This window comes from Drosophila subobscura, chromosome A, assembly GCF_008121235.1.
Source record: "Drosophila subobscura isolate 14011-0131.10 chromosome A, UCBerk_Dsub_1.0, whole genome shotgun sequence".
Taxonomy (NCBI): Eukaryota; Metazoa; Arthropoda; class Insecta; order Diptera; family Drosophilidae; genus Drosophila; species Drosophila subobscura.
This window is the reverse complement of record NC_048530.1, coordinates 19,841,805-19,898,623: the sequence shown is the minus strand read 5'-3', so window position 1 is coordinate 19,898,623 and position 56,819 is coordinate 19,841,805. Positions and strand designations below refer to the sequence as shown.

Sequence of the window (56,819 nt, the reverse complement as noted above, 5' to 3'; positions counted from 1 at the left end):
ACAGATTTCACCCGCAATATCCACTGCAGCAGCAGCAGCAGCAGCCGGATGCACTTGAAACGAGGCCCATCCCAATTGTGGCTGGCAATTAGTTAATGTCCATGAAGATTACCAGAGTTCCAGCCCAGACTTCTTCCCTTCTCCTTTCCCCTCGCCCTTTGCAGGCCTCTCAAGTGTCTCGGGTGAGCGCCAGTCGAGTGGTTGTAGCCATAGGATCTGCTTTTGCTTTTCCCACTTCTCGTCTACACTGGGGTTCAAGAGCCCTATCCCATTTCCAACCCAGACTTAAGGGCGCCAAAGTCTGATCATTTCGATTTGGTCTTCATGTGTACATACATGTGTGTGTGTGTGTGTGTGTGTGTGTGTGTGTGTGTGTGTGTGTGTGTGTGTGTGTGTGTGTGGGTAGTGTAGACAGACGACTACTTAGTATAATTCTAGTTACTTCTTCTTGCTATGTATGGGCTGTTGCTGTAGCTGTTGCTGTTCCTGTGGCTGTTGTTGCCCCTTAAGTGGGTATTTTAATATTCACAGCCAGAGCCAGAAGAGTGTTAAGTTTCAGAGGCCGCATGCCATGTCCGCCCGCCATCTGTCTCTCCGTCCATTTGTCCATCCGCTTGTCCGTGTGTGCCTTTGGTTCCACTGCCCATTGGCGTCCGCGTTTCCTGTATGATTCTTGCCCAGTCCCTCTCTGTCTGTGTCTCTTTCGGTCTCTGTGTGTGTGTGTGTTTCTCTTTTCCTTTGTGTGTGTGGCAGTGGGAACGTGTTCACTTCTATCTTTAGTACAGTTTGACTGCTGCAGCCGCACACTGACGAGAGGAATCCGATGCCCGATGCCATAGCCAACCCAAAGACTTGATTTATCCCCCAAAACTCAGGCTCCAACCCACAGTCTGGACATATCCGCTCCTGAAAATGATGGAATTTGACACATCTTGGTAGGCGAAGATGTGCGGACAGTGGACCCAAGAGAGAGAGAGAGAGCAGGGAAGGGCTTGGGAATTTGATTGATAATCCTTTTGGCTCTTGGGGGCAGGTACTGGGACAGAGACTGGGGCCGAAGCTTAGTTTTGGCAAAGATCAGGTTGCAGCCCCAACTCAAAATTCACTCAGCCACTCCAATAGGATTCCCTGAATTCCCTGATTCACAGACCTTGTTCTAGGGTGTTCTATTGGATTCCTCTTTAAGTTCAAATAAGCTCTAAACTTGCGAGTTAGATCCCAACCCTTAAAGCTTGAACCTTAAATATTAAAAAAAAATAAACGATATTTAGGGAAAAGCAAAAGGAAAAGAAATTTGAAAGGGATGGGGCATAGGATATTATTTTGTTTCAACAGCAATCTTGTGTAAAATACAAATTATATTAATAACTAGGAGTACTTATTATATTCCTAGAAATATGGGAATACACATTACCAACGGGCAATGCATAGCGACATTTTTTTCGGTTGGTGTCGGGGAGAGCACGGGCAGAGATGCATCCATAGCATTCTAGTGCCTCTTGTGCATGTCCCTGTCCCTGTGTGTGTGTGTGAGAGAGGGTATCGAAAGCAAACAGTAGAATAACAACAGCCGAAATCGTGGGCGATTAAATTCGTACTCGAATCGAAGTCATTGTCACTGGCGGGGTTACGTACCTAGTTGCTCCAGCAAAAGGGGGGCTTATATACATATTTCTTCAAACCTTCAAGGGGCTTATGTGTACATATGTATTAATATGTATGTGTATATGCACATGCATATGTACATGATCAGAATCAACAGGCGATTCGGGCCTAACGCCGCCCCCCCTGCAGCAATGCATTCGCTTGCCGCCTCTGCCACTGTCCCAACTGGCGATGACGTTATGTGTCGGCTGTGGCGCGCCGGACGGTCTGGCAATGCACACGCTCAAGTCTGTCGCCGTAGTCGTCGTCAGCGGTGGCGGCGATGCACTCACACATGCACACGTGGTACTTGGTACTTGTGTGCCTGTATTGTTACACCTCCCAACCGTCGCGTCGCACCAACGACGCCTTCGTCGTTCGTCAAAAGCGCCAACACCACCAAAACGAAAGAAGAAGCAGCGCAGCTAGCAGCAGCAGCAGCATATAATCTAAATGGAATTTTGCTTTTGCTTTGCGCTTCGAATTTTTTTGTTTTGTTTTTTTTTTGAACGATTTCTCAACCTAAGATACCAGGCACCTCGCCCCCGGGCCACTAGCCCATAACCCCTGGGGCCCACAGAGAGCGCAGCGCGACGCCGACAACGCCAGCGCTGACGCCAACGTAGATGTATTCTGCTGCTGCTGCTGCTGCTGCTGCCCACTCCACGGCACCACGCCACACTCCATGCCTCCCGCTGATGCCCTCGTTTCGACCGCTGTGCTCGCTCTCTTTCACTCGCTCGCTCGCTCGCTCACCGTGTGTGTGTGTGCCTGTGTTTGTGTGAGTTTGGATTTTTCTGGCGACAGACTGTCTGGCCTGACTCTGCCGCTGTCGCTGCCAAGTGGTCTGCCTCAGGCGCACAACACACGTTTGTTTGCCTTTATATGGTGACTGAATGTATGTACGTATTTATATACATATGTATGTATGTGTGTATGTATGTTCCGATGCATGTACGAATGTATGTATGTTTGTATGAACTTTAGCTGCTGCTGCTGTATTTTGTTATTGTTCCTCCTGCTGCATGCATGCATTCATACATATGTACACATTTTCGTATGTGCGTATGTCTATGGCAGTGCTGATATGGATTCTCAATGCTGTACATAGATTTGTGAGTGTCAGTGTGTGTGTGCGTGCATTGTAGGTATCCCAAAGCGACGCCACATGCACATACTTGAACCACAGTGATCACTAGCAGTGCACTAACGGTGTAAGATCACACAGAGCTCTGGCTTAAGCCTGGGGGAACACGTACATACATATGCACATCAAACATATGTACATATTTAGTTATGTATACATATTTACGTATGTAATTTCATACAAAAATGATTGCAGCACGAACAATAATGTTCGAATCAAAGATTAATTTCATTAATTTATAATGATTCCATTCCATTAATAGCCAAAAAGATATTCTCTGAAAGTGTCATCGATCGATCATCGCAATAATGCGATCGTTCTTGATTCTTGTATGTACATATCTGGCTGTGCAAATTCATTTACAGAAGCTCCACTGTACAAAAGCAACATACGACGCAGAGGCATAAACAAAACAGGGCAAACCGATAGGGACAGCAAAAGCACCAGAGACTTCGAAGACTTGGAAAGACTTGGCATACAAACACAATCGCAGTCGCATTCGTATTTGTATATAGTATGTACATACATACATACATATGTACATACTCGCATGCATTTACATAAATATTTACTTTCAATGAAATGCCCAAAGCCCAATGCAACTGCATTCAAAACGAAGCCAAAATATGCTCGCAGTACAGGAACACACACAGATTGTGGGACGTAGGACGTAGCACACCTCCGCCTCCCCCCAACACCCAACATAGATTTGAAGTACAACGACAACACTCGCACCAAGGAACATTTCCACCTCAAACCCCTGGACAAAGCAGAACGGAACCGAACAGACCGTAGCTCCAGTTCGGGAATATGACTATGCTACCCCATACCCCCATATGTAGATTGTAATTTTTTCGTTATCAGACTCCAAATATTGGATTTACATAGACCGAACTGCGAACCCCAACCCCAACCCCAAGCCAGCGCCCAGTGGGGGGTGTCCCATGTACAGGAGGCATTGGGAAAGTGTGATATTGGTAGGGGAAGAGTAAGCTCTCCATTTGGTGGCGTACAGATCTGAGAAAATCGTAAAGCGAATACAGGAGAACAAAGGGGAATGCTGAATTTGGAATTCTGAATTGACATTTGGCAATCTCTGGCCTAAGCGTGAGTCCCCAGGGAACCAACGGAGGGGTGCTGCCGCATGACGCGAGACTCTTTCAATCAAAACCGATAGAGAGGAAATCTTATCCTTTTAACTTATTTTTCATTAACATTATTAAATAATCTGCAAACTTCGGATGTACTCGACAGTCCTCTAGCTTTTACTCCCCAACCAATGACTGAGAAATATGTTTAACCAAATGAAATCAATCTTATCACCGATCTAATGCCATCGACAGATCAGGGGAGGCCTTTTGTGTCTAGAGACATGTCCTGTCTAATACGTAAACCCGCTGACATGGGACTGTGGGACACAAATCATTCCAAAGTGTCGTCTGGTTGAGTGTTTTGGTATGCAACCGATCGCGCCACATGTCAGATGCTTATCACTAATCTCACTCTCTGTCGCTCTCCCATCCGCAATGGGAGTTCTTTTGGCCATACCCGAACCAAAATGGTTTCGATGTAACGCCTTCAAAACGGAACCCAAAACCGAACACGAACTCGTACCCGGCTTCCATGTGGACTCGGTTTCGGTTTCGGAATTTGATTTACGGCCAAACGGCGTTTGGGTCGCATAGATTTCATAATTAGTATTTTGTGTACGTTGTTAGAGAGCCGTGTGACAGACACCTTCTACCACCACGACACCCAATGGGGGTATCGGGCCCACAATAGCTGAGCGATTTATGGACAGGTGTTGGCGATGTCTCCGGCTACTGTTCAGCCGCACAACCATCCGATGATTGCTCATGCCGCACGCGTACTCAAACCCCGCCAGATATAGAGAATGCTCATAGACAGATGGATGGATAGATTGTATCGGAGGGTGGTACGGGTACGAAGGGTGCGTATCTAATGAGGTCTACAACTCATTTAACTTTTTAAACGAAAGATATGCCATGCCGATGACTAAATTATGGCCACCTGCGGTGCCGATGGCTCCTCCAACTGAATCACCAAAATATCACTGAAGATTTATAAGCAATCCAACAGCTACCGGATACGGATCCATTCATTATTCATTCACCCGAAACCCCCGTATCATCATTGGGCAGCTATGATAAATGTCCCGATGATTATATCGACAGGATGCGACGTTCCTGGCGATCGAATCAAAGTTGGGATCGCATTAATTCCAAATTCAAAATGCCGATAAAAGGCCAAACAGGTAGATCATCGGGAGAGGAGGATGAAGAAGGATGAAGGTTTATGGTGCGGCCGTAAATGCAAGCCAAGTTCTTTACGGCCCTTAACACAAACCCTAAATGTGGATTACGCTAATATTGCCCCCTAATAAAGTGTCCGGCAACCATGGCCCTGGCTCTCAGGCGAGAGTATTGCGTCTGATTGGTTTTTCCCACGATTACAATTAGCCGGACAACGGGACAGACCTGACCTGGCCTGACCCTCACCTCAGCTCACCTCACCTCACACGATGCCACTCGGAACTGAAGGAAACACTGTGGACGGACGGAGCAGGCCAGCGCTGTGGATTGTGCACTAAGTTGCTTAATCCGACGGGAAATCCAAAACAAATGCCACGGCCTGCACCCGATGATGTGGCGTGTCAAGTTATTGAACTGACTCTCGCACACCGATCCTGAGGCGATCCTCTCTCCCTCTCTCAGGTCGAGGCACGGCGCAGACCTAAGCCAAAGTTAGAGGCACACCACATGTGTGTTTGCGTCTGGCGGGAAAGCCCCATTTTAAAGCTGGGCCAAAACGGCAACACATGGTGCGAGCTACCCTCAGCCCGGACAGGTTCACCTTCCTTCCATTGCCATTGCCATTTCCATTTCCATTCCCTGGAAGCCGAAAAGAACAAGAGGCCGTGTCCGAGTGCCGAGTGCCAGGCAGGAGCCACTTGTTGGGAAAACTCCAACACACAATAATATCAAGTGGTGGCATTGTCTCTGATCTCTGTGTTAAGGATTCTCAGAGATTCCTCAGCATCAGGACCTTGCCGATTGAACTCTAAGTTGGAGTTTCATATTATTCCCCCCCCATGCTATAATTGCATTCGATTTTCTCCATGGATTTCTCAAACTCTGATCGATTTATTAGCGAGTTTTTCAGGCTAAAAAGGGTTCCATGGAACCCACATACCTGTGCCAAGATAATTCTCAGAAGGTTTATGCATTCGAAAATTAATAATTATTATAATCGAGGTATTAAATATTTAATTATAGATCGCTATGAGATCTAGAGATATGAATCAGTCCGAAACTCATGGTAAAAATAGTAAAGTAGATTGATCCTCCCTTTATCATCCATGGATCACCCTGCTCATATTGCAGTCACCTCGGAGCCTTGGCTTTCCACAACAAATTGCACAATTTTGGTGCAAAATCTGTGAGGATTATCTATTTCGGATCTTAAAAGTAAGTTATTTCGGGCACTACCCCCATATTGAGATATGATCGTATTTTTAGCAAACTTTAAATATTCCGACTTACGCTCTACATAATGAATAATGGACCGAGTGAAAACAAGTTTCGCAATTATGTAAATGAAGCTCCATGAGGCCAGATCACGCGGTGCCTATGATGACTATAATTTGATGACAAAGAAGTTGTTTTAAATACCCTGCCATCCACGATCCGGTCTTGGCTCTGACCAACACCGACTACTTAATATAATTCCAACATAGTTCATGGTATTTGGAGTCGGAATTCTGATCTTGGAATTACTCAACTTTTTACGCAAACCAAAAATTATTGCAGGACTTTTTTTTCAGACCAAAAATGCACCTTAAAAATAAGCTAAATTTTATGGATAAATCTTTTTTGAGTTCTTGAGAGGCTATGATCCGAAAAAATGTCAGAGCTCGGTCTGAGACATGCGAAACCTCAGAGCCCATTCCAAATACCCATTTTCATAGGGTGTTCGACGAGATCCAAAAGGTTTGCACAAAAAAACAGACCCAAAAATTGAACAAAAGCTTAAGTCTTAAGTGGAATAGATCAGAGAACTCTTGCCCAACGTTGGCCATCCACCCACACGCGCGTCTCCATGAATTCCAGCAAAAGCGCTGATGCTGGCAGAAAATTATTGTTTATCGAAGTGGAATTTGAAAGCGGATGGGTGGTGTGGAAATTGGAGTGAATGGGGAAATGGAAAAGCAAATGAAAGTGAAAGAACTGTTGAGGGCGCACATGCTCGAGACAGCCAAACGTTCGAGCAGTTTGGGCTCTAAATTTATGTTGACTGGACAGAATGGCGTTGCAAATGTGGCCAAAACCATAAGCACACACACCAGCACACAGAATGCATACAATGTGTGAATTGTGTGTGTGTGTGTGTGTGCGGAGGGGGGCCCTCAAAATTGAACAGCAATATGGCCTTATATGGCCACGAGGCTTTACACACTCGAGAACTGAAGGGAAAGCCATCAAATTTCTGCGAAAAGTTTCTAGAAAGTTTCCAGCTAAAAAAATCAATCAACTTCCAATCGATATGGAATTCAGAGATATTTATGGGAACTCCTTCAAAAGCAAACAGGAATCCGAGCTTAGAGCTATTCTACGCTAATTAAATGATCTTTTCTTTCCATGCAAGATCTCCCCCCAAAAGAGATCAATCTCCAAGGAAGTTTGCCCAATTTGCGTCTAAAACAATCCGTTGCCGGTATTACGAACCGAACCCCTTCCTAGTATATGGCGCACGCGTTCTTGATTTAGAGACGAGGCTAATTCAGTTACTTAGTTAGTCAGCAACCTCTAAAATCTATCATCGTAGATGCAAAAATGAATGGGAAGCATGGAATGGTCACAGATTCAGCTGTACCGATGGGTTATCTTTCTGTCATACGTTATTGGATGAAGGAATGATTCTGGAAATCGAAATATTCTGAGTTAAGATTTGTAGATTGCTGCACTGATTACTCGAGAAATTACCATGGAACACCTCTTCCAAGGATAATGATATGAGAAACTACCCAGAAATCGTGCGTTTCCAAATATCTTTAAATAACACTCAACGGACCCATAGATCATGGATATAGCCACAGCTGTGGTGTAAATGTGGCCAAGCCCCTAACGCCTGAGCCGTAGATTTCTGGCTATATTCTTAGATCAATATATTGCATCCCAAATCCATAGGATACATTCCCGATTCCCACACACACACACACACACACACCGTCTTTCTACAGTCATACCCAAGGTGGAAAATTACCGAGTCGCATTCCACAAGAGGCGGGTGATAGCAGGGGGCAAGGGGCAGCGGGTAGAAGGGCACTGCTGGAGCAGGGGCAGGGGGAGACCAGAGCGTTAGTTAGTTTTGTGTTGCTGGCCGGTTACGTGGGGCAGTCGATCGATCAGTTGCCAAAGTCGAGGTCGCGCTCTCCACATGAGCAGGCACCCATACACGGACCTTCACACACACCCAAACTACACATGCCTATGTGGTTGTGTGTATGCATCGCATGGGGGGGACCGAGTAGGGAAGGAGCGGAGAAGCTTTGCAAAAACAAAAGCAACGAAAAAAAAATCACAGCAGAAAGGGGCAGGGGGAGCAACACTGCAATAAAAGGGTCTGCAGCGGAAGGGTGAGGAAGTGGAGAGGAAGAGCGATCGCAATGGGTAATGGTCGGGTCGGGTCGGCGTTGGCGTTGGCGGGGCGCAGCGTGTGAAAAGACGACAGCAACAGCAGCACCAACAACAACAACAACGACGGCAGCAGCAGCAGCAACGGCAGCGGCAGCAACAACAACGACGACAGTATGTCTGGCAGCGTAGCATGAACTGGCGACATTCTGTCTGGTAGCGATCACAGTGCAGCGTTGCCGAACTTCAGGGCCCGCTCTCACTATGTTGGTGGGGTACCTGTCTCTCTCTGTGGGACACGCACACAAACACAGTCGCTCTCGCAGAGACAGAAACGAACGAAAGAACGAACGAGCGAGCGAGCGGCAGACAGAACAGAGCGACGACTGAGAATGAACTTCAAGCTGGATGAACGCTACCCTCGACTCCCCCTCCAACGTGCCAGGCAGAACCGCGAACGAGTTCTAGCATTCATTCGCCGTCAGAAAAATGAATCTCGCTCTCTCTCAAACACACACAAGCATGCACGCTGCGGAAACTGCTTTTTGGCGCTTGCTGCCCCACGTCGGCCCCATAGCCATCTCACTCGCTCTTGGGCGAGCCATTCGTCACTTGTCGCTGTCGCTGTCGCTGTCACAGTTACAGCAACAACAATAATGTGTGAATACGAAAATAAATTAAATAACATTAGCTTCAGAGGTACACCTTGCCGATGTGCCGCCACTGTGCGGTACAGTGGGAACAGATGCCTAAAGAGCGCTGATGCCTTTGCCGCCAACGCAGACGTTGAGGCGCCGGACACAGCATCTGCATCGAGAAGCTTTCATGCGTCATTGTGAACGTGGCAAAAGCTCAAAAACATTAAAGAAAGCTTTATTTTCTCAATCAAACTATTGAGATCCTGGAAGCCATTGAAAGCTCCCTGCCAAAAAGCTATATGCACACAGCTTGAACATGGCTGCTGCGTTCCTACCTAAAACCAAGGGCCCCCTCCCGGCAACCGATCACTCAGTTATTTACAGTGGAATTTCACACCAAAAGGTGCGCGTTTTTTTCTTAACGAGAAATGCGCATAGCATCATTGCCCCGGATGGTCCTCCACCCGCCCGCGCCCACACCTTTGAGCATCGAAATTCCCTTCCCCACCCGAACCAAAGCCTATCGCAATTTCCTTCGCCCCTTTCCCCCTTTTCTCATCCAATAGATGAGCGATGATGCTTTTTTTGGCGGCGTGCCTTGATAAGGGGGGGGGCGGGTAGCGGCCGGCAGCTGTTTCCTGTGGCCCAACCTCAACCTGTTGGTCCGAATCGAGCCGAAGAACCGTAGCGAAGAGAGGAGCAGATGTAAAGCAAAGCATGGCAGAGCAAAAGCAGAGGTAAAGCAAAGCAAGAGCAGAGCATGGCAGAGGAGGTCCAAGCAGAGAGTCGCATTGCCAGGGCTGCACTCTAACCAATGTAGACACGATTGTGCTGGCGGCTGGCGCCAGGGCTGGGCCATGGAAAATTAGCTAAGCTCCGCTCTGTTCTCCGCTCCGATCCCCCGGCACCTCTCACCATTCAGCTCGTTCCGATCGGACGGACTGCCTGCCGCTCTGTCTGCTAACGTTCGACATCTTTCCAATTGAAAATCGACAACAGCGCAGCGCACTGCAAGCGGAGGCGTCGGTGTCGGTGTCAGGCCAAAGCCGGCATACAATGTGGCGCTGCTTGATAGATGGTGGGAAGGGTGAGGGCATGACAAGGAGGAGCGGTGCGGTTCGGTTCGGTCAGCTCGACAGACGAGTTATGTATGTATGTGCTGCGGTGTAAAAAAAACCTGTTTGTTTAAACAACAATCTTGTACTAAAAATACAAATGCCTCACACAGATACACACACATTAGCAGCAGGAGTAGCACCAGTGTCTGTGGAGGGGGGAACAGCAGTAGCAGTGTCAGCAGCAGCAGCGAGAGCAGAAGTGGAAGAGAGACACTGAGCAGTGGCTCCTCTCCTCTCTCACTCTATCTCTCTCCCCACACATTGACACTCACGCGCGCGCTCATTCACTCATACACACACATGTGCAGTGTACAGTGTGGCGCTCGCGTTATGCTGCTTTTGTGGGTTGCTGGATGAAGGGGCAGGCGGAAAGGGAATTGCCGCCTGCCAGTATGTCTGCCAGAGTGCGCCAGCGTCTTCGATTGCCCCGCTGCTACAGTCGCGTCGCGTCGCTCCCCTTTCCCTGCTCCACTCCTGCTGTGCACAGCTGCATCGTTTTTGTACCCGCTGCCAAAGCACGTAGGCGTCCGCTGGTCTGTCTCTGTATTTTATATGCGCTGCGTTTTCTGCGGTTCTGTCTCATGTGCATGTGCATATGTACATATGTAGTATATGCATTTGTGTGTGCGTGTGTGTTGGCGTTGGTGTTGGAGGGCTGCCCATATGAAGGAAGGCGCAGGCCCCAGTCAGCGCCTCTTCTTCTGCTTTGGCTCCCTCTGCTGCTACTGACGATTCTTCTAGTACCCATTGCAGGCAGTGGTCATGACGTTTTGGACAAAATGCGTGCAATGCAAGGAAGCGAAGAACCATTACCAATGCCCTTTGTTTTTTGAGGTTGGGATGCAGGAGCTTCGGACAAGCAACAGGTTAAATGGGATATATTGTTATTAACATGAAATGTATAAAGATTAAATAATTTAACGACCAAAGGGAATGGATGTATCGATCTGCTAGGGTATCATGCACTTCGTCAGCCGACGATGGAACTTCATTCCTGTTTCTTCTGGTTGTTCCTCTTCTTGTGCCGCGTCTTCTGCCTTTCTGATTCTTCTTCTTGCTCGCCTTCTTCTAAATGTTCTTCTTCTTGTTTTGTTTTACGTTATTTATGCGCTTCGTTCACGTTCGACTGCAAAACAGAAATTGACTCAAATTGACGACGGACCCTCCTCTCGACCCCACACTGCACCCCCCACACTCTCACACACACAGCTCCACCCTTTGACCAGCGAAAGAATGCCGCGAAACTGCAACCGCAACCACAGCAGAGACGTCGACAGCAATGGCAATGGCAAAGGCAACAGCAGCAGCAGCAACAACGAAAACTACTGCGACTGCGGCTAACTAGCACTGGTCCAAGGCAAAGGCAAAAGCAAAAGCAATGGCAAAGGCACAAAAGAAACAGGAGAGAACACCTGAAGCTCATGGCAGTGTGTGTGTTTGAAGCTTCACGTAGCAGAGGAAGGGCGGAGAGGCAGCGGCGCAGCAGCATTAAAAGTCAGGCCAAGCGAAGCGAAAACAGGCAACAGGCAGAGGAGGGCACACCACAAGGATCCAAGAAATGGAATTTCTTGGAAAAGTTAATAAAAGTTTTGCCTTCGCGCATCGCCTTTCGCATGTGTGTGAGTATGGCCGCAGCCCTGGACCCCTAGGCTCCAGCACCAGCCACAGCCGCAGAGCACCTCTACCTTCATCTCCTTCTGCTTCTACACTCTCACACTCATATGCATGTACATACGTATGTTCGTATGTACGTATGTATGTATGTGTTCATGCGCTCCTTTTGGTCAGCTCGCATTTTTATGCGCCTTTCGATACACTGCAAGAAAATGCAACCTGATCGTAACCTTCATTACCTAATGGATTCAATCAAATGATTAAATAATAAATATTCTATTCCTTTTATGAGAAATAATGCTGGCAAATTCGATCCGTATAAACAAAATCTATCCTTGTGTTTTTTGTTTATTTCAGTGCAGCAACCACGACGACGACGACGACAACGGCGGCCCAATGTCTGGCCCATAGGGGCAGGCAACAGGCTACTAAGACAAGGGGCTGATGCAGGGGCTGGCAACAGGCTGTCAAGAGGTGTGGGGGTGGGGGGAAGGTAGAGGAGCGTCGACCAAGGTGCCTGGAACGACAACGACAACGACAACGCTGCCCGTACCGTACCCATGACGTTGGCTTTTTGTGGCTGGCTTTGAGCTTTGGCAGGCCGCTTTCTTTTCCAAGAAGAACTATCCATTAGGCGCCTGAGTCCACTGCGGAATCGTAGTTACCTGGAATTGGACGGGGGACCAGGGAGCGTCGTCGTCGTCGTCGTGCAGCGACGACCGATCCTTAATGCTGGGCTGGCTGGCATTGTGAATCGTTATGATTGTGGGGAACGAAGCGAAGCACCAGAAGAGCGCAAAAACAGTGAGAATGAGAACTGAAAATGGATATGGCCAAGCGCATTCCCAGTAAGCCCCAACCGGAACCTTGAAAATACCCAACCAAACAAAAAATAAAATTAAGCGCTTTTTATCGGTGACAAGAATCGAACATCGAACGGGCAGCCGATAGCCGTTTTTGCATAATCGATTGCCCAACAAATTAAATACAGCCGGAAAAGGGGTCAGATATGTATGTGTAGATATCATTATCCAGTCAATGGATAGTCTAGCAGTAGCTCTACAGATTGGAGCTGGAAATATATGCCACCGATAAACGCTGGAGGCGGCACTACGTGTGCTCGGTTCCGTTCCCCCCAGAACAAAGGCCCTGACAGATAGTGCCAGATATGAGGCACAGATACTCGCACTCGTACTCCGCTGGTGCTTATTCATCTATCTTCCACGTTTGTTGCACTTTGTAATTCTTGAAAAATCAAAAAAAAAAACAGGAAAAAACAAAGAAGCGTACCTACAGGCATATGTATATACTTACAATATAAAAGGCGAGAGAGAAAACTGTTTACAAAATCGATTTTTATTGGGCCGCCAACAAATAGAATTTAGCACTTGAATTGCCTTTGTTTGATGTTATCGCCTGATAAGACCCCGGATCACATCGCACTATTCGAAGCGGGGACTACGTATTTCTATACCCTGACTAATGATAATCATGGTGCACAGATAGGAAAGTATTCTCAACTCTGTAAAGCGTATCGAAGTGACTATTGTATAGATGGGAACCCCACCAAGAACGGAACATTATATCTGTAGGGGTCAAAAAACTATCATAATATCATAACATAGAAAAATATCTTGGATTTTCCATATAAATATTACAGGAACGATCGATGAGCAGTAAACATTATTTATCAATTAAAATCAGCGATCAATCTGAAAGGGTATTTGAAGCTTCGGGTAACGGAACCTTTTACTTTCTTCTAGTTTTTGTTGTTGTTGCTTCTCAACAGTATGCAGTGTGCTGTCCGCTTAGTCATGGGCTGGGCGAGGGTTGGGGAGGGCGTGCATGATCATAGCTGAGGAATTTCCTGTTGACAATTTCATTACATTTTGAAAGCGCTGATGGACTCCCTGATGGAGTATCCCCAACGCTGGAGTTTCCTCAACACACAAAATCCAACCGCTGAAGTATACTTAATTTTGTGCTGGCAACATCCTTGCCTGTGCGCTCTCCTGTTATGGCTCTCGCTGTTCCCTTCCACAGACTCCTGATATCACACTCCCTGCTTCTCCCTAGCCCCATCACTCTCATCTGGCTCATCTGATCCCTCACTCTCTCCCTCTCTCTATCAGTCACTGGTCGCGTGTGTGTGTGTCTGTGTGTTTGTGTGGGCTTATTCAAACGCAGACAGCACGGCGGCAGCGTTGGTCAGGCCCCAACCTGAGGCCCTCCTTCGCTTCAGAGCTGCCCTGCCCCCCTCCGCAACACCGCTCTAACAGCTCTACCCCTTCGGAGCCCTACAGTCTCGCCCGATCAGAGATCATAAGTGCCCCAGCACGTCGTTTGGCTCTGTGCCTTCGTCTTCGTTGCTGACTGCCGCCGCGCCCTTTCCCCTTTTTCCCTTTCCACTTTTCCCTTACCCATTTACCTCTTTGGTTTTTGTATACCCTATTGTAAAAGAGGTACTATCACTTGGATTAGATATTTGTAGCGCAAGAGAAGTAAAAACTTTGTAAAAACTATGAATAATCGGATGGAAAAATGACTATACCAGCAACAGATAGGAATCAGATGACTTATATTCTAGGGAACGAGCGATCTTCAAGGGTATATAGAGCTTCGATCATCGTCATAAGCCTAACTTTTTTGTTATTTTTGTTTTCAACCTTTTAATCAATTCGTGGGCCTGTCGGTCCGTCCGTCCGTGCGTTTGTCCGTCTGTCTGTCTGCCAGTCTCCGAATCCATGTGTGTGCTCCGTGGGTGTCTGTGTGTGCATCTATTGTGTGTATGGGTTCTTCGATTTTTTATACATATTCAATTTTTATCTCGTTGCCTTCGTCTTTTCCGTTGATTTTTTTACCTCCACTCTTTTTATTCTGCTTCTTCTTCTTCTTCTTCTTCTTAGTTTTTTTGTTTTGTTTTTGATAAATCGATTTAGAAGCCGACGGGGTCTAAAAAAAGTGGAATTCTTTTGATTTTCATTTTCAACACACACACACACAAACGCATGTACACCTTCTTCTGCTGTTGAAGTTTTTGTTGGATCTTTAATTTTGTTTTCGGCACATTTCAGTTGATTTTTGGTTGTTTTGTTTTACTGGGAAATGCATTTCAAAAGTATTCTCTTTTATCTAGGCGCTCCACTGTCACAGGCTCCACTTCCACGCCATTCTATCCCACTCCACTGCCTTCCTGCGCACCAGAACCAAAACCACCATTCCATTTCATTCCAGACAATGCGTCGTCTTCGTGGCCCTGCCTACCACTGGTGAGGATGGGGTTAAGGCATAGTGGGCTGCAGGGGTTGATGCACAGTGGGATGGGTGGTGCCGCCGATTTGGGCGGCGAGTGCAGGAACAGTGGCATGGTAGAATGGAGAGTGGGAGTTCATGCACAGTGGGGTGTGGGCTGTGGTGCAGAAAAGACCTCATCATAGCGCGACGTGAGAATCTTTTCCATGTTGAACAGTGTAAAGCTCTGCTCTTCGTGAGTGATGGGGCATGAGCCAGAGATCTATCATCGGTCCGACCGCAGCCATCGGTCAGACGAGGGATGAGGTGAGTCAATGCTATCATTGGCATATCCATTCATCTCGCTCGCTCCCCCTTTGGGATATCGCACGCGCAGAATGATGTTGAAACACTTTTTTATATCATAATTTTAGCTGGATTTATGAATTTGCATACACACGCAACCAAAATCGGCCCACTGTCGGGCAGCTTCAGTGGCAGCCTCCGCACACCAAACTCACACACACACACACACACACGTGAGAAGGAGAGGAAGAGAGATCTCTGCATATGTGTTTCATTCATGAATTCCAGTTGACGACGACGACGACGACGCGCAGATTTCTGTGAAAGAAGGAGAAGAAGTAGCAGAGGCCGAGGAGACCTTTTTCGTTTGTCATTTGCAACAAGTGCGGGACTTCTCATCGTTTTGGTTGCTGGCTGCATTTATTGCATGGCTGCTGCGTGGCTATGCCCTTTTTTTGTCTTTGAGCTTAGACAGGGTGGCGGCGGCGGCAACGTCGACAGAAATAAGCTATCGCTGTATATGTAATGTATGTGTGTGTAAAAATGTATGTGCATTCGTATGTATGCACCCACGGCCGCCAACAAAAACTGCTGTACATATAAAAAATGCAACGCTGTTTGCTGCATTCAACAGTTGATTCTCAGTGAGAGCGAGAGAGCGCGCTAGGCTGTGAGAGAGCGGCGCGCAAACGAGAGACAGAGAGAGACATGCGCGCCCCCACCCCCCTTTGGACCGGTAATGCTCAACAAGTTCATTTGACGATCTGTTGCGTCGCTCTGTCGCCTCGTCAGTCGTTGTCGCCCGTGTGGGTTGTTGTTGTTAATGGTGGAGTGGGTTGCGCCGGGGTAGGCGGGACGACACAGAGCACACTCGGCACTCGGCGGGGCCCTAATGCCAGTGCCAGTGCCAGAATGTCTGGCAGCCACGACTCTGGCACACACTTAGGCAGTCACACATTCGCACACATATCATAGTCATGTGTGTATATGTGGATGTGGCTGGCAGAGAGCAAGCAGCAGCACCAGCAACCGCAGTCCCGCAAACGTGGTGCGCTGTCGTCGCAGCACAGTGGGGCGAATGCCAAATAAAAGTTTTGAATAAACACAAGCAACATTTTTGGGATATTTGAAGTTTATTCGCCAAAAGAATGCTATAATTGATTAAATTAACAATATATTTGATATAGTTAAGCATTGTGTTTAGCAGTAAAAGGAAACAGAACACGGTATTCTTGTTCGTACATGCATATGTGTTCCCACTAAGCCAATGCCCTTGCCTAACTCCTCTGCGCATGTCATTTGCTCCACGGTGCGCTTGTCGGGTTAGTCAGTGAGGCGACGACTGCGTCGCCAGGGGGGCTAGGCACGGTTGTTGTTGAAGGAGGGGGAGGGGCTCGGAGACGGGGTAGAGCTGGTTCCGTCCCCTTCTGTCCGTTCCGACCGGGGCGCAACCAGCAGCGCGCTCACAAAAGCGCCGCGCTGCCGCGCCGACAAGAACGGGTATTGGTACGGGTCTCTCTCACACAAAGGCACACGGTTACACAGATACACACTCATACAGTGGCGCAGACACCTCGCCGACGATTGTCGTCAGTTTGTCTGCAACGCTCAGCGCCGTGGTCTTGCATTGTTGTTGCTGCAGCATATTGGAACTGGCTCTGGGCTCTGGCTCCTCCGCCGCGCCGTGAGAGAGGAGAGGCGACCCTCTTGGCCACCGCCGCCGCCAAGCCAAGTGTCTGCTGACACTCGTTCTCACTCACGACGACTCGTTCTCACTCACAAACACATGCACACACAGGTGCTGTTGATGAGCTATTAGAACGCAGATACAAAGATACACACAGACACACACACACACACCCACCCGGTGAGGCAAAAGGCAGGCAGCAGACCCAGACTGAGCGTCGTGAGTGTAGTGTCGTGTCGTCTCGTATCGCATCGTTCGCCCGTTTCATTTGGTTTCATTCTGGTGTTCCCGGCCGCCTGTGTGCGCGTGTGAATGTGAGTGTGAGTGAACAGCAAGAGCCGTAGCGTAGCCGTGGCAGCAGCAGCAGCGCAACGCCGGCAGAGACATCCGCCGACATACACAGCAGCGAACTGCCGCCGAGCCGAGCCAGTCTAGAACGTATCTTTGAAGTAGAACGCTGAGGGCAGAACAATTGTGTTTTGGATTCCTTGCCGTGCGGATCGCGAGTTATGAAAGCGCAGCAGCAGCAGCAGCAGTAGTAGTGGCAGTAGCAGTAGCAGCCATAGCCATAGCCATATAGCAGCAGCAGCAGCAGCAGCACTCGAGCAGCATTCAAAAAGAACAGCAGCGAAACAGCTCAAAACTGAAATCCAAACTCAGAAACAGCGCCATCGTCGTTCGAGCAGCACGCAGCAGCAAAAAAAGCAAAAAACAGAAATAAATTATAAAATAACTATACAAAAACAGAAAACAAAACAACACCTAAACACTATCTAACAAAACTGCTGAACGCGACCAAAGGCTAAAAACGTTCATCTATAGTTTTTTGTGTGCAATCAATATAACTATTATTTTTTTACTGTGTGTTTTTTTACGGAACTTTTTCCCGCGTGTAGTTAGTTGTTGGCTTACACACTCTGTGGGTTAGCCTGTGTGTGCGAGAGAGCGTACCGTACGAACGGACGGACGTCGCTGTCAACGTGAACGTCGTTGTTGTCGTCATCGTCATCGTTGTCGTTGTCGTTGTCGCTGACGCAGTCTCAGTCTCAGTCGCCGTGGGCGCCTTAGGCCAGACCAGAGACCAGGGCTGCCGGATCGCGAGTTATGAAAGCGCAGGCGTCGCACGCATGTAGCAGCATTGGCTACAGCAGCTCCAACACCAACACCAACAAAGCCTTCTGATACAATCAAACCCAATATACAAAGTAACTGGAAAGCAAGAGAGAGAGAGAGAGAGAGAGAGAAAGAGAAATATCTATATTTTTGATAGAAACCGTTTTACACGAGCACCGAGCACCCAAAATCAAACAAAAATGGATACCAGCGAACAAAGTTCGATCATCAATGGATCATCGGGAGTGGGAGTGGGAGCGCAGAAGCGACAATCACAGTCACAGCAGAAGGATCAGTCGGAACCCAACAACAACAGCTCCTCGGGCAGCCCCAAAATGGGCTCTCGGCGCATCTTCACGCCTCACTTTAAGCTGCAGGTCCTGGAATCGTATCGCAACGACAATGACTGCAAGGGAAACCAGCGGGCCACAGCACGCAAGTACAACATCCATCGACGCCAGATCCAAAAGTGGCTGCAATGTGAGCCCAATCTACGCTCCTCGGTGGCAAACAATCAGCACCAGCAGCAGCAGCAGCAGCAACAGCAGCAGCAGCACCAACAGCAGCAGCAGCAGCAGCACCATCAACAGCAGTCGGTGTCCCCGACACCTGGACAGGTGAAGGCGCATCAGTTCCACAATTTGGACCATCCGCTGGTCCATCAGATGCATCACCATCATCATCTGCACCATCATGCCGCAGCGGCTGCAGCAGCAGCGGCGGCTGCAGCGGCACACCATGCCCATCATCTGCTGGCGAATGGATTCGCTGCCGCCCACCATCCGCACCAGCATCAGCACCAGCACCAGCATCCGCATCCACATGCGCATGCGCATCCGCTGGCTGCCCATCCGCATCTGCATGTGCCTGTGGCGGTGCCCGTGGCCGTGCCAGTGGCAGCAGTGCATCCCCACCAGCAACAGCAAGAACAGCAGCAACAGCAGCAGCAGCAACAACAGCAGCTTCCAGCAGTCGCCAACAGCAGCAGCAGCAGCCTGAGCAATGGCAGTGCCACAAGCAATGGCAGCAGCAGCCAAGGCTCCATCACATCCGGTGGTGTCCTGTCGGCGGCCAAAATCGTGGCCGTTGTTGCCGCAGTAGCCATGGCCAACAACAGCACAAGCAGCAGCAGCAGCAGCGGCAGCGGCAGCGGCAGTGCCTCCACAGCGACGCCAACGCCATCAGCCCTCAGTGCCAACCCATTGCCATATACCCAGAGCAGCGGCAGCAGCAGCCACAGTCCCAGCGCTGCCAATGTCCAAGTGCCAACGCAAGTGCCAATCGCGGTCTCCCCGGTGGCCAGCCACATTCCACACCCTCACCCACACCCACACCCACATGCCCATCCGCATGTCCATCCCTATGCCGCTTATCACACCTACCTGCCGCACCATCACCATGCCCTGGCTGCCCAGCTCCAGGGAGCGCAGGCCCAGCCATCGCCAGCGGATCATCAGCTTGGGCAGGGTCGCCTGGAGGCAGCACCCACTCCGGCGCCCATGGATCTGTCGCTGGGCAGCTCCGCGCGCCGCCAGCAAAAGCTCGAGATGGAAATGGAGCTGGAGCTGGAGCACCATCGGCCGCGCACTGCTGCCGGTGTGGATCTGACATTCAGGAAGCGCAAGGTGAGCAGCACGCCAGTGCAGCCCGACAAGATCAGCAAACTGGAGACGATCAAGTGCGAGCCGGAGCAGGAGCCGGAGCAGGAGCCGGAGCAGGAGCAGGAGAGCGAGGATGTCGATGTCGATGTGGAGGTCGAGGCTGAGGCGGAGCATGAGCGCAAGCTCCCTTCCAAGCAGGTGAAACTCTTCAAGCCATATCTCCTGGACGACGATGATGATGCCGCTGCCGCCGCCACCGCCACCGCCGCTGGTGCCGGGGATTCGGAGGAGACTGATGAGGTGGATGTCCACGAGGAGGAGGATGATCACATTGTCGAGGACGACGATGATGAGGCGGTCGAGGGCGATGCCGATGAGGATCAGCACGAGGATCGCAATGGCAAGAAGCAGCAGCGTCGCCTCAAGAAAAACAAGAAGGTGGGCGAACAGCGGGATCCCATTATCTGGAGCAATCATCCGTATCCGGCCTGCCTCTCGCCCTCCCCCCACGCGCACGCCCACGCCCACGCCCACGCCCGGAGCTCGCTCTCCGGCAGCAGCAGCTTTCAGTCGCCGCTGGTCATGCACCTGCAGGCAGCTTCGAATGGCAGCGGTAGCGGCTCCCCGGTGTCCTGCCAACTGCAGACATTTCCCGGCCGGAGTCCTCAGCACCAGTTTCAGAGCAGAAGCGCCAGCAAGACATCCACGCCCATCCAGAGCGTCCTCAGCCCGTTCTCGGCACCAGCCCTCTCCCCCACCGGCTTCTGCTGTCCCAAGGGCTCACCCGTGTCCGGCTACGAGAGCAGCTCCTCCACCTACAGCGACAGTGCCAGCAGCAGCAGCAGGAATTGCGGCGGCGGCACCGCCACGGGCAGCGCCAGCGCCAGCAACTTCAGCCTCAATCTGCAGCTCCATGCCGCCGTCTACAACGACAATCTGATGTACATCCAGCCGCAGCACCAGCAGCAGCAGCAGCAGCAGGCGCACCTGCAACGCTGGCTGGATCAGGATGCCTTGGCCGCTGCCATGGCCGCCAGCAGTCATCATCCGGCGGTGCAGGTGCTGCAGGCAAGGCCAACATCCAACACGGCAGCCTCAGCGGCAACTAATCTGACACTGGTGGCATAAGCAGCAGCAGCAGCAGCAGCAACAGATGGAGGAGCAGCGGGTGTGCGGAGCCGAGATCCCACCAAGAAGTTATGGCAGTCACTGGGCCTGGCCTTCCTAGCGTTAAGCAATTACCATTTAATATAAACATTTTCTTTATGAGCTTAAGCGAACGTCGTTCTTCGGTTATTTGCTAAGAGGATGGGTTCCCACCTCCTCGCTCCCCCCATCAAATATCATATATCTTCCAAGCATATCAGAACCACCCCCTCCACCCTCCCCCACCTAATCTCTAAGGATATATCTATATATAGATGCTTTTTTTTTGCTATACTTTTAAGAACAAATTTAATTTAAGGAAAATGGATAATTTTTTTTTTTTTTGTCATTAAACCCCGAACAATGGTCTATAACATATATTATTATTTTTTTTTTATAATTTAAGAGATTAAATTTAATGTTAAACTTTAAACCCTTTTTGTGTAAGCGTCGGAAAGTGTAAATAATTAATTTTATTGTGTACAAAATCGGGTAACAGACGGCAGTAAAGGCGCGCCGGAACATATTCATTTTTTCGCCCCAAGAATTTCATTTAAAACAAAAAAAAACGTACAGAAAAGAAGAGATGGTAGGGGGTAGACGAGAGGGAAAATTGTGAAACTGCAACTGAAAACTGAGAGAATAAAATTGTTAAGAGTCAAGCTTTAAAACACAACAAAACATACACACACTTTTACACACACAAACACACACAAACACACGCACGCGTACAGAGCTCTTATGTGTAAGGGTTTTGTTTTTGTTTTTTCTTTTGGAAAATGGAAAATGGAAAATTGAAAATTCTTGTGATATACAAAACAAAAATACAAAATTTAATAAAACAAAAAAAACAAACAAATTTTAAACAAAACTGTTGAAAACTGAAGCTTAATGAATTATAGAGATAAATACAAAAATATATTTACACCCAACAAACCATAAAAACAACTGAGAGCCAGAACATTAGATTTATATACATATATACAAATACATTATTATATATGAATAGTTACGGAATTACATCTAAAAGTTCATAATAATTATATACAATATACATAAATACATACATACATATATACAATATATTTATATACAACGACAGAAGAAAACAATTAAGATGGAAATGTTTCTTTTTTTTTTGAGTGCATCAATGGGATATCTTTGTAAGGAGACCTATTTAAATGCCTAGACATAACATATTAAATATATAAAAATCAGTATTTTTATATATTAAACATTTGACAAGAGAGCAACGATAGCAACAATAACAATAACAATAACAATAATTGTAACATTTGTGACCACATGCAGCAGCAGCAACAAACAGAAGAAAGAGCCTGAAAAACTACCAACAAAATAATGAAAAATGGATTAATTAAAAGTTAGCAACTGAAAACAAAAAAAAAAAAAAAAATTCAGCTGGTTTTCTCATTGGATCTTCGCGGCTGGGCGATATCTACTTATGGGTGGTAGCCGTGGGACTGGCCTGGAAAAATGCACAAATCAAAGCTTAAAATTCATTCCAAGAGGATCTTCCACTGAAGAAGATATTGAATATCATGGAATTCTCTCTATATTTGTAGATTATAATCGTCGAAGTTGTGAACGATCAGTCGTAACCCAATTTAAAAGTAAATTCCCGCTTCAACGGAATCGCATGGCATTTTCCTATGATTAAATGAGGAAGCTTCCATTAAAACTATTTCATTTTTAGTTTAAATATTGCAATGGATCGATATAAAATTCTGTTATCGTGATCTAAATTGATTTTGAGAGGGAATCTGTGCTATCCCCAACGCATGATCATCTTCAGAGCGTAACGTAACGAGTGCTCGTACATTCTAGAGAAATTACTAAGCAAATCCAATGGACATTTACTGCACTTGATGGATGTCCTGATGTCAAGTGCTTGGATTATTTGGATCATCATTTGTATGAAGATTAAGTGAGGTTAGGCGCGCCTTTCTTGTGTAGTAGAAACCAACATTGTTTGATCTTTCACGGCACACAAATTGTTTTCAATTTCGAATATTCACTCGCATGTCGCAACGCAACTGTGACAACTCATGCTCATAGGCGAGAGCTTTAAGGCTTTTTGCGAGACTTTCACCTACACCCCACACCCCTACAGCCACCCCCAGGCCATCTGTGCGTTTCGTTTGGTTCCGTGCCGCCACGACTTGGTTCTGGTCAAATCGCTTGGCACATTTTGGCTATGCTGCCGCAGCGGGGTATGACTAAGCCGCAAATTCTATAATGATCGTATTTTTAAAACGTTTAAAAATAAAGTGCTCTCGTTTGCCAATGTGTGCGCCAATCACGAGCCCCGAGCCACCACCACTACACCACTTCACTACACCATACCACCACAAGCAGCATCAACAGAATCAGAATCAGAATCAGCATCAGCACCACGATCGGCACCACCAGAGCAGCGCACCACCGTCGCCGCCGTCGCCTCAAGCGAACGAGAGGCATACTCATTGTTTTTTACGCGATCTTTTTTCTTCCCTTTTTGCATTGAACGATTTCTTGAGAGGAAGGCAACAACAACAACAACAACAACAACAAAGGCGAACTACAAGTAGATCCCCGAGCATAGAGTATCCACAGTCAAAGTGAACGTTGCCAAAGAATTTTTGCGACATTTTGAGATCAACAGATGGACGAACGGGCGGGAGAGGGATACCCCTGCCCAGAGAAAGGGTATGGCAAAAGGGAGGGGAATATCGAGATGCGGTTCGTATCGGATCTGCATGTGATTTCCTCGTTCAGGTGATTGTTCCCACGTAGTCAATGATCTTAGAATGGGTGGGAAAGAGAAACATTTTCGAGATGAGGAGGAACACATTTGGCGTAGAGCAATAAACAAAATGGTGCAGGGGAATATGCATAGAAAGGTGGAACACAAGGTTGAATCGGTAAAGGTACAAAATGGGAAGATGAACGAGCATAAGGGCAAACATTACTGAAGAGTACAGAGCCAGAACACACATGGAAGTTGATGCGAGAAGAGAACGGAGCAATGATGAACAAATGGAACTGGAATAGAGTAGGGACATTGAAGCAAGAACAGGAGCACATCGGAAGCAATGGTGACAGTCAGAGAAGAGAGAGAGAGAGGAGCTTACTGGGACTACAAAGGAACGAAGCGAATGAGAGAGCCACGGCGAAATGTAACAGAGACAGATAAAAAGCCCACACGTGAAAAGCGGGGAATAGAAAGTGAAAGAGGTGGCCGGGGAGTGAAACAAATTAAAGGAATGGTAAATGGTAAACGGTGAACGGTTTGCGGATGGGGGTGGTGGAACAACCGCAGAAAATTGCAAAATTTCGATTTATTTTCGTTTCGGTTTTGCTCTCTTCGTTCCGCGTTGCCGTGTCAACTTTTTCTCGCCGCTTTTTGTTGTTGTTTCTGTTTTTTTTTTTGCTTTGCTGTACGGGCTACTGTACCTGTTGTTGTTGTTGTTGTAAGTCCAAGCCACGTGACAATTTTCGTACCCCCACAGAAATACTTATATATATATTTTGACTTGCATCAACGTCAACCGTCGCATCAGCATCAGCAGCCACAGGGGGCATGCAGCCAAAGTTTACAAAGTAACGCAGAGAGAGGGGGGGAAGGATGAGGTAGCGTGGGATATGGTACATGGTACACGGTACATGGGACGTGGGAAGTGACACCTGAGTCCCAGTCTCGAGTGCATTGCAGATGGCGATCGTCTATTTCTATATACCGATGCACCTAGCTATGTACATATGTACCTTAATACATGTAATACCCATGTGTATAGGTATGTATAAGTTTGATATTGTTTGTTATTGATCAAGCAGGTTCTGGGTTCTTTGATGTGATGTTGTAACCAGGGGGAACCAGTGTCGGGCGAGTTCCCATACGATCGTGACATAATCTGTTATATGAATTCCTACATTTCGCTCAGATTCTGCTGAAGAGATTGCGAAATTCCGCTAAAGGTTGATCGTTTCCCATATCTATGCCAGAACCCCTCTAGCTGATCCTCAACTCATAATCTTTACCCACTAAAACGGAACCAAGATCAGTGTAAAGATCAGAAATCAGAAACATTCTGTGACAGATCTATCGTCTAGGGGATCCATCAATGTTCTGGTCACAGTCTGGCGGATCCATCAGTTCCATCGATAAGGGTAACTCCCCAGCAACAGTCTGCCGGCACACCCGCCCCCACCCGATTCGAACTAATAATTCATATGAAAATTGACTTTAAATTTGGCTTTTGGTCTTTTTTATCAGATTTGCAGTTTATTTTTGGATTCAGTTTTTGGGCCACTTTTGGGTTTTGGTGGCCCAGACAAACGATACAAATAACAATCGAATAAATCATTCTCGAGTGGGGGCAAAAGCGTTAACTAATTATAAATCGGGCACGATTCCTCCACTCCGCTGACAGTGTCAAATCGATGCTCTTCAAATAAGTTTCGTGGAGTGGCGACACAACCAGATCATCGATTTTGGGCCTTGGCTAAAATATTGTGCAAGGTCCGCCGGTAAAGCCAGACCGAGACCGAGACCGATACCGATAGCGAGACCAAAAGTAGGAGCCATTCCAGACCCAATTCTGTCCCGTTCCGTCAGTCACTATCTTGACAAACGGATAAATCGAAATTGATAGCTGAAAACGTTCTGTTTGTTGGCTTGCTAGTGCAAGGGCTTGACCAGTTTCCGGCGGCTTATAGATATCTAATTGAAAATGATCGATGAACGATGAATTAGTAGGTAGCTAGGGTAGATCTTCTCCGCTGTTCCGATCCAGACATCCATCCATCCATCCATCCATCCATCTGTGACTATATGTGGTTGCAGTAATTGTTTTGGTTTTTGGTTTGCTTATTGTTTTGTGGCTTTCATTAAATGCTATAGGCTCATAAATATAACACACACTTTTTTTGTTGCTTAAAAAACTATACAAATACATACATACATACATATATGGACATACATATGTATGTGTACAAATTACTATATAAATCGATCGCATGCGATCGCCCTGGGAACGCTGGAATCAAATGTGGGTGGAAAGTACCATACATGCATATATGGACTGGGACAATACGATTTCGAGTATACATATATACACACACACAAAGCAGAAAGGGGGTTATGGCTAGACGTCCTTGTAGTCCACGGATAAATGCAGAAAATTGTCAGGATAGCTCAGGTGCTCGGACATCCATTGCACCTGCGTCTCCTCGTGCAGATCGATTCCATGGGTGCGAAATCCAACTGAAAAATAAACAAAAACAAAAAGAATATAGATAAATATACATATGCAGAATCGACACTAATAGCTCTCTCTTCTCCAGCTCTCACAATTCCAATTGTTTTACAACTATTTATTGAGCGATCTTCATATCTATTCGATCTTTAAAAGCCACACAGGACATGTGATAATGTACCCAAATCATGGCAGTGCGAGGCTGTATCTTGACGCTAGACAGCCGCGTGCCACCCTAGGCATATGGGCAATAATTATATAAATGATTTTGCAATCAGTATTTTCATTAATGAGAGAGACAGCGCTGATCGCAGTCTTAATAAATGCAGCCTATTACATGCACATATATTATAATGAATGAGATCAGCCAGCGATTACTTCAACAGCGGAACCTGATAACGCTTGTCCCACACCCCACTCCGTCCGCCCTTTCTCTAGCTCAGACCTACTCCCTTTGAGCAGCGGGTACATCCGATTATGATTGGTAAGTGGTAGGGCGGTAGTCCATAAAGATTAGCGCACAGAGCCGTGTCCCTCCCATGGAGGATGTACACTTCATGGCGTGTTGAGAGAGTTGAGAGTTCTTCAAATTGCTTTCGCATGGAAATCAAAGTTTGCTGCGTTATCGACAAGTGTTAACAGCAGTCGCCAAGTGTTTGCTGGTTGAACAATTCAAGACAAATTTCGTCATTTTTAATTATAGCATATGAACTGTAATTATAGATTGCCGATCGCCGATTGTCGATTCTCGATTTGAAGCGATAGCCGGATTGCCAATTGCCTGCCCGCCGGCCTGCCTGCCGGTGGCGCGCAGAGTGCGTCGTCTCCCTCTACCCCACCAGAGCCCACCCATTGAAAGTTTCTTTTTTTTTCCTTTTCTTTCCCCAGTACTTACTTACTAGTAGGTATATTTGTTTGCAAGTCCAAGTCGTGGGCCATATAATATACATACATATGTGCGAGTATAGAGAGCAGGTTTGTGGTGAGTATTCCTACTCAGATAATGATAATGGCTGATTACATACAGTGGGAGGCGAATGAGTGTTGGACGGAGATAAGATTTGTGCAACGGGGCGAGTTCAAGTAGGGCGCATACGCATACGATATGATACAATATATTGTTTGTATGCATGTACGAGTATGTACTGTACTCCATTCCATGTTATTCCGATTCTGAATCGGATTCAGATTCAGTAGCAGCCAGCGGACAGCGGACAGGGGCTATGGCTGTGACCAAGTCACGAGTTTAATGACCAAGCGAATGATGGCGCTCCCAAAAATTACGAGCAAGTATTAATAAACGGAATCAAATCGCGTTCAAGTGGAAATATGGGAAACAAATGAAATCAGTAGATGTGGGCTGTAGTGTTGGTTGTGTTCCGTGGGATTAAAAGGGAATCCATTTGTTGGTAATTTAGATGCAAATTGTTAGATTGTGGATCCAAGGATATACAGAACGAATGTGTCCAATCTTAGCTAAATTATGATGGAACAAAGATGTTGTATAGTTGGAAAGATTTCAATGAAATGCACAGAAAGCTTGGTTTAGCTCTGCATCGATTAGCTACAAGTCTGAGGATCACATAGACACGAGAAAGTCGTTCCCATTGGGACTCAATCAGTGAATATGAAACCTTAAACCAATGCGAACCTTGGAACCAACAAATATAACAACATAGACAGCAGAGAAACCCCATAGGGAGGTGCACTTATAGAGATCCCCATTTTGGATCTTTAAGTAAAGGAATATGTTCCAAGACCACCACAAATCGTTGGTTTTGTATCAAATCAAAGAAGACTACTCCAGTCCCCAGATTTCATAAATCATTCGAAAGAAACCAACCTGAACGATATAAACCATTAAACTGAGACAAAACCCCATTGACATGAGTACTCATAAAGATACATATAAATACATGTGGATATATTTTTTGGATCTTGGCGACAACAGCAAACAGCAACAGAAATCGACAACATTTGGAGAGGGCCGGACCCCAGAGAGTGACAGAGGGAGAGGGAGAGCGACAGTGGCGCCAAACCGTCTGAAAATTTATTGATCCCATTTTTATTATCGTCAACAGCACAACACTTTGGGGTGATGGGGTGCGGGAACGGGAACGGGAGCGGTAGCGGTGCCTTTGCCCCCAAAGGGGAGAGGAGGAGCGGAGCGGAAAATAGTAGCTCATGCCTAAAAATAAACCAAAAACGCAGCCAAAACTGTTGAATGTTGAATGACTCCGATAAGGCGAACGCCCAATCATCATAATCATTTAATAGATTGTGTTCCATAAAGCCGTAAAAAGTGCCCGGCGAAACGACCGACCCGCCGTCCGACCGAACCAACGATCCACCGATCGTTTCAATTCCAAACGTTTCGCCGCTCTACTCCCACTCCCACTCCACACTCCACTTCCCCTCTCTGAGAAAAGAAATTTGCGGTTCAGTGACGCCATTAAAAAGTGCTAGCGTGATGGATAGAGAGAGATGCAGAGAGAGAGAGAGTGAATGAGGGCGAGAGCGAGTGAGATACAGAGGAGCCAAACCGCTAATCAATTTTTATGCACGGTATGCGGTGGAGGGATGGGGTCTGTTGTACTCGTGCAAAGGCATGTGACACATAATTGAAGGGTGTCCATCGAAGAACAATCAAGTTTTGGAAACTATTTTTTATTTCTAACGTCAAAGTCAATGGTTTTCGGGATCAAATGATGGTTGAAGTGGCATAAAACATCATAGAATCTAGTAATCGGGCATGTACCGGGTATCCTATGGTCGATGCACTTTACTGCAGCGTTGACTCTTTGTTTTTATTGCCCTTCTTTATTTTCTTATGCAAGCCATATTCGCTGGCGGGGGTCGGGTGAGGTTGCTGAGGGGTTTAGCTGGTATTAATTTCAATTATAATTTGGTTTATTTTCATACGGCAACATTGTCAACCGGCGGGTCTCCGCGCCAGCGAGAGTAATGAGAATGAAAACTCGCTGACGCTACAGTTGGCTGGGAGGTGGGGCGGGGAAAGAGGGAAGGCATATTACACACATAGATAGCACTTGACGATCCGATCCGGATCCACCAGACAAAAACGAAAACATTGTTGCAATCCGAGAAGAGTGAGAGGCGAGAAACGATGGAATGTTCAGCACTACATAGTTGTATGGAAGGAAGCTCCACACAGAAGAGGAGCCATCTCCAAATTCTGGCTCCTAAAAGGCTAAAAATACGTTAAATCATTCTCATATTTTAATAGCTCAAAAATCCAAAGGCAACTTGCGGATCTCGGGATGAATGTCCTCAATATGAGGTTCCGCTGGGAATGAGTCTTTGGCATTCGCTATTCAAACCGAAAGTGGATGAGTTTCTTGAAGGTATTTCCGATTCGTATCATTCAGCTTTCAGGTAGATATGGCCATGTCCGCGTTCTAATCAAGGGTAATAAATTGATGATAAATATTTCCATTTCAGCTGTAAAGATCCATCAAAGTGCAGCCTCGAACGATCTAGGCTTCCCAAAGGTGTTATTTTCCTCTTCGCTCTACGTATGATTGAATCACTAGGATTTTCTATGACTTGTTCACCCACCTGATGCCCACCTACAGGGGTTGTGTACACACAGCTGCTCCTGCGGCTGCTGCATATTAGCCCACCCAAAAACTAAGGCGTGGCATGGCCAATTGTCACACAACACACACACTTGCACACTTGCACACGGACACATGCACAAAAGAGATGGCATGGCAGGCCAGGCCACGCCAGGCGCTGCTTTGTGTCTCCTTCCCGTTTTTGCAGGTTGCCATTGTGTTTGTCTGATTGACGAAATGCAAACGAAAATGTGTCGAAATGGGACTAAGCAAATGCAATAAGTGAGGAGTGCAAACGAGAGAATGGCAGGGGGAGAGACCCAAGAGCTGCCATAAAGAGATGCAGGAGAGCCAGTCAGTGCAGGGCAGAGGCAAATGCAAAAGCAAAGGCAGAGGGCAGAGAGTGATAAACATTGAGGTGCGATTTCCGTGCGCCGCCGTTTCACTGGAGTTCTCGCGCACTGCACACAACACAAGTAGGATGATGAGGATAAGGAGGGTAGCAGCAGCAGGAGGTGGGGGCAGGAGATGAGGTGTGGAGTTTGGTGGAGGAGGAGGAGGAGGAGGAGGAGGAGGAGGAGGAGGAGGAGGAGGAGGAGGAGGAGGAGGAGGAGGAGGAGGAGGAGGTGAGATAAGGTGAGACGAGGCGAGGTGATGGCGAAGGTGTAAATACAAATAAGCGGAGGTGATATCTCAGAACTTCCTTTTCACACATTCGAAAGAGCAGACACCCTACACAAATACAAACACAAACACAAGCACACACACACACACACACACACATAGTAAATAAGCATGAAAACAGCAGGTGAGGTATTCCCGCTCATCGAGTGGCATAATTTGTTAGCGACTCCCTGTGCTGTTTGTGCATGCAAATCTCGTGAGCGGACTCTTTGGAGAGCGCCTCACCTTTTCTTGCAATACACTTTTGCACACAGTTGCAGCGAGCCTCATGCACATTTGGCGTGCAGTTGGCGTCGCTGTCGGAACGCCAACGCCACCAAAAAAAAAAACAAAACAAAAAATGTGTTGCTGTTGTTGCTGCTTTCCGGTGAACAGCAGCGAGTATGCGACCGAGAGAGAGAGAGAGAGAGAGAGAGCGGGAGAGATCCGCTGCTGCAGAGCGCAGTGCGCAGCCGGCGGCAAATCATGAAAGCGCCTCCTCAGCCGCACGAACCAGCAGCAGCAGCAGCAGCAGCAGCAGGAGTAGAAGCCAGCGATGAAGTGTAGGAGGAAGAGGAATGGGGGAAGGAATGGAGAATGTAGAATGGAGAACAGTGAAGAAGAGAGAAGGCAAAGGCAAAAGCCAAAAGAAATGCGTTTCTTTTATTTTTGACGCGTCTTAGATTCTCTGCCGCAGTCGCTGCCTACCTCTGCCACTGCCACTGCCAGGGCTCGACGTCAGCGTCATCATCCTCAACATCATCATGTTGTTGCTGTTGTAGATTTCGTTTTTTGATTCTTTTTCATTTTTTGATTTCTTGGAATCGCATCTACTTTGAACCTTCCACGTTCCCGAACGCCGCCGCCAACGCCGTCGAACACCAACCCAACCAACAAACAACCGACCGACGAACGAACGAGCGAACGAGCGAACGAGCGAACGATCCCCGGTCCCAGTCCCAGTCCCAGTCACAGTCCCAGTGCCGGGGAGTGCATTGTATATTTGAATTTCATTTCAATTTAAATACAATTTTCTATGAAAATGCACGCACTACAAATACGTGCAATCGTTACCATCTCCAATCCCCGTCCCGACCCGACCCGACCCCCTCCCCAACACACACACAGCACACACACAGTCCGAATCCATGGGCCTCGGGGCACCCCAGGCAGCAACAAATTGATCATGTTTTGAATGCATTTCTGTTTGATTTGAGTTCGGATTTGTGTATCCGTGAATGCAAAAGATATTTGATAGAAGGGAGAGAGGAATAGAGTGAACGGGTGGGGTAGGGATAGGGATAGGGAACCATCTCTATATGGAATGTACTGAATATCAAATTGTATCGGGTATGAAGTCTATTTGTTTCAAGGCCCCAACAAGCAAATAGCAACCAACAAATTTAAAGTTTGAAAACCTGTAAAAACAAGATCCTCAAAGGAAATTGCGAAATTTTAGAGATTTTTACAATCTCCACAAATGAAAGACCCACGGAATGGATAGTAAATTGGATTATTTGAAGGATGATATTCTTATAAGCAGCACATAAAGGAGGCCTGGCGAAGTACCAACAATTTACACCTAAATCAATGTTCTTTGATGAAATGATTAATGCCACTCTGACATCCTTCAGTTTATGGTAATTGAAATAACAGATTTGTAGCTGATCCTACGGCTAGATGAGTTCCTATGTGGGGAAATATATACTCTAAATAGCGAACGATTGATTCAATATAGTTTTAGGATATAAAATTGTTATTTATTAACTTAAATGAAATAATAAATGACAGTTGCACTTTTATTTTGTCGTTAACTTGGTTACCTCTTGTTAATAAAATAAATATCAGAATTATAAATATATATAAAAAGTGCAATAACTTTTCTTTATGGGCTACCAAATGCACGGAAAGAAATCCATTAAAAGATCAATTAAAAAACCCATTAAAGGCACGAATAAACATCAACTAAAGAACCAGTAATCCAATTGCATCAAATCCCGATAACAAATAATTGAATACCATGGAAAATCTTTCTATAATCACAATTAACAATTGTAAAAATAAATAATTAATTTTATAAAATTCTCCAATAAAACCCACACAAAGAGGATGATAAATTGGAGCACAATTATTGTAGAGGAAGGGGACGGTGACGCTTTGTGGAGCACTTGATGGCTGATTCGTTTCCGCCTCTAAGTAAACCCCCAAAATGCTGCCGTCTATAAAGAGTGTTCTCAACATTGACCTGGGTTTAACTTTTTAACCCAAATCCCCGGTGATGTACGCAATAAATAATGCTGATCCCCGATCCCATGATTGAGTCTGAGATTCGCATAGGTATGGGATGACGTTTTTCGTGTTGCATTGGCCCACACCTAAGCCAGGCGTGCTAAGGAGCTGCCTGTCTGTGTGTGTAGGTGCTCATCAAGGACACAGGCAGCGATAGATAGAGAGAGAAGGATGGTGTGTGCAACATGTGGATGGATGGTTGGATGGATGACCTTTGGGAAAATACGTGTTGATCGATGTTTGAAACTGGAAGCACTGCTCTCGCTTCTCTATCCCTACGATTTCGCATGCCATTTGTTTAGAGTTCTCGAGGCAGACCCTCTCACCTTTCAAATGTGGAAATTCCTTGGATCGAGAGAAGGCCATAAGCATGCAAATAAAAATTTCACACCTTGGCCGAACGAGCACGGTAGGGTGCTGCTGCTGCTGCTGCACTCTACTCGTCGTCGAAGACATCTGGGGAAATACCCAACCTGCCCGTAACATATGGACACGGACTCACCAAAAACAGAACCAAGGATCTTAGCCACTGCCCGGCCGATTGTCAATGAATAGAAGAGAGCCAAGAGACAGAGACACAGAGAGAGAGAGACAGAGAGAGAGAGAGCGAGAGAGATCTTTCTTGACCAAGTGGTTCCTGTAAAATCTTCACAAAAATACATGTATAATTCCTAAATCCCAGCCGCAGGTATTTAGTTCCGCCTTTTGTCTGTCTTTCGGAATTCCCAATGCTATTATTGCACCTAAGCCATCCACAGAGAGGGAGAGAGAGAGTCGGAGCGCGAGTGGAAGGAGGAGGAGTGGGAGTGGGAGTAGGTGGAATATGCACCATTCCATCTCTCTTGCTCGCCATGTGCTTGCCATCTCGCTCTTGATCATGCTATTGTCGTCGCCGCGGCGCCGCAGGTCAGGCTGGCTGGCTGGCTGGAACCCAACAGCGATGTAACGTGCTCTATGCTGACGCTAGAAAATCCACACGCACTTTTCATTGTAATGAATAGATTTTTCATTCGTTTTGTCTACAGGCTGAATGGCTCGCCCGAGACCGAACCGTACGAACACTTGGCCGAATAGTTTTGCCCAAAGGGGAATTTGAGGAAACCTGCCTGGAATGCTGCAGGCTATAGCCATAGTCCATGTCTATTCTATATACCCCCGGGGGCATTGTTCCATATACAAAAAGAGGAGGAGGAGGAGGAGGAGGAGGAGGAGAAGGAGAGAATACACTTCTTCTTTTTCGTTTGTGTTCTGTTTTTTTTTTTCATTTTACGTTTTTGTTTCGCTGAGACATTGATGAATTGAAGAATGATTGCCAGTGTGCTGCAGGGCGGATCGCAGTCGGCGACTGAGAGGCACAGTACGGTGCGGCACAGCTCGTTTGTGTTATTCAATAGAAAAATAAATAAGTCAGACAGACATGCACTTGGCCGGGCCAGACTGACTGGCACCTTTTCCTTAATTTCTGAGAGACGCTAGGTCTGGTTCTGACAATAGATAGACGAACAGATACCGAGAGAGGGAGAGAGAGAGAGAGAGACCGAGACCGAGACGAGATGCTGTGATGATGCTCCATCGCCTCTTGCATTTAGAGTGCCTGTGGTAATTGATAGCCGGAAAATCCTAGGCAGTTGGCAGTAGACTGGACTCACCCGCTTTGCGTTCAGGTGTTGATAATTCGGCCATCAGGTCGGCGAGGCTCTTCTTTTGTCCACTTTCGCTTATGGGCGAGATCAGTTTTTGCGTGTACGTGAAATCCTATTAATGACCAAGCGGAATCCATCCAGATCCATGAAATCGAAACACAGACACACAATTGAATTGAATGGAATTTGAACTGAACTGAACTAAACTGAAGCTGGAAAGGTCGAAAGGGGCCCCCGCCTCACACTCACATCATCGTTGTAGAGGCGAACGGGAATGTTTTTGAATGACTCCTGGTCGCCGTAGGGCTCCATGAGGCGTCTGTTGACTGCCCAAAACTGATCGAATTTATCATTGATCAGGCCCAGCCAGAGCTGATTGTGGTCCTTCTTTTGCATGGCCGATATGACCAGGCCGCGATGTTTCAGCACATCGGCCTCCTTCAGGCAGGACATGTAGTGCGACTCCAGCAGTTCCCTGCAAAAGACACACACACCAAGGCGAATAAGTAGGTGCATAATTTGGTTGTTTCGCTTAATACTTTGAGTTCATTTTGACCAGCGTGTCCTCGGGGAATTTGGAAAAATGTATTGTCAGGCCCCAGGGTGTGCAGTCCTCCTCCGGATGCAGCAGATCGTACAGCACACCTAGCCAGAACAAAGCATTAGTATTTTGCAATAGGAATATCGAGCCAATTGTCCCACCAGTTGGATAGTGCAGCCGCAGCGGCGTCCCGTTGTAGTCGAACCAAACGGCACCATCCTGATGCTCGGCGGCAATGTAGCGGGTGAAATACTTTCGCACCTGTTGGGGGCAAGGGTTTTGTTTTTAAATGGCAAATTGGCAATTGACAATTGGACGTTTTGCATGTTGCGTTTGTTACCTTATCGGTGACCAGCGGCAAGTAGCTGAGGCGGGAGACCATCAGGTAGAAGGGCTCTGGCTTGATGCCCACTATCTCGTCGCGGTCAGCCTGGAAGCAGATGCCAATCTGGCCCTCCCATATCATGCGCAACACCTCGCGGTCGTGGGCCATGGCTATCTTTTGCTTACACTTTTAATTATTATTGTTATTATTATTTCTTTCCTCGAACAGTGTAACCTGATAATAGAGATGGCACCAGTACATCGATACAGCACTGCTCGCGGTAACGATATATCGGGGCTCTAACGCGTTAGTGCTACGCGTTTATGAGCAACAGTGCTGCATAACGGAATGAATTATAAATGTTAAAATCCCAATTAAATGGTTTCACCTAATTTAAATGGCTAATTAATTAATTCAAACTATTATGCGACACATGCAATACATTTAGAGAATGGTTCTCATATCGACACATACATATCGATGGCGATCGATTGCAGTTGCCGCATGCAACCGTGAAGCGCATAAATAAATAATGTTATCGCTATCGCCTGCTCGTTTTACATTTTAGCTTCGGTTGTGTTTTTTTTGTAATTTAATTACCGTGAAATGTAAATATGAAGTGGAATCTCGTTGCATATGCCAGCACAAAATCAAATCTACTGCGAATTGACCAAATTGGATGAGAACAGACGCAACGCAAAGGCCCACACCGATCCAGTAGAGGAATATCCGAGGCGCATTGTGTGGATAGATCGGGTCGAAGACAACAGAGGGACGGGAGGGACGACGACGGCGACTACGACGACGGTGTGGTGGTGAGGCGGCGCGGCGCGGTGGTACGGACGCAGCACAGAATGGATGTTGAAATACCTGTTTTGGCTGGATATCTTAATGTTCCAACACAAACTGGATTTTCGCTAAATCGCATCTCAAAAAAGGTATGAAACCTGTGTGTGGCAGGCAGCACTCCTTCCTTCCTCTATTCTGCAATTCTTTCTCTCCCGCACATCCCAATCGCAATCCCATGCCATCCCCATTCCATTCAATATATTATGCACACGAATTGAATATATATTTCGTTTTTGCAATTCAATTTCGAATTGAAATTTGAATATTTTTGTGCCAAATGCGCATTTTCGATAAGTTAGGAAGAGGACAGGACACACACACACACACACACGAACGATCAACTGTTTGTTGCGTGTGTGTTTGTGTGCATGCCATCCGTCTGCATGTGCATGGAGGGGATGGACATACCAGCCTCGTACTTGTTGCATACAAATGATGCCTGTCAACGGCAGAGGGAGCGGGACGTACACACATGCCATGCCGCCAACATAAGTGTCGCTGATTTGCGCTTTGCGCACACGCACGCACACAGGGCACCACCAGCTGGTCGTCCGTCGATTCATCCAGGTTTCGTGGTATTCATTTCTCTATGTGTGTGTGTGTGTGTGTGTGTGTGTGTGTGTTTCTTATGTTTGGTGGACAGGAAATTCTTGAGCACGCAATAAAGTGGTAGACTCCGGAGCAAATGCACATTTTGATGTTTCCCCATGATGGGGAGTTATGTAACCCCCCGCCACAAATGCTCCTAGAACTAGAACTCCACACTGGCCTTTAAGCGCGGCTTCAACAGCTGCCTGTTCGTTCTCCCTCCAGTAAAGCGCTAAATCGCCTGATCCTGCAATCCACTTAAATCGCTTTCTCATTGATATCCTTGTTTTTTTCTCTCGCAGAAACCATGCAGTCGATATTGCCTGCTGTTCAAGGCCAGTCGCCATGGCATTGCCCGCCTGGAGATGTGCGAGAACAAGGACGACAAGAATCCGAAGATATTCACGCTCGAGAATTGTGTAAAGATCACACAGGACCCACCGCCGGACAAGCTCATTCACATTGTCAAGCGCAATGGCACACTCACCGTCAACACCAACAGCGATGAGGAGCTCAAGGATTGGATCACAGCCCTACAGACGGTCGCCTTTTGTGACACAGCCGCCGGGGGACATGCCGTTCATGGAGGGGCCATCGAGGAGGATAACGATCTGTATTGCAGCTCATTTGTACGTATAAATTGTGGACTGATGGGAATCTCCTGTGTCTTCCACGCCTCCAATTGCCTAATTCCTGATTCGTGTTCGTTTTGCTTGCTTGCAGGATGGCCTGTTCATGATTACGCTGATACCCTCGGAGGCGTCCATACGCTGCAGCATTGAACCGAAGACGTACATGCTGCAGATGACGCCCACGGAGCTGCAACTGAAGTCGGAGGATCTGAATGTAACGATTGCCATGTGGCCGTATCGATTCATACGCAAGTACGGCTACCGTGATGGAAAGTTCACCTTCGAGGCGGGCCGCAAGTGCACCACCGGCGAGGGTGTCTTCACGCTGGACCACACCAATCCGCAGGAGGTGTTCCGCTGCATGTCCGCCAAGATGAAGTCGATGAAGAAGCTGATCAGCGGCGACAGCCTCAGCACGATCGAGTGCGGTGAGAATCAGTTCAGTGCCGCCGCTGGCATGGAGCCGGGCTCACGCAGCCCCTTGCCGCCATCGCCATCGAGCAATCCGCACGCTGGCGAATTCGAAATAAATTCGACACAGAGCTGCATATCGTTGCGGGGATTCATTAGCTCGAATGATTCGCTGAATAACTTTGCGGCGAGCAACGGCAGTGGCGGAGCGGCGGGCTCAGCGGGCGGCGCTGGCGGTGTCGTCGCCTCCGTTACCCTCTCAGTGCCGCCCAACAGCAGCAAGCACATTCCGAACAAGCCGCCGCGCAAGCTGGGCGGCCTGGTGCCCGTCAGCGGTCCTGGCAGCCAAAACCATTGTGATAAATACAAGAATATTGTGAAATATGAACCTGTGGCCATAACGACATCCTCGCCCTCGGATGCCAACAGCAAGAATGGCGGCGGCAGTGGCTCCTCCATGGTCATACTGAAGCCGCCCTCGCCGGAGACGATCGCCTCGCGCTCGGGCAGCACCTCGAGCATCTCCAGCACACCGCCGGACCTGCCGCTGCGCAACGAGAGCACCAAGCCGCAGCTGGAGCGCGACTACGAGTGCATCGAGAACATAACGGAGGCATGGCGCACACGGGGCGTCGGCGATGTACGGCACTGCGAGCGCATACCCTCCATACTCTGCGACACATCGGACTTTGTCCGCCAGCGATCCGTGTCCAAGCACAAGGATCTGGCGTCCAAGTCCAGTGGCAGCAGCACCACCAAGATCATCGACATCGACATTGGCGAGGGCGTAACGTCGTCACCAGCGACACCCAACAACAGCGTCGGCGTGCTCATGTCCTCATCGGACTCCAACTACGATCGCTTGGACTTCCTGTCGCCCAACAACAAGACATCCAGCGGCTACAAGACCATTGTGAATGTCACGCTGCCCGTCAATCGATTGCGCTGCAGTCCGCCGCCGCCGAACGAGTACGAATTGATTGCTAGTCCCGATACCGAGAGCTTTCGCAAGGCCGATGATAGCCATTTGGGTTACGGCGTTTTACGCAAATCAACGAATGCCAATAATAATAATAGCAGCAACAACAACAACATTGGAATCTCTAGCAACAACAACAGCAACAGCAATGCAACAACGAACAAAAGCAACAACGAATCTGCCTTGGATCATCGCAGCTACAATGGTCTGAACTACACGATTGTCAGCAAACCGAAAAGAGTGTAGACTGTGTGTGTGTGGAGGGGTCAGGGCGGGGCAGTGTGGCAAGAAAGTTCCGCTCCCTGCGTGCAAGCTTGTTTCAGAGCGACAGGCATACCCGAATCTCTGCTTTCTCTAACATTTATCCAGGGTTAAGGCAGGGCAAGGAAAGGGCCGCCACACACAAACGAAGCCCTGGATAATCTTAAAGAAACATTCCTCAAGCATCTCCCACAAATCGAATCGAAAATCTGTTTTTTGTTTGTCTCTTTTTTCTGTTTTGTTAAATTTATAATCTGTGATTATTTTTGTTAATTAGTTGCCAGCTCTGAAACGGGACTCTGCATTTTTCCAGCTAATGTTTAGGCAAAGTTTTTACCACTGCAAGACTGTGTGTCCTTTCGCTTATGCTAAATTTGTGCACCGGGTAGCGTTTGTGCTGGCACACAGTAGAACCGCTTCAAGCCATCAAACAGTCCTTAGATGTATTTAATTCTTTAATTCCTTTTTGGTATTTAGTTATAAATAGCTGCCATATATCAAGTTTGTTTTGAGTTTGATTTAAAACAAAACGTTCGATATTTAAGTATGAAATTCCTACAGAAAAAAGTAATTTAAAGCTGCCATCCGATGGGTTTGTCATAAAAACTGCCATAGAAAGAACTGAGATCAAAGCACAAGGTTCCACAGGGGTTTTCCTTCCTTCTTCTTTCATTTTTGTTCAGTGTAAATAATTGTCTCACAGCATCCCCCGCCAGTTAGCACCGTTTATCTTTGCCTCTTCTCATGCTTGCCACACTGTCTCCACTCCACGCACCCAGCACCACTGACGCACCCTTTGGCCCACTCATTCCCGAAACCCACGCAACTCCTCGCAACATTTGAGTTCTCAAACCAGGCGCCATCATAGCAGGATCGTTGTAAACGACATTCACCCTTTTTTTTTCTCTTTACGTATTATGCCGATATGTCACAAAAGACAACAACCAAATGCACATTTGGGGCAGCAACAACAACAACAAAAAACGCATTTTACTTGGTAGAAAAAGAAAAGCATAATTTTTTTTTTACTCACTTAACGCCTACGATTATGATTATTGTAATTATTATTTTTTTGTGTCTGCAAACTATTATTGTGTAAATAAAGAACAAACAAACAAACTAGAAATCGATGTAGAAATTTCCGAGTGCAGGTTGAAGCTGTAGCTGATGGAACTCAATACTCATCCTCAATCCATCTTTGTCGTTGCAGGAATCAATGCCATAAATCATGCCGTCAAGGAGTGCCCCGAGGAGCTACCCAAATCGGAGAACTTCTGCTGCGCCCTCCCTTAGATGCCGCCTAGAACTGTAAGGGCTCCCGCTTTGAGCACAGAGCGGAGTGCTGGGCATTGGCTTTGGTCTGGCAAGCGCTGCCTGCTGCCGAGCAGGCGGAGTACACGGGCTGGCGCAGTGTGTTGCCTGTGGCATAGTTGCAGGCCACCAGGAAATGGTGGAAGCCTTGCCGCTTGAAGCGCGTCACGGCACAGCCCACGGCCACGTTCGCCTCATTGGCCATCACCGCAAAGTGGGTGACGTCCCTGTTGGAAGAGGAAAAGCTCACCGTGGATCACACAATATTCATTGAAATCTTGGACTTACGGTCCGCTGAGATGGAAGGCTTGCAGCTGCTCTGCTGTGATGTCATCGCCCTCGGCTGCCCAATCGTCGGTGGCACGCTTGAGGATTCGCTCCACGGCGCTGGGAATGATGCCAGCGAATCCCGCCATATAGAGATTCTGACCGGATTGCCTGTACTTGTGCGTGTTGTGGCACTTGTCGTGCTCCAAGAGGCACTGCCTGGCATTCAGTTCGGCCAGGCGGGCCAGCTCCGGGTCCCACGAAATGGTGGCCATGCGACAGGCGAATCTGCGTACAGTGCCCCCTCCGCTGGCCCACTTCTGGCGCAGGGTGTTGTGTGCATCCACCACCTGCTTGCGTGCCGCCTCACCAATGTCCAAGCTAGTGGCATCCGCAGGACACGAACGGGAAAAGTCCTGCGGGGTGGGAAAAAATAAATAGCGAGAGTTAGTGGTTGCATCGATATGGTTATTACCCCACGGTTGCGGCACGCAATGTGCAAGGTATCCACGGGGCAGAGTTCCGGCCGGCAATAGTCCTGGGAGTCCACGCGGCAGGCGCCCAACGCGAGGCACATCACGGCCATGCATCGGAGTTGCATTGTTTTCGGTTTTTGGCTTTAGCCCTTGCGCTGAGTGGCTGCTTTATAGGGCCCATTATGTGGGTGGGTTGGTTATCAGTGGAGCATGGTGGAATGCCCGGTGGTGCGGTGCAGGCTCAATGATTCAACGGCAAACAATTTGAGAGACCGCGCTTAAAACAGTGTGGGCAAGCGGCCAATGGCCAGTAGCGATAGCAGTTATCGATATATGACAGCCCTGACTCGGGCGCCAATTCAATTTCATTTTTAAAAATGCTAGGATTTTTATTTCCAGCAAAAACCGATGGCAATCTCACGTAGCCCCGCAGCGCCCTGGCCATCCATCAAATTGATTTTGGTAAGTGGGTTCGGTTCCATGGTTTATGATAACTTCTTGTTTATGTGAATGGCGCTCGTTCTTGTTGTTGTTTATTGTGTGCTCGCTTCTTTTTTTACAATTTTGTTTACGCACAAAAATTGTGCTAACGTGCCGGTGGCAACGTCGTCGTTACACAAAGTACGTACTCCCGTAGCCTTTTCCTTTGCGATGGGCCACAGATAAGGCCAAAATCTATTTGCCGGCTAAAAATAGCGCGACAATAGGAATAAATAAATGCTCGATTTTTGGGGGTCGAAGTTATTGATACTCTGAGAGCATCGATCGTTAGTTACTTTGGCAGGTTGGACCCATGGCAATTCCAGGGTATGCTATACCCTTTCTTAGGGCATAATTACGCTGGGAGTGCTGCTTGCTGTCGCCTTTCCACTTAGCACTTGAGAAGCACGACAGCATCAGGGTTAAAGTGGGGGGGAGAAATATTTACCATGGTGTGGATTACACACAAAATGTAGACATGTGTGTGCCTGCCCCCTAAGAGTTTTCGAAGATTTGTTTAGATTTTTTCACATGGTTCTGTTTTGATTTGTTTTCGGTTTTTCTCTCCTTCCTATAATGATATTTTGTTGTCGAAGGTCGATTCCAGCATTAGTATTACATTAACATATACATAACATTGCCATAAACATAGCCAAGCGGATCTTACATATGCATGTATGTACGTACCTCTGTTAAGTAACAGACCGGCACAGAGCCTCTCAAACTATGCGCACGATGTGGGCAAACCAATAATAATGCTATTTACCCATTTTATTTACCCGAAAAATGTTGAAAAGCGGTTTCCAAATCTGTTTACGATTTTCATTTACTTCTTATTTACCTTTTTTTTGGTTGGTGGGTGTGGATGGGGCTCCTAATCTTTAAACTAAAACTCATTTTCATTTCGCTTTTATCTCGGTTACAAAATCCTCCGATGGTCAGAAAGTCATGTGTGTGTGTGAGTGTGGCTTTTGTTTTTGGTGGATGGATGGGGTTTTATCAAGACCCAAACGGGGAGCGGCATAAACAGGTCGCTGATAAGGCGACCGTCAGCTGTAATTCAATTTACAACAGTGGGGCCCCTGTCACCCCGTTAACCTTTATGCGGTTCTAGAATTTCGAATTTAAAGCACTTTTGAGGTAGTGCCCGAAAATACATAAGAACTCAACAAGTGTGTAAGAGCTGTAGTCCACATTACGACAATAAGATACCCTGTTAGCGGTACATTCTCTAGATACATATGTACATACATATGTAAATACATACAGCTTCTCTTACTTTTTGCTTTTTCAAAAATAACATTCAGACTCGATACGCACCCATAGAAGCAAAAACTGGTCCAACAAAGTCTCTAACGGTCGAACTCACTCGAGTTGAATAACTTTAAATTTCACACAACATATCCACGAACTCCCCCTAGTAAAGGGTATCATAAGGATGCGTTGCAAGCAGTCACGTAGGCTCTCCTCGCTGTTGTTCTGCCAGTGCAGGCAACTGGAAAGCGCACACGGACACCATGTCTCTATCTCTCTCTTTCCACTGACAAGAACGACGCAATTAAATTTTCTGTCATTTTATGTAAAGAGTGGAAAGTAGTGGGGTGGGAAGCACAAAAGAAGCCCTCACGCCAAGCCACGCTACGACTTTCCACGGTGACAAGCAGAGTTCTCTGCCGCAGTCGCTGCCAATGCTGCGGCCTCTGTCGCCGGTGTGACGACGTGCCAAAATCCGCATACAAAAACTTTACAAAAGCAACAAGAACCACTGCCGGCGCACGCTGCTCTTCTGCTGCGATGCAGTGGATCATGGATGAAATGGATTGTGTGCTTTAACAGCATCCACATGCACATACATACAAACATGTACTGTATGTATATATGTATGGATGTACATCGGATGCCTCTGAGCCGAAGATGGGGGGCAACCACGTACACCAAAATAAAAATATAGAGAAACAAAACAAAATAACCAAAACACAACAAAAATGTAAATGGCGTTGCGGAAATCTCAACAGGCACTAAAATTGCACGAGTGTGCGTGGACTGGACCTTGAAAAGCGCGACGAAGAGCAAGAAGCCGACTAGAAACTAGAAATGAAACGCGAATTCTACAGCAGCCGCTTGAGCCGGACAAGGTCTCCCTTTTGGGATTCGCTCCACTCACGCGTTACATTTACATATGTTTGTATGTACACGTATGTATGTATGTACATACATATATGTGTCTGTATGTACATAGTACGTATGGTCTGAGAACAAGATCCACATACTGATTAACCTGGCACACGCCCCAGACCCCACTACCGAAGTATTTGTCAGGCCTAGACATCAGCCCCCAATTAATTCTGGAGCCCAGCCCCAAGCTAGGGCCTCACGCTTTTCGTTTATTACGCATTTTAATTGTCGCTTTTTACAATTTTTTGGCAAGCCCTTGATTGTTATGTGGATCATGTCTGCTGTGACGTCTGCTGACTGCACTGTCGTGTGGCTCCTGTCCACGAGGGATGGTAGGTTCAATGTGCTGTTTGCGGGTGCGCAGATACAGGTGCAGCCTCAAACAGAGTGTAATATATGTATTGATAACATGCACATGCTAAAACAGAAAGAGACGGAGACTGTTGCATTTGCAACCAACCCTGTTTGTTGCTAGGCCTGGCGCCTGGTTTGTTACGTGACATTTTATCAGTCGCCCCGAGTCTCGAGGTGCACCGTTGTTCTTGTACACGTCGTCCACCCAGCAACTGTTTTCGTTTATGCGTGTAATTCGTTTCGAATCGTGTTCGTGCGTACTCATTTAGGAGCATGCAAAAACTTTCATTTCACAGACTACGTTGGCAACTACTGGAAACTTCCCGAACGATAAAATGTTCCTTCCCAAATTCCAAACCCTCCATATAATTCTACGCTGTTGAACATGCAAGCCAACATCACGTTATGTCTACGCATAAACCATTCTGGAAACTTCCCAACAAACACATGTTTCGAGGCGAGGCGCCCAAGCCTCCACAGAGTGCAGTGCACTCTTCTCTATTCAACAAAAAACTGTGTAGTGGCGCGACGTGGTGTGGGGGCCAACTCGTTGCAGTTTTGTTAGAGCAGTGCCGCTCCATTTTCTCTGTATTGATCTTGATATTCTTTCTCATTTTCCCATTTATACATTTTTCGGAGCCAAGTCCACTTAGCATGCATACATTTGTATGTGCTTGTTTTGGGAAGGGGGACAGAAGGGCGCTTTGTTTGATCAAGACCACTATATGTACATATGATTGTACATATACCAGACAGACACACAACTAAACGTAACGCATGTAAAATGTGGGTGTGTGAGTGGGTAAACACATGCGTGAAGCAATGAAGTAGAACAGAAACAGAGCGTCGCCTCTGCCGGCGTCGCTGCTATGCGTGTGAAGGGCTTGAAAGGGGGGAAACGTCTACAAAGGGTAGCTCTGGTGCTGACATTTTGTCACACGCTGCGACCTAAATACGATTTTTATTATATTTTTTGTTTTTCGTTTACTTTATCAATGGTAAATTAGTCGGCTCGGCCCATTGTGCGTGCGTGAGTGTGTATGCTTGTGTTGACATAATGCAGTTTCTCTTGCCGCCACTGTACCGTTTTACAGGGACTGCAAGAGCAGCATCGCTAACATCTGTTGGTAGCTCTTCTTTAACCGGCTTACATTCCCCCCCCTCCAACGACCCGTGCCACTGTCTACATCACACCACACATCCATAGTCTATTGGAGTCTATGTGTGTGTTTTCTTGTATGTATGTATTGTATGCTTCTCGCAACATCGTGCCGCTGTTTTCGAGCTATGTAGTAGCAGCTGTGCTCCCCGCGCACCCTTCCATGCTGGCATACTCCTTGTCCTCTTTTCACTCACGTACACATCCATAGAGCAACAGCGCTCTGTCGTTACAAGCGCCGCACAGTGGTTTGATTTCGAAAAATCGTAATAAAAGTACTGTTCCGACTTATATAATTTTGTAAATAAATAGATGTTATAAATCTTCAATAAGGAATTGGCTAATCATAATTTTTGCTACTTATTATATGGAACTCATAAAGCTAAAAACTCGGTACATATGATACAACATATTACATACAACATATATTAAAAAGTTTCACTAAGAAGTCGGAGCCCAGTTATATACATTTTTCACAAAATCAAAAAGTATTGAGCAAGTTTCAGGCTTTTGATTTAATGTTTTGTTTTTGCAGCATGTTTTGAGAAAACGAGCCACTGTGCGTCGACGTTGACTTCGTTCCATACCGCGTCGGGCTGCGTCAAATCATTTTCGAACGCCTCAGAAAACGGTTGTTTTCGCTCCGTAAAAGAAGTTGAAGTCGAAGAAGAAGTGAAAGAAGAAGCAAAAAAAGAATTTCAAGGAAGAAGTGGAAGAAATAAAAGTGTAATACGCAAAAAAGAACTTGCAATAACAATTTTTTTACAAGTTTTTAAGTGAAGTTATTTGTCCCCTCATAACCGGTTGTTAAATGCACAGTAAAACATTACAAACAAACAAAACCAAGCAACGTTGCACATTTTCTTGATTCAGTGCATCTAAAACTGCAGGCAGACAAACAGCGTACAAAAACAACAACAAAAAGAAGTTACAGAGAAGAAGCAAAACAAGAGAATACGAAAAATGGCCTTTTCCATTGTTAGCCGCAACATTTTGCGCACTTCGAGGGAAATTCTGGAACGAAATATGGCCGCAACGGTCGGTGCACTCCAGCAGCAACTGACCGCCGCCTCCCTGCCGCCCTCACCCACACACAGTGACTGCCATGTAAGTGCACATGTGTGTGTGTGTGTATTTCTGTTTCGATGTTAATTTAATTATAAAAAGAGATCCAAAAATGGTGGTAGAGTGGGAGGAGGAGAAGTAGCTCACAAAAAACGAGGCCAGTGAATCTGCAACTGTGGATTATTACACGCACGTACACAAAACAGAAGCACTTCTCAAACTGTATCTCAAAAGACAGTTTATACTCTCTCACATGAATTTTCTAAACTTTAGTACAGTTTAATTTATGAATGACAAGAGTGATGATCATTCGGTGGCGGCCCTGCCCCTTCTCCAACCCCTTTGCGGCGTGGAAGAGGTGCCGAAAGAAGCAATTCTTTCACTCAAAACTCAAAACAACAAACTGTTGTGCCAGAAACCATCCAGAAGTTTCCATCATCCCAAGAACCCCCGTACCCCCGCCCTGAAAACAGGAAAAGGAAAACTGCGCAGAATTTTGCAGTAGAAACTTGCGCAAAGCGCCAAAGCGTAATAGTAAAGGAACAAAAACAAGAAATACACTTCCCCTCCCTTCCTTGCTGCCCTTTACCTTGCTTCCTCTCCTACCTCTCGTAAGTACACACACCCCTTGCCATTCGGAACAGCTGAGCGAGAGAAAAAGAGATGGACAGCGCGGTTTGACAGCCATAATTATAGTCGTGCCAGAAGTGTTAGTTAACAGATATGTTAACAGAAGTTTTTGCTATGGGGAGAAATGTTCTTCCTGCTCGGGAGATTCACAGTTCTATCTGCAAGAGAATGTTTGCTTTTTAGTTTTCGAGAAACACTGATCTCCTGATTAACGAATCTACTTCGTCTGGAATTTGCGGCTGATTCTTTTTTTCTATTCGCCTCTTTGAGAGCAGTTTTAGGTAACAGTGGTTCAGAAGTAGTTCCTAACAGAATGTTGGCTTAACATAAAAGTTGTGTAACAGTTACAGGGGTTTCCCTTAAGAGCAGACCATCAAATAATGTAGTTTTTATGGGACAATCTATCAAAAAAACTCTTTGGATATTTTTCCATTCAGCCAAGAAAGAGCCACTAGGAAGTAGCTGTTAATACAGTCCTGAGGCGATTCGTCTTAAATGTTGATTAACATTGACCTGTTGCTCGACTTTGCCTGATTCTTCTTATATTTCTGCTTCTTATATTTCTAATTCCACTCTTATTTCGGCATAAATCAATTGGATCTTTTTTTGTATTGTGTTATTTGTGAAACGTGCTTTTCCTGTTTTCAGTCCCAGTCCCCAGACTCAAAAATCAGACTGAAATAAAAATAAAAAAAGAGGCCCGCTTTTGCATTCATTATAACAAAAATCGCTTTTGCCTCTTGGCGAGACTTCGAATGAGAAAAAAAACTTGTTTACAACCAAAAAACGTATTGTTTTCGTTGGACAAAGTTCGTTTAACCAAGCGAAACCACTGGAACTACCAGTGAGGCCCCAAAAAGAGGTTCCACCGATCGACACACACAAAGCACACGCATACGCTGGTAAATTTGTTATAATGATATCATCTGGGGGCCGCCAACATCTGTATTTGGATTGTGTGTGTGGTGTGTGCGGGTCTTGGGGGGGAACCATTCTTATCGAGAGACATTCAAAACGCTTACAAGACTTTTGCTTGTAATTAAAAAAGAGAGTTCTCTTTATCTAATGGCATTGACAGAAGCTGTCAGCAATGGAGGATGAACATTTCCTCTGAACGTGGTCTGGTCTATCTCATTATAATACCGGGTACATTTTCCACAGCTAGAAAGAGTGTTTTCTGGCTTCACGTGGCTTGGCGGCTCTTAAACTGTACAGGTTTCGGCTAAGAAGTGTTACAGTTGTTGCACCAGTTCCGCTAAAACCTTCGCTCTGTAACTGACAGATTCCCTCTCTCTGTAACTAACAGATTTCGTCTTTCTTTCACTCTCTGGCAAGATCACTAGCAAAAACTCAAAACAAAACAGGTTCAGAATTATTTATCAGGCAAACAGAACTGACCTTAACAATAGCCCAACACGCTCCACTCGAAAAAAAACCAGAAAAGGCGAAGAGAGAGAGCAAGCAGTGTAATTAAGAGAATAATGTTTGTTTATACGCTGAAGGGCAACACAAAAACCATAGCAACAGCATGAGGTTGAAAACATATTCAAAAACAACAAACAACAACTTAAGCATAATATTGTGCAACAGCCAACTGTTAATGTAACAGTAAACAGTCAACAGAGATATTTTGGAAAATACAAAAATTAATAAGGGATTTAAATAACAGACGGCGGAATACAGAAAGAAAACATATTCACATTGAAACTGTAAACTAATTTCTTCTTTCTTCATCTTCCATATTTTTGCAGCGCCTTTTACTCGTAACTGGTGGATATGGAGCGCACCCGCTGCTGTGGCACCAAATGCCCACAACCGCGGTCCAGGCCGTACGCAAATATTCAAAGAAATCCGCCGGAGCGGCCCGCCTGCGCCGCGAGGAGGAGAGCGACAGCGATGCAGACTCGGATGATGAGTTCGAGCAGCGCCGCCAGAAGACAAGCTCCAAGCGAAGCGAGCGGGTGAGTGAACTGCAGACACACAAAATACAATACACACACATAAAAGCAAACAAATTAGGCCTCTGAAACACGGTCCACGTGGCTGAGAAAATTCCACGCTGTGCGCTTGGTATGCTGGAAACGTGTTTCGTAAGCTGCTGCTTGAGATACTTTCCAGTCCACGCGAATGGAGCGGCTCAATGTCGTTTTTTGAACCTGCAGTCATAACAAAAGTTGGCCAACATTGTAACATGTCTTACAGTGTGCGTTTACAGGGCTTCTATGGCTTGCGTTTCAGCCAACGGTCAAGATTTTATGCGATCAAAGCTTAAAGCTTGATGGCAGTGCAACCGGAAACCACTTTTATGCTTTAAGCTCTGCGTTTGAAATGCTTAAAACTTCCGATTCAGCAAGCAAGCGGTAAAAATGCTAACAAAGCAGTGTATGAAAGCTTTTGGCACAATTACAACCCTCAAACAAGCTATCGAAGCAGTTGGTCCTAGCAAGCTTTACCGGTAGCCAAGTTCAAGCAGTTTCAAAGTTCTATAAAGAACATCAAGCAGTTTCACTCACGAAGACGGCTAAATCTTTCAGCTTTGCAGCGCTTTCCGCATTCAAGTAGTTCATGTAAGCTTTCAAGCTGTATCTAAACGACTTACAATCATTTGTAGAATTCGGTTCAAGTGTTAGATAGAGAATTCTATCCCTGGAAGGTCCTTGCTTTTGAGTTTGGTCGATTCGACAATGAAAGTGCTTCAATCTGTTAAACATTTAAGCAGCTGATGGAAGCATAAAAGTTTAATTTAGGCACACAACCATATGAAAGTTACCAAGCATTACCACAGACCTTTTTACTTGTGTTTTAAGCACAGAAAATAATTTTGCATCTCTTTATGTATATTTTCAGGGCGATTCAGCCTTCTGGCGTCGCAAAATGCGCACCCTACACCGCATCATGGACGTAAACCATGACGGCGTCATCTCGTTCGATGATTTCAATTTGCTGGCCAAACGATTCAACGATCTGGGACACCTGACGCCCGAGGTGGCTGCCGAATTCAATGACGTGATCAAGCAGACCTGGGAGGAGCAGTTCGGGGAGATTACTCCATACAATTTGGTGACTGCTGAACAGTTTCTGGCCGATTTGCATCATCGTCTGAACGACAAGAAGATGGCCAAGCGCATTGGACGCTTTTTGCCCTACTTGTTTAAGGTGAGCCTAGAATTTTCCATATTTTTATTTATATTTTTTTATCATATTTTGAATTTTAAACAGGCTGTGGACTTTGATCACACTGGCCATCTGGATCTCGAACAGTACAAGCTCTTCTTCCGCTGTCTTGGACTGACCGAAGACGATGCTGCCGTTTCCTTTGCTGTGATAGACAAGAACGGCGATGGCCAATTGTCGCTCAAGGAGTTTGTGCATTTGGGCCGTCAGTTCTTCCTTACCGAGGACGATACAAAGATATCGAAGATGTTCTGGGGACCGCTAGTTGCTGATCATTGACGTGTTGCAGCCACTGCTGTAGAGTACTCACAAAAACAAGAACAACAACAACAACAACAAATTGTGAGACAACATCATGTTCAAGATGCACGATGCAACAATGAGCCAATGCTGCCCCAAACAACAACAACAACAACTACAATAACAAAGACAACGACAATCAGCCATCAGTCGTTGCCAACACGCGTGCAGGTGGCATGCGGCAGTTGGCCCTATCTACAGCATGTGGCGCCTCGTGAAAACAACAATCGAAACAACAACAATCGAAACAACAACAGCAACAGCAACAATACAATTATTATAAGAAACATGAGCATTTACGACTATTTAAGGCAAGAGTGGAATCACACAGCCAAGCGCTATCGCCGCGAATCGGAGAGCGATGAGGATCCAACGCCCAGTCCCAAGGTGCGAAAACACAACTACAGCAACTATTATCAGCGGAGGGAGGAGGAGGAGCGCGAAAGGGAGCGGAATGGTGGCACAGGAAACAAGAACACAGTGGAGGACTATGATATAAGATTTTTTTTCTACCTTAATTCGCTAATACTGTTCACGGTATCGTGCCGCAAGTACGAAGGCGATGACCTAAAACATTTTATTGTCGAACGCATACGTAATTTTGATCGTGTTCGCCGCAAGGCTCGCAAACGCCGCAAGCGACAGCCCAAGAAAATGATGGCGGCCGAGCAACTGCCATGTGCCACTTGAGACTCGTGAGAAGAGACGGAGAGACGCCTCTGCAGTCCGCCCCCCCACCATATCTATTCGTATATGATATCTATTATTTTTTTGGCTAGTTAAGAGTTACGTTTAATAACTGATATACACAACCAACAGCAAGCATGATATGTAACAAGAATAAAACTGATTTTAATTTGTAATCGTAATCCCACAAACAATTCCTGTACTTCCGCTTCATCTGTAGCGCCCTTTGCGGTCGCTGCGGGATGTTAAATGTACAAAAAGCCGTCGACGCAGCAGACGACTCTGCGGCTGCGGGCACATATCATTATGTAAGCGCGAAAGGCCTGCGAAGAGGATTTGCTGCGATATCAACTGAAAAGTGTTTAGGGGGTGCAAAAAAAATGGAATAATGGAGGAAACAATCCAACGAAGACCAATGGATACTCTTGCGAAATGTTTACTTGAGAAATGCACTATTCAGGGCCCTCAACTTGGGTTTCCTAGGATTTATTTGGTAAAAGAAAATGTACGGTGCTAAAAGGGTTTTCTTGAAGTAAAGATGATACATAGTTGAGGGAATACAAGCTAAAATGCAGGAACAAACTAGAGTGTTCTATAGTACTTATAGTAAAGGACATGGTTGAACCCATCTTTTGAAATGTTTGGGAGAAGCTCTCTGAATGCCAAATCTGAATGCCCAGTGCGTTAGGGAATGGAACAGAATTGCGTTAGCTGCCAGCAAAATTCCCCAAGTGCCATACCAAAAACCAAAAATGTATAAAACAAAAAAAAATAAGCAAGAAAAAGTTGTCGCGCGTAAATCTCGGCGATGGCAACCTCCCACGTTCCACGTCTAGGCCGGCTGACCAGAGCTCATTATGCGCATTTGTTGCAAGCTGGGAAGAGGTTGCAGGCGGAATGGGATGACCATTTCTTTCCTCCACTTCTAGTCCTTCTCTCTTTTTTGCTCTCTCTCTCTGTCTCTGACTACGCAGTCTCGCTTCCGCCACTCACTCTCCCTCTCTGACTCTTACTCTTTCGTCTTTATTTTTTTTATATTTATTTGTAGCTAATAATTTTAATGCTATTCAAAATTATGTTGCGAAAAAAAGTGGCAGTTGAGTGGTGGGTGGGTGGTCCATTTTTTGGGGCGCCTCCATCCTGATCCCCACATCCCCGCAACCACCAGCCGCCACACACGAGTTCTGCTTATAAATTGCATTTGTATCTAAAAGGACATTAATTCTGTGTGCGTGTGTGTGTTAGTGTGGGCCATACCGCACTCAAGCAGTGGCAGTGGCAGTGCCCTGGGGCTGTCCGTCCGTTCACTCCTCTGCTGCACTGCTTGACTGTCCGGCCGGGCCGTGTCCATGTCCCTGTGCCCGTACCCCATTTATGCGCATTTCTTACTTGCTTCAATATTTTATAATTTAATTTTTTTTCTCAGCTTTTTCGCCCACTGCTAATCCCTTTGCCCTGTCCCCCTCGACCACACACACACCCACACACATTGCTACATCTTTCATTATGTAAATGCACGCTTTACACACACAGAGTTCGCTTTTTTTTTTGTGTTTCTGGCTGCACTTCGCCTTCGGTTGTCCGCTTTGGGGGCCGTGTGATTCGCCCATCTTTCTCGAGGTTTTTTTTTCTCACCACTCTGGGATTTGTTCGTATGTTTTTTATGAATAAAATATATATCACACACGCATACACATGTAAATGGTTAAGTACATATGTAACATGCTGCCATCTCCTCCTTCTCCCACTATCAGCTTTTGCTCTTCTCCTTTCTCCTTTCTCCGTTGCTTTGCTTAAATTTATTTCATTTTTTTGTTGCGTTCGCCATTTCAACGTATTTTATCGCGTTTTAAAAGCAGTTCTTAAAAATTAAAAGCACGTCCTAAGTCCACATTTGGTCAACAGATGCTCTCCAAGAAGGAGGCGAGCCCAGCCATTGCGCTCCATGTCTCTCTGCGATGTCTGTCCCCTGTCGGCTTTCATTTGAATGCGACCAGCACCGGCAGCAAGAGGCGCTTTAGCAGGCACACTATGCCTTCTACAGAGCTTTAGATTTGTTCATTTGTGGCTTAATTTTTTGACCCATACCCAAAAATGTCGCCATACTCGAACGTGTCATTCTTGGTGGAGGATCAGCGTCTGCGACGGCGCACTGCCTGGTTCGGCTGTATTTTCGATGTAGGCGGCCAAGTGGTCTCGTCTTCAGCCTGGAAAACTGCCTATTTCCATCTTCCAAGTGTTCGTCTTGGCCCATGTGTATGGTTGGTGACAGCTACCCAACTCCTGCATCACCATCGCCAGCCAAAGTCAAAGTTGTCGCTGATGTTTCCTTCACAGTCGTCGGGTTGCATAATGTACTGTCATTTGGCATTCCAATAGCTATGCAATACATACCTTTAGAGCGTGGCAACAACCAATTGTCCACTGCCACGGGAAACTCAAACATGTTACAGCACTCCCCAAGCTTTAGTTCTCAGGCAAGACAAAAACTTGCCGAAAGGTCCTGCTTTAATTGGAACAATGCAAAACAATAATCTTTTCATGGATTGAAACGCTCCAACAATGTCTGCAGTAGTTCTGCAGTTTGCAGCTCTAGTTGGATAACAAGTTGTTGCATAGATCCGTCGTCGCTCTCCTCCTCGACCTCGTCTTCAGTTAGTTCATCTAGCTCTGCTTGGATGAGATGCTGTTGGCGGACCCCATCCTCGAAGACGAGCTCGTCCTCGCCCCATTTGACAGGAAAGTCACGCGGCGCCATCTTCAATCAACCAAAGTGCAGCACGTCACAATTTGTATTTCAATCTGTGGCAGTCTGCGAATCTGCGGTAGCCTATGTATATATATATATAATGTATAGAATATATATATAAATACTACTTACTTTTATGTGCTTTAATACTTCCCGTAACAACACTCGCCACACCATGACAATTTGTATTTCAATCTGCGGCAGTCTCCGAACACGCGGTAGCCTGAGTATCTGCGGAGTACTCTGAATTAATCGGTTCCAATATCAAAGAATGTATATGAAATATTACTTACTTTTGTATGCTTTAGTACTCGCCACACCAGAACAATTTGTTGTGAAGAAATTGCGCTTTAGATTCCTATCGTCACAGCTAAAACTTTCCGTCTACCGAAATTGCAATTTTTGTTTGCTCTATAGCCCAGAGTTACCGTAGTCGGCAAAGTGCATGCTCTAGGCTTTGCATATAGCTATCGATATCATAGAATCGATTTTCTAAATTTATAAAGAGGTAAAACAAATGTTTATTGCATGGCTGTGCCGCCGGAATGGACTTATCCAATAGTAGTCCACCCATATTTGGCATCAAAGCTCCATATCCACTATACACGCTCCTGAAAGCTGGCGCCAGATCGTTATTTGCAGTCCATTCAATGTATCGATATTTTTTCAGACGCAGCCAACTTCACTTTACAGATACGCGGGTAAAAAGCAAGCAGTAAGTTTCTTGAATATACGGAATGCAAATCCAAACAAACACCTACCATTCCACACACAGGGGAGTCCAGTAGGGAAAATAAACAGCCAGGCAAGCCCCGAGGTGAAGCCCGAGCTAGGGCCAGTGTACATACATCTCAGGCGACCGCGTTTTGGCTGACATGGACCTCGGACATGTTACTGATGGTGGACGATCAGCGGCTGCAAGGAATCTGCCTGCGCGCAGTGAACACTTCAGTTCCCTGCTGGACGGTGACAGTCTGACGGTCTCAGTCAGAGGAGCGTCAGATTCGGCCCCTCCCAATTATGGATTTCAGTGACTTGTTTTTGGTAGTGCAACTCAAAGCCAAAGCCAAGGAGCTCGACGTGACAACAGATGCGTAGTGACTGAGCGTCGCTTTCCTGAGTTGTATATAGGCAGGGCAACAGTTTTGACTGTTGTACCGATGCTCCCAAACGCCCATTGGCAATTTTCGAGCCAACAACTGTAATAGCCGGGTGGGCGCCTTTTCCCTCGACCTCTGGGAAGCTTTCATTATGCGAAATGTGCACTCAAATGGGAACCATCGGCTTCCTAATCCGCGACAGCTTGATTCGGCGTGTAGCTGATGGCGGGGTGGGTGTGACAGAACCCTCTTCATGTATGTTTTGGGCCAATAGGTCAATGGTTGTGCTCTTTGTTCAATGGGCTACTCCCTTCTCGACTCTGGTGCAAAGCAACCGCCGCCATGCACTGGAAGCGCAGCTCACGGTTTACCTATCCATCAGTCACCTCTCTCTTGGAGCACCGCACAGGAGAAGCTTCAGCTTCAAACATAATACAAAAATGTACATTGATGAGTTAATTGTTTAATGGTTTGATCAGTGGGAAATGATTTGGTTTATTGTTTTCTTCATTGAGCAATCACTTCTTCATTTCCCCCTTGGGGGACTTGAATGCCACAATTTGCACCTTGTCGACCTGGACGATTTCGTGGTGCTCGCGGAATTCCACATCTTTCAGCTTGACACAGAGGCTGTCGCAGAGGTTGTAGCTATGCAGCTGTTTGGCCTTGAAGGTTATCTGCGCCTTCGCCCTCTGCTTGAGGCCCTTGACGATGCTCTCGTCGTACTGTTGGAGCACCTGTGTGGCCAACTGTGGCTTGATCTTACCACCCTGCAGTGGGGAAGAGGCAGGAACTAAATAATTATTGTCCTATTTTTGCACTTGCTAGGCGACTTAACCACCAAAATGCGACGGGACTCACCTGGATGAGCTCGTCGAGAGTATCCTGCAGCGCGTGGCCTAGGGTGGTCGAGCGATATAACTGATCGGCCATTATTATTATCTCGAACTTGACTTTTCTCCAAACATTGAATTTATTTCTTAATTGAAATGTTCACGCTTTGAGTCGGTGTTGCAAAATGTGGCAAAGAATTGTATCGATGTGTGGCAAGGAGACAATAGCTGAATGCCATGAAACCGTCTTGGAAACCGCGTGAGTAAACCCGTTTGGAAGTTAACTCACACTGAAGCTTATTTGAACTTAAATTGGGTTTTTGTGCAATTATCTATTATGGATCGCCTCGTCCTTCTATTTGTGCGCCTTGGCTGCGTGCTCTAAGACATTTTAGTGCTTCAAATAAACCCACAAGCAATGAGGACTAGCTTTGTTGGCTTCTCTTCTATATCTATACTCGGCTGTAAGGCTGCGCCTGTGCACTCGCATGTCCGGCCGCCTGGCGTCAGTCCTTGCACTGCTCACTTGGTCTGGTCATGGCAAGAGTGAGGACCACGCAGTCTGTGGAAAGTTTCCTATGACTCGATCTGATTCGGATTTGCTCTCGATCAATGACTGCCATCGGTAAATCAAGGAATACTTATCAAGGTATCAATACTTCTCCTGCAACAAATACAGTTTTGCGTTTCCCCAATAAATTATCTTTGCATTTAATATTTGAATTTGTTTTTGTTGGACTTAATATTGTTAAACAGAGGCGGGGGGTTGCAGCTGTCGTTGCTGCTGTTGTTGCTTTTCCAACTGCTCACCGCGAAATGGCTTTTGCGGGTGGCATAAATTTAGCAGCTAATCATAGAAAACAGAGACACTGCGTACAGCCCTGTGTACCTAACATACTCGTACTTATCCTGAAGAGGCCATAAAAGTGCGCTAATGTTAACCCGTTGCGTTGTTGGCTCCTGTTTGAATTACAGCGCCTCGTGGTGCCGCTTGGCCCCCAGCACCTGCCCCAGACACAGAGATCCACGTGTGCAAAAGGGGAATTTGCGTGGGGGATGTATAGGATTTTATGCTGTTGGCATGATAATTTAATTACAGCACTGGGATTGGGTTTGCGGCAAGGCGGCATCAATCTGAGGCTTAGA

General features: G+C 46.6%; 6 protein-coding genes across 6 annotated transcripts; 3 read left to right on the top strand and 3 right to left on the bottom strand.

Annotated features, from left to right (window-relative positions):
• Window positions 1-17,462: 17,462 nt before the first annotated feature.
• On the top strand, window positions 17,463-21,745 carry LOC117896527 (DNA N6-methyl adenine demethylase). Its single transcript, XM_034804902.1, has one exon. It carries the CDS (start codon window positions 18,353-18,355, stop codon window positions 20,879-20,881), a length of 2,529 nt encoding a protein of 842 aa, XP_034660793.1. The 5' UTR covers window positions 17,463-18,352; the 3' UTR covers window positions 20,882-21,745.
• Window positions 21,746-25,162: 3,417 nt separating this feature from the next.
• LOC117898917 (autophagy protein 5) lies at window positions 25,163-35,455 on the bottom strand. Its single transcript, XM_034808629.1, has 6 exons — window positions 35,209-35,455; window positions 35,030-35,129; window positions 34,867-34,972; window positions 34,577-34,802; window positions 34,334-34,439; window positions 25,163-26,162 (listed from the first exon to the last, which is right to left on the bottom strand). Exons 1-6 carry the CDS (start codon window positions 35,359-35,361, stop codon window positions 26,044-26,046), a joined length of 810 nt encoding a protein of 269 aa, XP_034664520.1. The 5' UTR covers window positions 35,362-35,455; the 3' UTR covers window positions 25,163-26,043.
• A 257-nt stretch (window positions 35,456-35,712) lies between these two features.
• LOC117896934 (hybrid signal transduction histidine kinase I) lies at window positions 35,713-39,899 on the top strand. The gene is made up of 3 exons (XM_034805478.1): window positions 35,713-36,131; window positions 36,933-37,259; window positions 37,354-39,899. The coding sequence occupies exons 1-3, from the start codon at window positions 36,048-36,050 to the stop codon at window positions 38,896-38,898; spliced, it is 1,956 nt and encodes a 651-aa protein (XP_034661369.1). The 5' UTR covers window positions 35,713-36,047; the 3' UTR covers window positions 38,899-39,899.
• Window positions 39,900-39,952: 53 nt separating this feature from the next.
• LOC117896943 (antigen 5 like allergen Cul n 1) lies at window positions 39,953-41,201 on the bottom strand. The gene is made up of 3 exons (XM_034805490.1): window positions 40,967-41,201; window positions 40,513-40,907; window positions 39,953-40,451 (listed from the first exon to the last, which is right to left on the bottom strand). Exons 1-3 carry the CDS (start codon window positions 41,090-41,092, stop codon window positions 40,214-40,216), a joined length of 759 nt encoding a protein of 252 aa, XP_034661381.1. The 5' UTR covers window positions 41,093-41,201; the 3' UTR covers window positions 39,953-40,213.
• A 4,535-nt stretch (window positions 41,202-45,736) lies between these two features.
• Window positions 45,737-51,011, top strand: LOC117898330. Its single transcript, XM_034807657.1, is given in 4 exon segments — window positions 45,737-46,242; window positions 48,582-48,791; window positions 49,678-49,986; window positions 50,050-51,011. Coding segments are annotated over 4 exon segments (1,608 nt in total). The 5' UTR covers window positions 45,737-46,098; the 3' UTR covers window positions 50,995-51,011.
• A 4,347-nt stretch (window positions 51,012-55,358) lies between these two features.
• On the bottom strand, window positions 55,359-55,773 carry LOC117903247 (transcription initiation factor IIA subunit 2-like). The gene is made up of 2 exons (XM_034815150.1): window positions 55,702-55,773; window positions 55,359-55,610 (listed from the first exon to the last, which is right to left on the bottom strand). The coding sequence occupies exons 1-2, from the start codon at window positions 55,771-55,773 to the stop codon at window positions 55,359-55,361; spliced, it is 324 nt and encodes a 107-aa protein (XP_034671041.1).
• Window positions 55,774-56,819: the final 1,046 nt, after the last annotated feature.

What these genes read in the sequence shown, in the direction of transcription:
- LOC117896527 (XM_034804902.1), top strand. Translation starts at nt 18,353, where the DNA reads ATGGATACCAGCGAACAAAGTTCGATCATCAATGGATCATCGGGAGTG.
- LOC117898917 (XM_034808629.1), bottom strand. Translation starts at nt 35,361, where the DNA reads ATGGCCCACGACCGCGAGGTGTTGCGCATGATATGGGAGGGCCAGATT. An exon ending in TGCCGCTGGTCACCGATAAG is followed by an intron (nt 35,130 to 35,208) that starts GTAACAAACGCA and finishes TGCCCCCAACAG; the next exon opens with GTGCGAAAGTATTTCACCCG. An exon ending in GCGGCTGCACTATCCAACTG is followed by an intron (nt 34,973 to 35,029) that starts GTGGGACAATTG and finishes TGTTCTGGCTAG; the next exon opens with GTGTGCTGTACGATCTGCTG.
- LOC117896934 (XM_034805478.1), top strand. Translation starts at nt 36,048, where the DNA reads ATGGATGTTGAAATACCTGTTTTGGCTGGATATCTTAATGTTCCAACA. An exon ending in TAAATCGCATCTCAAAAAAG is followed by an intron (nt 36,132 to 36,932) that starts GTATGAAACCTG and finishes TTTCTCTCGCAG; the next exon opens with AAACCATGCAGTCGATATTG. An exon ending in ATCTGTATTGCAGCTCATTT is followed by an intron (nt 37,260 to 37,353) that starts GTACGTATAAAT and finishes GCTTGCTTGCAG; the next exon opens with GATGGCCTGTTCATGATTAC.
- LOC117896943 (XM_034805490.1), bottom strand. Translation starts at nt 41,092, where the DNA reads ATGCAACTCCGATGCATGGCCGTGATGTGCCTCGCGTTGGGCGCCTGC. An exon ending in TTGCGTGCCGCAACCGTGGG is followed by an intron (nt 40,908 to 40,966) that starts GTAATAACCATA and finishes CCCACCCCGCAG; the next exon opens with GACTTTTCCCGTTCGTGTCC. An exon ending in GCCTTCCATCTCAGCGGACC is followed by an intron (nt 40,452 to 40,512) that starts GTAAGTCCAAGA and finishes CTCTTCCAACAG; the next exon opens with GGACGTCACCCACTTTGCGG.
- LOC117903247 (XM_034815150.1), bottom strand. Translation starts at nt 55,773, where the DNA reads ATGGCCGATCAGTTATATCGCTCGACCACCCTAGGCCACGCGCTGCAG. An exon ending in CTCTCGACGAGCTCATCCAG is followed by an intron (nt 55,611 to 55,701) that starts GTGAGTCCCGTC and finishes TCCCCACTGCAG; the next exon opens with GGTGGTAAGATCAAGCCACA.